The 72,089-nt window shown below is 46.3% G+C and overlaps 5 non-coding genes and 2 pseudogenes across 5 annotated transcripts; 5 read left to right on the plus strand and 2 right to left on the minus strand.

Annotated features, from left to right (window-relative positions):
- Positions 1 to 979: 979 nt before the first annotated feature.
- LOC137316697 (zinc finger protein 271-like) lies at positions 980 to 2,329 on the minus strand (annotated as a pseudogene).
- Positions 2,330 to 5,837: 3,508 nt separating this feature from the next.
- On the minus strand, positions 5,838 to 5,909 carry trnag-ucc (transfer RNA glycine (anticodon UCC)). The gene has a single exon. It is a non-coding gene; the product is annotated as a tRNA-Gly (tRNA).
- An 8,504-nt stretch (positions 5,910 to 14,413) lies between these two features.
- Positions 14,414 to 51,668, plus strand: LOC137316698 (zinc finger protein 850-like; annotated as a pseudogene).
- trnaa-ugc (transfer RNA alanine (anticodon UGC)) lies at positions 33,900 to 33,971 on the plus strand. Its single transcript has one exon. It is a non-coding gene; the product is annotated as a tRNA-Ala (tRNA).
- Positions 35,248 to 35,319, plus strand: trnaa-cgc (transfer RNA alanine (anticodon CGC)). The gene has a single exon. It is a non-coding gene; the product is annotated as a tRNA-Ala (tRNA).
- On the plus strand, positions 35,786 to 35,857 carry trnaa-ugc (transfer RNA alanine (anticodon UGC)). Its single transcript has one exon. It is a non-coding gene; the product is annotated as a tRNA-Ala (tRNA).
- trnag-ucc (transfer RNA glycine (anticodon UCC)) lies at positions 42,795 to 42,866 on the plus strand. Its single transcript has one exon. It is a non-coding gene; the product is annotated as a tRNA-Gly (tRNA).
- Positions 51,669 to 72,089: the final 20,421 nt, after the last annotated feature.

The following is a 72,089-nucleotide window of genomic DNA, read 5'->3' on the forward strand; positions in this document are numbered from 1 at the left end:
AGCAGGAAGTTACAAAGAGACAGTTTAAGTGAATGGACAAACTGTGGCAGATGGAGTTCAATGTGGGGAAGAGTGAGATCATTCACTTTGGAAGCAAGAAGGAAACATTGGAGTATTTTCTTAAACTGAGAGATTGGGAACGGTGGAGGAGCAAAGGGATTTGGGTGTCCATGTACACAAATCACTAAAAGCTAGTGCACAGATACAAAAATAATCACAGACTAAAGGAATGTTGGCCTTTATCTCGAGGGCTGGAATACAAAGGGGAGGAAGTGATGCTTCAGTTCTACAAAGCCTTGGTCAGAGCCCATCTGGAGTACTGATCCTCACCAAGGATATATTGGCCTTGGAAGGGGACAGTGCGGATTCACCAGAATGATACTGAGGCTTGAAGGGTCAAATTAATGAGGACCGGTTGTATTCCCTTGGTTTGCATTCCCTTGAGTTTAGAAGGTTGAGAGGTGATCTGATCCAGATATTTAAAATTATAAAGGGATTCGATAGGGTAGAAAAACAAACTATTTTCTCTGGTGGGGGAATCCATAACAAGAGGGCATAAACTTAAATTTAGAGTTAGGGCGTCCAGGAGTGAAATCAGGAATCTCTTTCCCACACAAGGGTAGTGGAAATCTGCTCAGGCTGATTGAAGTGGACCCTGTGATATAATAGAATTTTCTGTCCTGTCAGCCTTGGACATCTTGTAGATCCATCTTTCAAAAAGGTGGAGGAACTCAGTTCTAAGATGGATTCCACTTACTTCATCATAAGTCCTCAATCACCTTGTCTTATCATCGAGATATCAAGAACGAGAAAGACTGTGTTTAAAAGAAAGCTGATTTATTTGACACTTTTACAGAATTCTAATACTGCAATCCTGTTAAATGGATTATTAACATCAGAAACAATCCCCAACTGCCAGAATGAACAGGGTTGAGTCCTGCATGTGATTAACAGCAGTAATAACAGCAGAACCCTGCAGTCAGATGTGAATTCGCTGGTGTATTAGTAGGCTGGATGACAGAGTGAATCCCTTCCCACACACGGAGCAGGTGAACGGCCTCTCCCCAGTGTGAATACGTTGGTGTCTCAGTAGATCCCTTGTTCTTTTAAAGTTCTTCCCACAGTCAGAACATTCAAAGGGTCTCTTATCAGTGTGAACATGTTGATGTTCAATGAGGTAGGATGACCGAGTGAATCTCTTCCCACACATAGAGCAGGTGAACGGCCTCTCCCCATTGTGAATATGTTGGTGTGTTTGCAGGTTGGATGACTGACTGAATCTCTTCCCACACTCAGTGCAGGTGAACGGCCTCTCCACAGTGTGAGTACGTTGGTGTGTCAGTAGATCCTTTTTTCTTTTAAAGCTCTTCTCACAGTCAGAACATTTAAAAGGTCTCTTATCAGTGTGAACGAGTTGATGTGTCAGATGGCTGGATGACTGATTGAATCCCTTCCCACACACGGAGCAGGCAAACGGCCTCTGGCCAGTGTGAATTCGTTGGTGTCTCAGCCGGTGGGATGATCGAGTGAATCTCTTCCCACACACGGAGCAGGTGAATGGCCTCTCCCCAGTGTGAACTCGCTGGTGTATCAGTAGACTGGATGACTGAGTGAATCCCTTCCCACAAATGGAGCAGGTGAACGGCCTCTCCCCAGTGTGAGTCCGTTGGTGTGTCAGCAGATCACTTTTTCTTTTAAAGCTCTTCTCAAAGACAGAACATTTGAAAAGTCTCTTATCAGTGTGAACAAGCTGATGTTCAATAAGGCTGGATGACTGAGTGAATCCCTTCCCACACACGGAGCAGGTGAACGGCCTCTCCCCAGTGTGAACTCGCTGGTGTGTCAGCAGGTTGGATGACTGAGTGAATCCCTTCCCACACTCAGTGCAGGTAAACGGCCACTCCCCAGTGTGAGTGCGTTGGTGTGTCAGCAGCTCATTTCTGCTTTTAAAACTCTTGTCACAGTGAAAATATTTGATAGGTCTCTTATCAGTGTGAACAAGTTGATGTTCAATGAGGCTGGATGACAGAGTGAATCTCTTCCCACACATGGAGCAGGTGAATGGCCTCTCCCCAGTGTGAACTCGCTGGTGCGTCAGCAGGTGCGATGACTGAGTGAATCCCTTCCCACACACGGAGCAGGTGAACGGCCTCTCCCCAGTGTGTCTGCATCGATGAGTTTCCAGCTGGGACGGGTAATTGAATCCCTTCCCACAGTCCCCACATTTCCACGGTTTCTCCATCGTACGGGTGTCCTTGTGTCTCTCCAGGTTGGACGATCAGTTGAAGCCTCGTCCACACACAGAACACGTGTACGGTTTCTCCCCGCTGTGAATGGTGCGATGTTTTTACAGGTTGTGGAACTGGTTAAAGCTCTTTCCGCAATCAGTGCACTGGAGTTTACAGAAATCCTCACTGTGAATACAGAATAGAAATTCAGAACAGGCAATTCCAGTTCCTATGGAACATTCTTCCTGCTCATTCCCCCAGACTGTAAATCCCCGTCTCACACACTCACCCTCCTCCCTCTGCTGAAACCCAAGCCTATCGCACCATCGCCAACATTTGGGTTGGGTTGGAGGCCTTGAATCTGAGTTGTGAAATATAATTGGAGAAACATCATTCAATTCAGAAAGTAAACTATTCAAAATCAAACAACATGGATTACTGTAATTATTATAGTCCTTTCACGCCAAGTGGGAAACAGGTGATGTCTGGGCTGTGGCTGAGTGTTTGTGCCTGGTTACACAGCGTGTCCCTCTCTCTCCGCTTCAAATGCGCTTCTTTGGCTCACGGCCTCATTCACACATCCAACTGACTGGAGCCCTTTAAAGCTCCTCTGAAGCCGTCGTTTGTTTCTTTACTTAACCCATTACCACCCTCCTTGCCTTGCACCATCATCCCTTTTTTAGCTTCATCACTCCTGCCCTCCACACGATCACAGACCTTCCCTATTGTTCTTTCCCTCACCGCCCCCTCTTTCCCTGCCTCTCTCCTTGCTTAAAAACTGTTAATTCTTACACTTCTTCAAGTTCTGACAAAACCTTAACACTAATCTGAAACGTTAACTCTGTTTCATTCTCCACGGATGCTGCCCGACTTGCTGAGGATGTCCAGCATTTTCTCTTTATATTTCACATTTCCAGCATCCGCAGTATTTTGCTTTTGATTGGTTAAACCTCGCCCTTCGAAACCCCATCACAGAAATATCGGCGTGAGTTATACAATGGCGGATAACCTTACCCAAAATGCCCCGCTCGGTAGAATACGGTCTATCTCAATTCGAAGGGGAGCAGCGCACATGAGCAAGAAGGCCCAATGACCGGAGCATGCGCGGTGCTGGTCCCGGACACTGAGCTGGGCCGAGCGGAGTCTGAGCAACTCTGAGTGCGGCTCAGACGCTGAATCACAGCCCCTGGCAACATTAAAACCCTCACCCAGCGCCTCCCCCTTCATACCCGCCGCTTCCCGGTTTCTTCTCCCGTTTCCACCGAGTCCGACTCGCGACAAACACCAGGAGCAAGGCGCTCCCAGAATGCAGGCGGGCCTGGGGAGCATGCGCAGTCTGAACGGAAATATCAGCGCCTTGGAGATAGAGGGGTATCTGGGGCGCGGGGGATTGTGGTGCCTTCGGCCGCCATTAGTCGCCGGGCTTCGGTGAGTGTTTTTTTGCCCGTGTCGCGCACAGAACCGTGTCGAGAAATGCGGACTGAGGAGTTCAGAGCCGGTTTGCTGAACAGACACTGATCGTACAATGTAGAACAGTGTTTCTCAAACCTTTTTCCTCGTGACCCGATGGAAGAAAAGCACTTCCCTCAGGGACCCAAAACAATAATATCTTCTGACTGGAGTTTTCATCAAATCTCAATAAAGGTCAGGACATGCTCGCTCTTCTCTTCACTTCACTTCACTTCAAGTATTAACTAAAATTAGACATCGACGTTACTTGAAAAACATTTTAAATACAGTATAAATACAGTAAAAGATCAGGATCAGTTTTACTTACTTAATATGACAGGTTAGTCTGCCTGTTGTTCATGATCTCGTTCCAATCTGGATCAAGAGATGAAAGCGCTCCACGCATATCAGATGCGCTGTTGAGTCGGTTTCTTTCTCTTGTTTTTAACCTTCTCAACGTTGAAAATCCCAGTTCGCACATGTCGGTTGTTGTGAACGGCAGCAACAACAGAACACTAATAGTGGATAATCTTTGAAAGCATTGATCCAAAAAGAAGACAAACTGAATGACTTGTGGCGTGTTTTCAGTGTGCTCACAGGTGAGTCGCACCAGCTCGTTTTCTTGCTCAGGCATCAAGTTTAGCTTCAATATTGATTCAGGATTTTCGAAAGCAAAATTATCTTTCACCCAACGCTTTTCCATCAAATTTTCAAAATCCTCTGCAGGGAAGTAACGATCAAAATGGTCACAGAGCAGCGAGATGTAACTGTATGACACATTTCATTTCATTCCTTTTATCTTCATTGATGCTGTTCTCTCCACCCCAGAGGGTTGTTAATGCTCAGTCGTTTAGTCTATTCAAGATTGAGTTTGATAGATTTTTGGACAAGGCAATCAAGGGATATGGGGACAGGGTGGTAAAGTGGAGATGAGGTTGAAGATCAGCCATGATCTGTTGAATGGTGGAGTAGGCTCGAGGGGCCGAATGGCCTACACCTACTCATATTTCATGTGTTATTATCCTGCAAGAGGTGCGGTGCCCAGAGCTGAACACAGTACTCTAAATGAAGTCTAACCAGAGCTCTGTGTAACTGTGACATGACTTCCACTCCTTTTTATTTTATGTCCTTTGAGACAAAGATCAAAATTCTATTACCACATTAACTTATTTTTGCACCTTTTAGTGAATTCTGTACTTGGTCTCATAAATCCCTCTGCTCGTCCACAGTTCCTACTTTCTTGCCAATTAGAAAATACTCTGATCTATCTTTTTATGGTCCAAAGTGGATGACCTCACACTTCCCCACGTTGAACTCACTCACCCACTCACTGAATCTATCAATGTCCCTTTGCAACTTTCTGCTCACATCTATAATGCTTACTGTGCCTCACAACTTCGTGTCGTCAGCACATTTGGATATAAGGCTCGCTACATAAGAACGTAAGAAATAGGAGCAGGAGTAGGCCATAAGGTCCCACGAGCCCTCTCTGCCATTCAATCAGATCAGGGCTGATCTTGACCTCAACTCCACTCTCCCTCCCTATCCCCATATCTTTTGATTCCCGAGAGTCCAAAAATCTATCGATCTCAGCTTTGAATATACTCAACGACTGAGCATCCACAGCCCTCTGGGTTAGAGAATTCCAAAGATTCACAAATATTTGAGTGCAGAAATCTTTCCTCATGTCGGTCCAAAATGGCCGATCCCTTATCTTGAGACTATGAGCTCCAGTTCTTGACTCTCCGGTCAGGGGAATCAGCCTGTCAGCATCTACCCTGTCAAGCCGTCTAAGAATGCTATACATTTCAATGCGCTCACCTCTCATTCTTCTAAACTGCACCGAATATAGGCCAATTTTACACAATATTTCATCATACGACAATTGCAGCAAGAACTCCTTACTCTTATATTCCAACACCCTTGCAATAAAGGCTAACATATCATTTGCCTTCCTCACTCTCATTAGACCCTTTGTAGCTCACTATTTCCAGCATGTTTTTCCTCTATTCCGTCGAAGGGGAAAAGAAATGAACGTTGAAAACATTTTACTATAATTACACCCGTTAATGTTTTGGAAGCAATATCCAACGGAACTGCATCAAATTCGATTGCAAACTTCGAGTTTCTGAAGGAAATAAACTAATAAGAATAATTAATTGCGATGGCCGGGAATCGAACCCGGGTCAACTGCTTGGAAGGCAGCTATGCTCACCACTATACCACCATCGCTATACATTAGTGGTAATAAAAGAGTTCCCAAATATCAGAGCCTGAACAGAAACTGCAGACTGTTGGATTTTGTTCTTCATTTTTCCTGGTTTCTGACGGATCCTTTCTCGCTCTGTTGCAGTTCCCGTCTCCGCCCAGTAGATGTCGCCAACCCCCCAATCAATGGAAATTACACAACAGCCAGTAATTCTTCACCTGATATCGGCCGCATCACCCATTCAGTGAGGTTAAATAATTACATTAAATCATTACGGAGACCGGACTACCAGCTGGGCACGAATGGCTGCTTAATATTCAAGTCTATAAGATCTTTAGAAAGGACAGAGAAATAGGGAAAGGAGGAGGAGCAGCAATATTACTAAAGGACAATATTACAGCAGTTGAAAGATAGAATATCAGTGAGGGTGAGCGGGCAGTGTAAACACTCTGAGAGAGACCCATCACAATTGCTCCCACTGTACTCCTCCAGAAGGTATAAGAAGGGCGAGTGCGGGAGAATTTCTTCATTCGTTGTGAAAGTGTTTGTGAGATTGTGGAAATGTCTGGAAGAGGAAAAACCGGCGGTAAAGCTCGGCCAAGGCCAAGTCTAGCTCATCCAGGGCCGGACTGCAGTTCCCTGTGGGCCGTGTTCACAGGCTCCTGCGAAAGGGGAACTACGCTGAACGTGTGGGTGCCGGAGCCCCGGTTTATCTGGCTGCTGTGCTCGAGTATCCGACGGCTGAAATCCTCGAGCTGGCCGGCAACGCGGCCCGGGACAACAAGAAGACCCGCATCATCCCCAGACACCTGCAGCTGGCCATCCGCAACGACGAGGAGCTCAACAAGCTGCTGGGACGGGTGACCATCGCTCAGGGCGGGGTGCTGCCTAATATCCAGGCCGTGCTACTGCCGAAGAAAACCAGCAATGTGAGCACCAAGAGTAAGTAAAGCGGCCAAGATTTAATCTGATAACCCAAAGTACAGGACCAGCCTTATGGATATCTTTGAAGAAGGAACAGAACGTGTGGACAAGTTCAATGCAGTAGATGCAATATATTTGGATTTTCCGAAGGCCTTCGATAAGGTCCCGCATTGCAGACTCATGGCTAAGTTCAGAGCACGTGGAGTCAGGGGACAGGTGGTCGAATGGATAGCAAGTTGGCTACAAAACAGAAAACTATGAATAGAGGTTAAGGGTCGCTACTGAGACTGGCAAAAGGTGGGAAGTGATGTTCCAGTTGCTGGGACCACTGTTCTTCACAATTTACATTAACAATTTGGATTTGGGAATCGGAAGTAGAATTCCAAAATTTGTGGACGACAACAAATTGGGGGATGTAGTAAAGACAAAGGGAGAATGCATCAAAATGCAAGAGGACATTAATAAACTTACAGAATGAAGAATAAGGAGGTCACACACTGCTTGGATAATAAGAGTCTAAACGGGATAGAGGAGCAAAGGGATCTGGTGGTACAGATATACAAATTACAAGAAGTAGCGACGCAGGTAAATAAGTTCATAAAAAGGAAACTCAAACACCCGGATTCACTTCGTGAGAGATAGAATTGAGAATTAAAGAAGTTATGTTAAACTTGTATGGAAACTTGGTTAGACCAAACTTGGAGTATTGTGCACAGTTCTGTTCTCCATATGATAGAAAGGACGGAGAGGGATTAGAGAAGGTGCAAAAATGAATCTCATGATACGAAAAATGAGAGGATATTCTTTATCAGGAAATGCTGATCAGACTGGGGGTGCTTTCTCTGGAAAAAGAGAAGGCTGAGGGGTGACCTGATGGAGGTCTTACGTTAGGGTTTCATAGGGTAGACATAGAGAAAATGTTTCCACTTGTGGGGAGTTCAAAACTAAAGGTAATTTATATAAAATAGTCGCTAATAAATCCAATAGGGAATTCAGGAGAAACTGATTTACCCAAAGAGTGGTTTAAATGTGGAAAACGCTGCCACAAGGTTCAGACAAATAGCACAGATCCATTCAAGGGGAAGCTAGATTAACACACGAGGAAGAAAAGAATCGAGGGGTATTCTGATAGAGTTCGATGAATTAGGGAAGGAGGAGGCTCGTGAGGCACAGACCAGTTGGGCCGAATGGCCTGTTTCGGTGCCTTAGCTTCGATGTAACTCGATGTAAAGGCTCTTTTCAGAGCCACCCACGGTATGTGTGAAAGGGCTGGTTACTGTCTGAAGGGAGACGCTGATATCATGAGACCAGTGTTGCTTTGAGCTGATTTTGTCTCGTTGTGGACGAGATGGGGTATTAATGGGACTGGAGTCAGGGCACCGACCACAGTCCGATACTTTAAGCGGTGACTTATGGACCCCAGTCCACATATCCCCAGATGTCTTGTATTTATTTGAACTACTTGCCATTCTGGGCTCGGAAAGCATCACCAGAACTGATCAACTAACCTTTCTGCATCTGTGGGATTCAGCGCTTCGCTCCGTTTCTGTTCTATTTTGTTGGATTATTTACATAACGCATCAAACTTACTGGAGAATCATTGAAATGTCACTCTGGACAGAAACAATTAACAGTGAATTGCCTGGTGCCCAGGAGATCAGAAACATTACTCGCCTTTCGTTCTGTTAACAAGTAAACCGTGTTTAGACTCCACCGACCCACGGTGGTTCCATATGGGGGATTAAACAGATAAAGCGGGAGGGGAGGAGTCTGAGTGACGGACAGAGCCGAGAGCGGCCTCTGATCTTCCAGCTCCACCTCCAGCTTTCTCCATCCGCCAATTTCAAACCGTTTATCGATAATAGAACCGAAACACAGCGCTCCTCACAAACCCTTACAAACTCGGGCTTCATATTCGAGGATTTCCAGAAACCCGGAGCTTTTAAATAAGCCCCGTTACAATTAACAGTCAGTAATATTCCTGCCGAAATACAGTCCCTTCTTTAACAAGTCAACCCGCCTCCTTCCATTTCAGTCCCAGACCCGATTCTATCTCTCCACACATCCCCTCCCAGACGGGTTCAGCTGATTTGAAGAATCTCGTGTGCTGGGATTTGAGTTGTGACGCGGAGTTTCTCCGCCATTGTTACTGTCTCACAGAGACTCTCGCCCTGAATCTGTGAAAATAGAATGAACATGAACTGGGACTGGAGCCGAACACATCCCCAGTTACAGTGAGGCCCGGACCGGACATCTCATTCTCTCTGTTTTATATCAGACAGTATCCCATCTTCATGTCCCGCATTACAGAGAGACAAACACACACTGACAGTCGTACACTTCCTATCAGTGTGTTCATATCAAGCTCAATAGCAGCATCACACATTCATATCGAGCACCGGAGAGAGAGGGAGAGAGAGGGCGACAGACACGGTGAGAGAGCGGAGAGACAAAGTGTCACAGTATCAGTTGCAGACTGAACTGTAAAGTTTCGTTTTATCCAGAAAGATCCCATTGGAGAGACAGAAGATGCCATCTCATCTCTCACTGATATTGTACAAGAGGCAGACACACTATTAATCCCGCACAAAGAATGACAAAAACATTGGGCCACTTTTAACCCTCTCTTGCCTGTTGTACTATATTCTGTTTTGCAGCACAAGGACGTTTGGTATTACTCTCAGTAATCGAGAGTTTCAATCTGAGTAAATTAATCTGGGACCGGTGCTGTTGGATATTATTCCTACACGGTCCCAACAAACACACCGACTCACTCTTTCCTCCCATGTTTCTCCAGGATTGGTTTGAGAAATCCTCCCTCCAGTTTCTTCCTCACGCGTCAATTTGATCAGTAAAGGGACGAAGAATGAACAGAACCCATTGGCTCATTTCACAGCCGCCCACTTTATCTCTGAAAGGCTCTTTACCATCAAAAGATACCGAGAGAAACAGCAGGGATGGAAACATCTCGTTTAATAGTTAGAGATTGTAAAGTCAGTCTGGATTCCAGCGTTAGGCACTGGTGGAATCCCATCTGTTTCCCATTCTGGTGCCTGTTCCTGCACTGCCTGTGGACCCCATTCCCTCTGACCTTTCCCCCAGACCCACTTCCTTTGCTCAGACTCGGAAAAATTCCAATTGGGGAAAGTTTCGATCGATTTTTGTATTGGGAATTAAACCAGATATCTGCGCATGCGTGACTCAGCCCCGCCCCCAGCGCTGGTTGTTGGTGAGCAGAAGAGCGCATGCGCGCTCCCCTCCCCCAGCTCGGCCTGTGGGCGCCATTCCCTCAGTGAGCGGAAGAAGATGGTTTAAAACAGCCGGGAATGGAGAGATCACGGCCCCCGGGGGAAGGGAGCAAAGAGCAGCCTCGTTACAGCAGCTCATCGCTTCGGGACCGTGTCCGCAGATGGGCTCAGAGATCGGCATTGAGTCCGGGGGAAGGTCAGGGGGAGTCCGGGGGCTGTTTGTAAGAGGCGGAGTGGATCAGGAACTGGTCCCGGAACATGGAGTGAGCGGGGGAAGGGAGAGGTCATTCTCGGGCTGTGTGTGTACAGGGTGTGTCCAGGGTAAGGGGGACAGAATGGGAAGAACCTGCTATTTAAAATCATTGCTGATTTCTCTCCCCAAACCAGTAGTGAATGGTCCTGGTTTAGTTCCAGTCTCACCCTGTTTATTGTTATTGGACAGTGAAGATTGGAAACAGAGCCGGACAGTAAGGATGTGGGGAGTGAAACAAAGAGCATCTATTGCAGGCATCAGCTGAGAAGTGTGAAGGTCACAATTTAAACAGCGGCTGTTTGCTTTCAGTTGAACGGTTTGTCCCATAGGAGATGAGAAACCTGACCTGTACAAAGGTCCCTGCCCCATCGGGTAGTCCCATTCATTGATCAGTGGAGGGGTTGGGTTGTGTCTGGATGTCACTAAATTGTTTTAAAATCGCCCAACACACCTGGTGTGCAGAAGCTGAGTGCTGCAGTGGAGTCAGACAATAACACCGTTTGTATCACTGGTTTTCATTTGTGGATATTCAAAATAATTATTAACAGATATTTAACTGATCACTTCTGTATTTTCTACCTCACCTGTTCTTGAGTTACAAGATATATGTTTCTTTCTACAGGCAAACCCTTGAAGGAGCCAGAATGAAAGTGAAGTTTCCTCCATCCGAGGCAAAGGAACAGTGCAGCCAGCTCCTTCTCACACACAGTAAGTACATTATCACACACACAGAGCACAGAGACACAGACAGGTCATCAGTTCCACAGTCTCAGACAGCAGAAGTAGTCAGTCCCACACTGATCCCAAGTTCCAGAGACACATTTTCAATCCAACAGAGCAGGTGAGGCCGACTCTGTTCCATTTCTCCCAAACTCAGTCCCACTGACAGGGAAATACAAAAATCCCAGTCAAAATCACACTCTCAGATTGAAAGGCACTGTGTCAATCTCACAATAGGGCAACATTAAATACCAGATAGAAATTACACATGGTACCCGATTGAAAGGCACAGAATGAATCCCAATAATGTACCCTGAGATTCCAATTGAATACTAGCCCCGAACTCACACACACATGTGCGTTTAATACACTATTCGAATGGATATTGCATGTATCTTGTGATACAAATTGCATACGAGTCCAAAACTCATGTACAGTATCAGATTGAGAAGTCTGTGAGAGTGTAATCTGAGAAACAAATTAGATATCAGTTTATAATACACTCATATTATGAGATTTAAAGATACAGTATCAATTCTATTAGTACAGACTGAGCTATACATTATACGCCATTTGAAAAGTGTCACCATATCAATTTGAAAGATATATTATCATTAACAATAGTACTCACAGAGATACAGATTTAATGGTAGTTCAAAAAGCACACAAATTATCTGATTAAAACCTACAGTGTCAAATCCTAAAGTGTATCCACATTTACCAATTAAATAATGAGAAATATGATCTAAACATGAAGATATTAAAGCTACAATTTTGAATGCCATAATGCAATCTGAGAGAATAATTACATACAGATACAGAATGAATCTCACACTCAGATACAGTACCAGAGACTGACAAATTCTGAAGGAATCCCAAACTCACATACAATACTAGAGACTGACAGACACAGAGCAAATCTTACACTCACATATGGTACCAGAGATGACAGATACAGAATAAATCCCACACTGGCATACAGTACCAAGATATCTAGTTAATTACTCACTCTCATAAAGTACTGGAGACTGACAGATAAATAATGACTCCCACATTCACACAGTACCAGAGTCTGAGAGATACAGAATGAATCACACACTCACACACAGCACCAGAGACTGACAGATAGAGAATGAATCCCACACCAACATGCAGTCTGAGAAGCTGATTATACAGAAAGAATTCAACACCCACATACAAGACTGGAGACTGAAAGACACAGAATAAATTCCACACTCACAGTATCAGAGACTACATATATAGATTAAATCGCAAACTGACACACACTACTGACAAGATACAGAATGAATCCCACACTGACACACTGTTCCAGAGACTGAGAGATACAAAATGACTCACACATTAGTGCAGGCTGAGTAACATTACTTACCAGTCCAAGAAGTATCAGATTGAAAGATACAGTATCAATTCCATTAGTGCAGACTGATCTACACATTATTTACAACTAACAAAACTGATGCAGATTCAGACTGAAATATACAGTATTCCATTCATGCAGACTGAGCTACACATCATATACAAGTTCAAAAATGTCACCACATCAGTTTGGAAGATAAACTAATTCACAATTGCGTTCCCATCGATACAGATTTAATAGTAGTCCAAAAAGTGCCCACATTCTCTGACTATATTCTACAGCATTTCATTGTCAACCAATTAATCACTGGGAAAAATATGCATACATTGAGGTATTAAAGATAAAGTTTTGAACACCATACTGTAAACGGAAATACAAATTACATACAGATAAAGAATGAATCTCACACTCAGATAGAGGGCCAGAGAGTGACACACAGAATGAAACCAGCACTCACACAATGTCACAGTGACTGACAGATACCGAATCCCCCGCGCCCCAGAAACCCGTCTATCTCTCCAAGGCGCTGATTTCGTAATCAGACTGCGCATGCTCCACAGGCCCGCCCTGCATTCTGGGAGCGCTTCGGTCCTGCAGTTTGTCGCGAGTCGGACTCGGTGGAAACAGGAGAAGAAACCGGGAAGCGGCGGGTGGGACGAGGGAGGCGCTGGGTGAGGGGTTTAATGGTGCTAAGGGCACCAGGGCCGCCCGTCCGCCGGGCCCCCCGGCTCTGATTCGGGTTCTGAGCCGCACTCGGTGTTGCTGAGACTCCGCTCGGCCCCGCTCAGTGTCTCGGACCAGCACCGCGCATGCTCTGGCCATGGGCCCTTCCCGCGCCTGCGCGCTGATCCCCTTCGAATTCAGATAGAACGTATTCTACCACGCGGGGCATTTTGGGTAAGATTATCGCCATTGTAAAACCCTCTTGCCGATATTTCTGTGATGGGGTGTGAAAGGGCGAGGTTCACCAATCAAAAGCAAAATACTACGGATGCTGGAAATGTGAAACATAAAGAGAAAATGCTGGAAATCCTCAGCAAGTCAGGCAGCATCCGCGGAGAATGAAACAGTTAACGTTTCAGATTAGTGTTAAGGTTTTGTCAGAACTTGAAGAAGTGAAAGAATTAACAGTTTTTAAGCAAGGAGAGAGGCAGGGAAAGAGGGGGCGGGGAGGGAAAGAACAAAAGGGAAGGTCTGTGATAGGGTGGAGGGCAGGAGTGATGAAGCAAAAAAAGGGATGAAGCTGCAAGGCAAGGTGGGTGGCAATGGGTCAAGTCAATAAACAAAGGATGACTCCAGTCGAGCTTTAAAGGGCTGCAGTCAGCTGGATGCGTGAATGAGGCCATGAGCCAAAGGAAGCGAATTTGAAGCGGAGAGAGAGGGACACGCTGTGTAACCGGGCGCAAACACTCATCCGCAGCCCAGACATCACTTCTTTCCCACTTGGCGTGAAAGGACTATATTAATTACAATAATCCATGTTCTTTGATTTTGAATAGTTCAGTTTCTAAATTGAATCATGTTTCTCCAATTATATTTCCCAACTCAGATTCAAGGCATCCAACCCAACCCAAATGTTGGAGATGGTGCGATGGGTTTGGGTTCCAGCAGAGGGAGGAGGGTGAGTGTGTGAGACGGGGATTTACAGTCTGGGGGAATGAGCAGGAAGAATGTTCCATAGAAACTAGAATTGCCTGTTCTGAATTTCTATTCTGTATTCACAGTGAGGACTTTTGTAAACTCCAGTGCACTGATTGTGGAAAGAGGTTTAACCAGTTCCACAACCTGTAAAAACATCGCGCCATTCACAGCGGGGAGAAACCGGACACATGTTCTGTGTGTGAACGAGGCTTCAACTGATCGTCCAACCTGGAGAGACACAAGGACACCCGTAGGATGGAGAAACCGTGGAAATGTGGGGACTGTGGGAAGGGATTCAATTACCCGTCCCAGCTGGAAACTCATCGACGCAGACACACTGGGGAGAGGCCGTTCACCTGCTCCGTGTGTGGGAAGGGATTCACTCAGTCATCCCACCTGCAGGCGCACCAGCGAGTTCACACTGGGGAGAGGCCATTCACCTGCTCCATGTGTGGGATGAGATTCACTCTCTCGTCCAGCCTCATTGAACATCAACTTGTTCACACTGATAAGAGACCTCTTAAATATTTTGACTGTGACAAGAGTTTAAAAAGCAGAAATGAGCTGCTGAAACTCCAACGCACTCACACTGGGGAGAGGCCGTTCACCTGCAATGAGTGTGGGAAGGGATTCACTCAGTCATCCAACCTGCTGACACACCAGCGAGTTCACACTGGGGAGAGGCCGTTCACATGCTCCGTGTGTGGGAAGGGATTCACTCAGTCATCCAGCCTTATTGAACATCAGCTTGTTCACACTGATAAGAGACTTTTCAAATGTTCTGACTGTGAGAAGAGCTTTAAAAGAAAAAGTGATCTGCTGACACACCAACGCACTCAGACTGGGGAGAGGCCGTTCACCTGCTCCGTGTGTGGGAAGGGATTCACTCAGTCATCCAGTCTACTGATACACCAGCGAGTTCACACTGGGGAGAGGCCGTTCACCTGCTCCGTGTGTGGGAAGGGATTCACTCGATCATCCCACCGGCTGAGACACCAGCGAATTCACACTGGGGAGAGGCCGTTCACCTGCTCCGTGTGTGGGAAGGGATTCACTCATTCATCCAGCCTTCTGACACATCAACTTGTTCACACTGATAAGAGACCTTTTAAATGTTCTGACTGTGAGAAGAGCTTTAAAAGAAAAAAGGATATACTGACACACCAACGTACTCACACTGGGGAGAGGCCGTTCACCTGCACTGAGTGTGGGAAGAGATTCAGTCAGTCATCCAACCTGCAGACACACCAATATATTCACAATGGGGAGAGGCCGTTCACCTGCTCCGTGTGTGGGAAGAGATTCACTCGTTCATCCTACCTCAGTGAACATCAACATGTTCACACTGATAAAAGACCCTTTCAATGTTCTGACTGTGAGAAGAGCTTTAAAAGAACAAGGGATCTACTGAGACACCAACGTATTCACACTGGGGAGAGGCCGTTCACCTGCTCCGTGTGTGGGAAGGGATTCACTCTGTCAACCAGCCTACTAATACACCAGCGAGTTCACATGTGACTGCATTGGTTGGATTCTGCTGTTATCACTGCTGTTAATCGCATTCAGGAGTAAACCGTGTTCATTCTGGCAGTTGGCGGTTGTTTCTGATGTTAATAATCCATTTCACTGGACTGCAGTATCAGAATTCTGTACAAGTTCAAATAAATCAGCTTTCTTTTAAACACAGTTTTTCTAGTCCTTGATAGCTCGATGATAAGACAAGCAGTTTGAGGACTTATGATGAAGTGAGTGGAATCCATCTTTGAACTGAGTTCCTCCACCTTTTTAAAAGATGGATCTACAAGATGTCCAAGTCTGACAGGACAGAAAATTCTATTATATCACAGGGTCCACTTCAATCAGCCTGAGCAGATTTCCACTACCCTTGAGTGAAAAAGAGATTCCTGATTTCAATGCTAGACGCCCTAGCTCTAAATTTAAGCTTATGCCCTCTTGTTCCGAAGCATCACTTCCTCCCCTTTGTATTCCAGTCCTCGAGATAAATGCCAACATTCCATTAGTCTGTGATTTTTTATCTGTGCCCGAGCTTTTAGTGATTTGTGTACATGGACACCCAAATCCCTTTGCTTCTGCACCGTTCCCAGTCTCTCACTTTAAGAAAATACTCCAATATTTCCTTTTTGCATCCAAAGTGAATGATCTCACTCTTCCCCACATTGAACTCCATCTGCCACAGTTTGTCCATTCACTTAAACTGTCTCTTTGTAACTTCCTGCTCCCATCTACAGCACTTCCTGTGCCTCCTAACTTAGTGTCACCTGGAAACTTGGATCTACAACTCTCTATTCCTTCATCCAAGTTATTGATAAATATGGTGAAAAGCTGAGTACAGATCCCTGGGGATACGATTTTTAAAATTCGCCAATCAAAGAACATTCCCTTTATCCCTACTCTCTTCTCCGACCACCCAACCAATTCCAACCCAAGTCACAAAGCAACTTTCAATTTTGTGCACTTTTATTCATTCATCTCTTGTGCTGAACCTTATCAAATGCTTTCTGGAAGTCCATATAGACAACATCCATATTCAATCCCCTGTCCACCTTGTTAGAGAGCTCAAAACGTTCAACTGGATTACTCAGACATGAGCTGCCCTTCACAATCCATCTTCACTCTCTTTGACCAGCTCATTTTGTTTCTGATGATAGATTTCAGTAATTTCCCAACAACTGACTTTAAACTGACAGGTCTATATTTTCTTGGTTTCTCCCTCCCTCCTTTCTTAAATAACGGAGTGACATTTTCAAATTTCATATCCAAAAGCACAATTCCTCAGTCTAGAGAGCTATGGGAAATTATGACTAATGCATCTGCAATTTCCCCACCCGTTTCCTTTAATACCGTGAGGTGGGAACCATCAGGTCCTGGAGATTTCATTCTTTTTTTCCAGTTATTTATTTATATGACTGTGTATAACAGGACTGAGTGTTTCAGCACTGAGTGTGTGTATAACAGGACTGAATGGCCCAGCCCTGACTGTATAACAGGACTGATTGTCCCAGCACTGAATCTGTGTATAACAGGACTGAGTGTCCCAGCACTGACTGTGTGTATAACAAGACTGAGTGTCTCAGCACTGACTGTGTGTATAACAGGACTGAGTGTCCCAGCACTGACTGTGTGTATAACAGGACTGAGTGTCCCAGCACTGACTGTGTGTATAACAGGACTGAGTGTCCCAGCAATGACTGTGCGTCGAGTGTATATGGGCTGTGGGCGGAGATAAATGAGTGGGGTAGAATCCATGATAGGGTGGAGTGACATGGGGTTGTCGGTGGAGATTAATTCGGTTGGAGGAGGGTACAGAGATATGGAGAGGGCGAGGACCATGGAGGGATTTGAATACGAGGATGAGTGTCTTAAAATCGAGCCTTTGTCGGACCGGGTGCCAATGTAGTAACACACAAACAGAAACTTACGGTTCACTGCCCGGCAGACAAGTGGGGAAGACACTGATGTCCGCGGAGGAACAGTCAGGTTCACAGCAGCAGTCGAGTTCGCAGACTCCGCCAGTCAGGTCACAGGTACAAATGAGAACGGCTGGAACAAGACACACACAGTGAGATCTTACAACAGAGCACGGACGGTCTCAAAGACCACCTCCCTCCCTTGTCTGAATCCACGATCGCGTCTTCACCATCTCCCAAAATCAATCTGCAGACTTATCCTCCCACTGCTTTCTACTCACCGAATTACAGCTTCCAGATACCCAGCACAACCCACTTAATAAAAACATAATAATTATGTGGAGAGAATAGAGAAGCTGGGATTACTCTCTTTGTAGCAGAGAAGGTTCAGGGGAGATTTACCAGAATGGTACCGGGGATGAGGGACTTCAGTTCCCGGGAGAGACTGGAGAAGCTGGGATTGTTCTCCTTAGAGCAGAGACGGTTAACGGGAGATTTAATAGAGGGGTTGAAAATGAGGAGGCGTTTTGATGGAGTCGATGGGGAGAAACTGTTGCCACAGGCGGGAGGGTCGGTAACCAGAGGACACAGATTGAAGGGAATTGGGAAAAGAGCCAGAGGGAGATGAGGAGAATGTTTTTCGGCAGCGAGTTGTTCTGATCTGGAATTCACTGCCTGAAAGGGCGGTGGGAGCAGATTCAATAATAACTTTCAAAAGGGAATCGGCTCAATCCTTGAAGGGCGGAAATTTCCGGGACTGTGGGGAAAGAGCAGGGGGAGTGGGACTAATGGGATCGCTCTTTCACAGAGCCGGCACAGGAGCGATGGGCCAAGCGGCCTCTTTCACAGAGCCGGCACAGGCGCGATGGGCCGAGCGGCCTCTCTCTGTGCTGTTTGATTCTCGCTCACTTTTAGGCTCCGACCCACGGCCCGTTTGACGGGGAGGCGGGAGAGTGACTCCTCCCCGAGCCCAGCTCGACACCGGCCGCTGACAGAGTTCAGATTCACGGGGCCCGCAGGAGGCCCCGAGTAACTTCCCCCGTCACCCCCCCCTCCCCTCTCAGGCCACTCCCGGGTGCGGGCCCTCCCTCTGTCGGCCTCGCCCCCGCCCACAGCACCGCCCGCCCGCCGTCATCTTCCCGGCGCCGGCCTGTTGCTAAGGGAACGTGGCACAGGACCCGCGCGACGCATGCGCGGCTTCCCTGGCCGCAGCGCACGTACGCGGCTTGACGTCAGCGCGCAACGTTGAGTGACGCTGCCGCGTGTCACGTGATGTGAGGAGTCAATCCAAGAGGAGTGGGAGGGGGCTGAGGTGAGAGATGTCAATCAAATTTTTCGGAGTCAGCACTCACTGCGCACAGGGTTTGTAGAATTTGTTTAAAAATGCCAAATCTGGAAGATTTAAATTAAAATAGAAATGTAGAAAAAAAGGGAAAAAATTGCAAATAAAAACAGAATTGTCCAAACTCACATAATGCCACTATTAGTCTTCTCTACCTGGGGCATAGGATGAGCAGAATGTTTGAACAACTTCTTTAATGCAGATATATGGAATGGACCAACAAAGGAAGCAGTGGGGCCTGATTGTATCAGCAAATTCCAGAGAGTTGGCTAGGTATCTGATAGCGATACCTTGGGATATGACAACCTCGAAATTGGGATCTTTATTTTTTTTGTACATGTGCACTAGCTTTTACTGATTGGTGTACCTGGACACCCAAATCCCATTGCTGCTCTTCTGTCTTTAGTTTCTCATCATGAAGAAATTAATCCAATTTCTCACCAGGTGCCTGCAATAAATGGTCTTTGTTTAACTCCCCACATTTTTACTGTCCGGCTTTATTTCCACTCTTCACTGTTCAATAACAATAGACACGGTGAGACTCGATCTTTTAAAAAAAAATTCAAAATATATTTATTTCATAAAATTGATGGATACACACAGTTCAATGTTAATATCACAGTTACAATTCAAAACAACACAATACAGATCGTACAAACTACGGTTCCATTATTACAATTCAACACACAGTACATATCGTCTAATACATGCTGCACAATACAAGGTGAAATGGCCTTACACGGTGGCATTTCCCCATAGAGCCTTTACGCAGATCGCACCTCGCTTCACTGCATCCCACAGCACGTACTCCTGGACCTTGGAGTGTACCAGTCGGCAGTACTCGGTCGTGGACAGCTCCTTCAGCTGGAAGACCAGCCGGTTTCGGGCGGACCATGGGGGCACCTTAACGGAAATGATGGTCTACCAGCAGCAGTTGATATCTGTCTTGGTGTATGTCCCGGGGAACTGCCCGTAGTGCACAGTGTCTTATGGTTACCGAGCTGTTGGGGGTGAAACCTCTTCGACTCCACGGTATAGAGGTCCTGGTCTCTGTGGAGAGAGGTTGTCACCTTTTACCCGAATACACGGATCCATTCGCCCACATTCATGTTAGTGTTTGGCAAACACTGTCTGATGTCTTTCACACACCTGTCGAACCTTGGGGTCAGAGATGGAGGGGTAATTTCACCTTCACTGCTTGGGCGGTAAACTGACGGAGCAGAAATTAAAATCGGGCCGGTACTATAAGGAGCGGGTGATCCGCTCGACCAGCTCAGCCCCCAGCGATGGTCAAAATTTCCCTCCACGTGTTGTGAACCGATGCAGTTTGAGAAAACGGACCAACTTTTGGGCTTCCAAGATTAATACTAGGGCGTAGGCCAGGAAAGGTGTGGCCGATTTTAATCATCCCCGCCTGGCGGAAATGAGGTGGATGAGACTAGTAAATGATGCCAGGTCACGTCCCGCCCGTTTAATACTGTCGGTCCTGCCTCCGCCACCGTGGGTGGGGTCCTGTGAAAAGGGGCCAGAGCAACACTCACCTGATTCCGGTCAGACCACGTGTAATATGTAAATCAGAGTATTATGACGTACACGGGACACCATTTAATGTTGGGCACAAATGGGAGGAGGAGCCGCCCTTTCGATGGGCATTGAGTGGTCCAGAACACTGAGAAGTTTGTTTTTAACGTATATTTCGTGGGGCAAGGAGGAGCGGGAGAGCTTTCCATTGGCCTGCTGCGGCCATGCGAAATCTCCCGGCCCCTGATCGTCTCAGAAATGTATCAGGAGGTTTCCTTATAGATCTGTGTAACCAGGCCCAGCCTAATGTCCCATTAAACTCCCTGCAGTGAGTAAACATTGCTGCACAACAGCTCAGAGAGGAAACGATCTTCGGAACTGCCCACTGGAGTTTGAAATTACATTAATATTTTACCAGTTCGTAACGGTCTGGGTGTTGGTCCATTATTATTCTGTTCTGGTCAAAACAAATGTCCCAATGAACAGGATGCTGTCTGACCCTGACAGCTCACCCTCAGTCCATCCCACCGGGCAGTCTGTATGATGGGAAATAATCATCAATCGAAAAGGAGGAATTGATTTTATTCATTTCAGGATTAAACATTTAATATTGAAATCATATTATTTCCAGACTAATAACAATTTCATGTTAGAATTACATCTTGTATCATTTCACAACACCGCAGATATTGAGTAAAATCTAATTCCTGTCAGGTATTTCCAAAAGTTTTTCAGGTATTGGATTGTTATCAGTTCCTTTCGTGAACTCCTTGATATTAATGGATAATTGAATCAGGCGCGGTGAATAACGGGCGCTCGATCCGCTACCGTCCGTCTTACGCCAAAGCCAAAACGGAAAATCTTCTCGCATTAACTTTTTCTTTAATTTCGGATGAAAAGTCTTCAGGTCATTCTATGGTTTAACCAATGTAACGATTAGATTCAGTGGGTATTTCACCCCGTTCTTCAGCTCCTCTCTGAATTTAGTCTGGGTCACAGCATAAATACACGTGTTGGTGCAGGAACTGAGAAGTTGAAGCATGAATCCGGCTGACTCAATGTCACTGGCCGTATAGAACTGGGCGTTTGTTATACGCAGAGAGATAACAAAAAATACGAGTGTGCTCCATAACAACACAAAACTGCCTGATATACTGAAAAGTAAAATGATGGATTTCCTTCTGTTCTCCATCTCTGGATCCTTGTGATTCTCTCCATTGCTGCGGGGCCGGAATGCCCTGCGGATTCTAATGGCCGCGAAAATGTGCCTGGCGGTGAGAACATTGAACAGCAAAATCAGAATGAATGGAAGACAAGGAGTTGAAACAATCGTAAACAAGAGAAACGCTGTCCCTGCCGGTGAAGTTAAAAAGGTCGGTTTCACGACACAACCCCGGGGTACATTGTCCATTATATATTCCGGGTCATAGACAAAGTACCAGGGAATGTTTAGTAAACAGCTCAGCGCACTCACCACCCCGATAACAGCAGCCGCCGTTTTCTCGGTGCAATATTTTGTTTTCAGCTTCTGACAACAAATGGCCACAAATCGATCAAAGGTGAAAGCGACTGTGAACCAAACAGAAACCTCGGTGGTTGCAAAAGTCAGGAAGTCAATGAAAGAACACACGGGAGTAATTCTCAGGAATGAAACTGGAAAATAAATCAGTCCAATCCATCTCAATATCGGATCAGTGATGACGACCAGTAGATCGGCCGCCGCCATTCCCACCAGGTAGCGAGTGATACATTTGGAGAGTCCGCACTTTCCTCGGGACAGGATCACAATCGCCACCAAGTTAACTGTAAGAGAGAGAATCGGAAGCAGAGAAATTACTGATCAGACCTGGAGTCAAAGCTGCAGTTTGAGAGGATCTGGGGTAAAATTTCCAGTTTTGTTGCTGCATCAAACAGTGGAAACTAATTCACTGATCTGGGCAGCGCCTTCGGGCAGAGAAATGTTTTTAAACTCAATTTTGAATAATGAATTGTGAAATTGATACAGAAAGTGAATAACCTGAACACCAGATCCACTGGAAGGGCCGAGTGAGGGGACAGTGACGGTGGGGAAGGGAGGAGGCATTTAACCACCGGGATTCCAACAGGTTAAATTCGGATTTGGGCTCCAGAAGGACGGGAAAGTGAGCGAGGGCCAGGAATGTGAGGGGGATAGGGGGAGGTGCCGCTGCTTTGTTGCTCTGGGTGGAGAGAGCCGACTGGGGCTGGCACAAAACGGGAAAGACCGAGATCCGTGGCGGTGAGATTGAGGCTACGGATTGGATTGGAAGATTGTAAGGAGTCGCACAACACCAGCTGAAAGTCCAACAGTTTTATTTGAAATCTGACGGAGGAGCAAAGCTCCGAAAGCTTGTGATTTCAAATAAAACTGTTGGACTATAACCTGGTGTTGTGCGACTCCATACATTTGTCCACCCCAGTCCATCACCGGCACCTCCACATCATGGATTGGAAGAGGCAGCTGGAGGCCGAGCGAGCGAATGTGATTGGGAGGGAGACAAAGGAAAAGGACCTTCATGAGCTGGAGGGAAGTCAGCAGCAGATAGTTTGGGAAAGCGAATGAACTGAAGGAACGAATGAGGAGACGGAGGATTCACTGCAGTGGGAGGAGAGGCCGGGATTGACAGGGAGAGACTGGAGATGAGTGTTAGAGGAATTCTAATCTCTAGATCCAACTCACACAATCCAATTGATGAATTCAACCATTAATTTCTGTGGTTATTGGTGTCAATGAACTGCTCGTTGGTTACATAATGTGTTCAATAAATTTACTTTGCACAGTCAACTAAAATTAAATTAAAATACAATCATTGAATTATCCTCGTTCTTCATTGAATAATGTAAGGAATCTTACAACACCAGGTTATAGTCCAACTGTTTTATTTTAAAATCACAAGCTTTCGGAGGTTTTCTCCTTCGTCAGGTGAGTGTGGGATTCCATGGAAGGTCACCGCATTTATAGTCAGAGAACAATATCTGGTGATTACAGATAATCTTTCCAACTGCCCGTTGTCAAGGCAATCAAAGTTACACGTAACCCCACCAGCGAAAAAAAATTATCTGTTTTTAATACAACGGGTCATTCTCTGTCTTTCTCCTCCTTTTGGATGTTTCTCTCTCTCTCTCTGTCTTTTGTTCTGGCCGTTTGTGGTCCTGTAGGTAACATCTCTCTGTCTGAACACTTTGATTGCCTTGACAACGGGCAGTTGGAAAGATTATCTGTAATCACCAGATATTGTTCTCTGAATATAAATGCGGTAACCTTCCATGGAATCCCACACTCACCTGAAGAAGGAGAAAGCCTCCGAAAGCTTGTGATTTTCAAATAAAACAGTTGGACTATAACCTGGTGTTGTAAGATTCCTTAGATTTGTCAACCCCAGTCCATCACAGGCATCTCCACATCATGGCTACTATCTTCATTGAATAAAGCTGACACATCGCTTCTAGAATGCAATATTCCCATAATTCAATGCGATAAAGAAATCAATGATCCTATACTTTAAATACATTTCAATTACATTTATTTATTCAATCAGTAAACAAGTGAAAGGAACATTCACATAAACAGACTGTGGACCTGATAGTGATAAACACACCAGACGCGAGTACAATAAAACTCTCACAATCTGACAACATCCTAATTACACCTTCAATTCACATTTCATTTTCATAATTGTACTGGAAGTTTCAGCCGTTCATTCTGATGAATTATTCACACCTCTGCTGCTCTCTCTCCCCCCCTCTCTCTCTCCCTGTCTCTCTTTTTCTATCGTTCCTTCTCCCCCTACCTCTCGTTTTCCTGCTCAGTTTCTTTCCCTATCGCTCCTCTCTATCTCTCCGCACTCTACTCTCTTTCTCAATGACCCTTTTCACATCCGAGTAAATCCTAACATCCTGCGCCTGCTTTCTCTTCACCAGCCCCGTGTTCCAACGATCCTATTCTTAGTGTCAGTCCGTTAAATGGTGAAATCTCTGTGAAGAGTTTAGTGCTTCCACAGATCTTCAAAGTCTCCGCCTGTTCACCTACACTGTTCACTTCATCTACAATGCATGGAGTGAACAGAATCGAATGCCTCTCCCAGACACACCTCACAATAATTGAAATTCCTTCCACTGTAATTATAAAGTACAGCGTTAGATGGCGGCATTGTTCAATTAACAAAACGCCAACATCACCGCTGCTACTTATAATCGACAGATAAATAGAACGGCTCACGATTCCAACAGATAAAGTGCAAACTGATACAACATAACCTCAAAAAATTGCATTTTACAGTGAATTCATCGACAGTGAAGCAGAGAATGAGATGTGAAAGAATCAGCAACAACTCAGTTCAGTAGCCAGACATCTGAAGCGGTGTCAGATACACACACAATGAAATCATCTTTCATAACAGTGATAACCAATAAATACATTGAAATCCCTGTTAAACCGTACCATGTTATCGGGGAGGGAGGACATTGCACTGCCTCCTTGTAACACCGAGACCGTGAGCTGTCTCATTATCAATCACTGAAAACACATTGATGACAAAATATTCCAGGACAGGTTAGTTGCACAACATGAAACTGTTCACAGCTCCTGATGGTCTGAGACCAGCTCTTAGCCCAGACACCTGATTCCAATACATTCACGACACAGAATAATCCAGTAACAATGCCAGGGTTAGATATACAAGATCATAACGCATATAATGCAGCTGCTACAAGACCAAAAGAGCAGAGACTTAGGACAATCGATCAACTGATAGAACAGAACATTCCACTGTATAGTACACGATGGGAGATAAAAGAGTGCCAAGTACAGCAGCAGAGTTAATACCGATTTATACCATGAACAGCTGAGGTAATGGCTTACCTGGAACTCCAACGGCTGCGAGAACAGGATAATAAATACATTGTATCTGATACATTACTGAATATCCCATTTTTGTGAGAAGCAATGACTTCTGTTGGCCTGGAAACCGCAGCTCCGGCAGGCAGTCTGAGATGGTGCATTGCAGCGATCCCTGATTTATACAGAGGGTAAATCTCCACTGACACGGTTATACCCCTGATCATTGCTATTAGTTACAGTCATTTGAACAAACACATTACATCAGCAGCTTTGCCTCCATGTAAATTATGACGTGGATATATCACAAACATCTCAAAGTTCAGAACCTTGTCTTAATGAGACCTCTCTCAGGAATAAAGTTAAAAGCTGTGCTCAGAAAGGACTGGTCCAACAATGAGCGGCTCCATTTACAGTTTTCATATAATTGTATTGACCATGTTCACTTTTACCGATTCATTTATTAATTTCACAGATTTCTCCACATTGTGCATTGAATCCAGGGGCACAAGCAGAACCGTTTCACTCTGTTCCTGCAGTTTCCCAGTTAAAGTATGAATTTTGAGTCTCCGACACGAACACAGCCTCTAAAAGAGACACCATCCTTTCAGGCAGTGCTTAACAACACTCCGTGTGAAAAATATGCTCCTCATTTCCCCTCTTGTTGTTTTGCCAATTGTTTTAAGCCTATGACCTCTGGTGACCAATCCAGTTGCCAAAGTATGCAGTTTCCACTATTTGCTCGATAAAAACCCCTCATTATTTTGAACACCACTAATGGTGTCCCCTTAACCTTCTGTGATCTCAGAAGAACAATCCCAGCTTCTCCAATCCCTCCACATAACCGAAGTCCCTCATCCCTGGCATCACCCTGGTAAGTCTCCTCTACCCTCTTCAAGGCCTTGACATCCTTCTTAAACTGTGGTGCCCTGTGTTGTGTACAATACTCCAGCTGAGGCCTAATCAGCCTTTTGTGAAGGTTTAACATGACTTCCCTATTTGTGTATTCAATGCCCTTATTTACAAACGCATGCATCCCATACGCTTGCTTAACCGCCTTATCAACTTGCCCTGCAACATTCAAAGATTTGTGAATATGCGCTACCAGGTCCCTCTGCTCTTCCACCACCCTCAAAATAGTACATTGAGTTACAACGAAACTACAGCACTGAAACAGACCATTCGGCCCAATTGATTTATGCCAGCCTTTATGCTCCACATGAGCCTCCTCCCTCCCATAATCTAACCCTATCAGGATACCCTATTCCTTTCTCCCTCTTGTGCTTATCTAGCTTCCCCTTAAATGCATATACGTTATTTGCCTCAACTATGTGATGGCGTATTCCACATTCTTACCACTCTTTGGGTGAAGAAGTTTCTCCTGAATACCGTATTGGATTTATTAGTGATTGTTTTATATTTATGACCTCTAATTATGGTCTCCCTCACAAGTGGTAACATTTTCTCTACGTCTAACCTATCAAACCCTATTATTATCTTAAAGACCTCTGTCAGGTCACCCCTCAGTCTTCTCTTTTCTAGAGTAAAGAGATCCATCCTGTTCAGCCTTTCCTGATAAGGATAACCTCTCAGTTCTGGTATCATCCTCGTGAATGGTGGTGGACAATTAAACAACTAACGGGAGGAGGAGGCTCTGCAAACATCCCCATTCTCCATGATGGCGGAGTCCAGCACGTGAGTGCAAAAGACAAGGCTGAAGCGTTTGTAACCATCTTCAGCCAGAAGTGCCGAGTGGATAATCCATCTCAGCCTCCTCCCGATATCCCCACCATCACGGAAGCCAGTCTTCGGCCAATTCGATTCACTCCACGTGATATCAAGAAACGGCTGAGTGCACTGGATACAGCAAAGGCTATGGGCCCCGACATCATCCCAGCTGTAGTGCTGAAGACTTGTGCTCCAGAACTAGCTGCGCCTCCAGCCAAGCTGTTCCAGTACAGCTGCAACACTGGCATCCACCCGACAATGTGAAAAATTGCCCAGGTATGTCCTGTCCACAAAAAGCAGGACAAATCCAATCCGGCCAATTACCGCCCCATCAGTCTACTCTCAATCATCAGCAAAGTGATGGAAGGTGTCGTCGACAGTGCTATCAAGCGGCACTTACTCACCAATAACCTGCTCACCGATGCTCAGTTTGGGTTCCGCCAGGACCACTCGGCTCCAGACCTCATTACAGCCTTGGTCCAAACATGGACAAAAGAGCTGAATTCCAGAGGTGAGGTGAGAGTGACTGCCCTTGACACCAAGGCAGCATTTGACCGAGTGTGGCACCAAGGAGCCCTGTTAAAATTGAAGTCAATGGGAATCAGGGGGAAAACTCTCCAGTGGCTGGAGTCATACCGAGCACAAAGGAAGATGGTAGTGGTTGTTGGAGGCCAAGCATCTCAGCCCCAGGGCATTGCTGCAGGAGTTCCTCAGGGCAGTGTCCTAGGCCCAACCATCTTCAGCTGCTTCATCAATGACCTTCCCTCCATCATAAGGTCAGAAATGGGGATGTTCGCTGATGACTGCGCAGTGTTCAGTTCCATTCGCAACCCCTCAGATAATGAAGCAGTCCGAGCCCGCATGCAGCAAGACCTGGACAACATCCAGGCTTGGGCTGATAAGTGGCAAGTAACATTCGCGCCAGATAAGTGCCAGGCAATGACCATCTCCAACAAGAGAGAGTCTAACCACCGCCCCTTGGCATTCAACGGCATTACCATCACCGAATCCCCCACCATCAACATCCTGGGGGTCACCATTGACCAGAAACTTAACTGGACCAGCCATATAAATACTGTGGCTACGAGAGCAGGTCAGAGGCTGGGTATTCTGCGGCGAGTGACTCACCTCCTGACTCCCCAAAGACTTTCCACCATCTACAAGGCACAAGTCAGGAGTGTGATGGAATACTCTCCACTTGCCTGGATGAGTGCAGCTCCAACAACACCCAAGAAGCTCGACACCATCCAAGATAAAGCAGCCCGCTTGATTGGCACCCCATCCACCACCCTAAACATTCACTCCCTTCACCACCGGCGCACTGTGGCTGCAGTGTGCACCATCCACAGGATGCACTGCAGCAACTCGCCAAGGCTTCTTCGACAGCACCTCCCAAACCCGCGACCTCTACCACCTGGAAGGACAAGGGCAGCAGGCGCATGGGAACAACACCACCTGCACGTTCCCCTCCAAGTCACACACCATCCCGACTTGGAAATATATCGCCGTTCCTTCATTGTCGCTGGGTCAAAATCCTGGAACTCCCTTCCTAACAGCACTGTGGGAGAACCGTCACCACACGGACTGCAGCGGTTCAAGAAGGCGGCTCACCACCACCTTCTCAAGGGCAATTAGGGATGGGCAATAAATGCCGGCCTTGCCAGCGACGCCCACATCCCGTGAACGAATAAAAAAAAAATCATTGTTGCACCCTCTCCAATGCCTCTCTGTGCTTCCTATAATCTGGAGACCAGACTGTTTACAATAATGCAAGTGTGGCCTCACCAAGGCACCACACAAGTTTAACATAATATTTTGATTATCAATTCTATCCCTCTAGAATTGAACCCCAGTGCTTGATTTGCCTTTTTTAAACCTGCATCACTACTTTTAGTGATTTGTGTATCTGTAGCCCAATATTTTATTAAAATTTCAAACTATTCTTTTTTTCATAAAATTTAAGAATACATACATTTCAATGTAAATGTCACAATTACCGTTCAAAACATTACAATACAGATCGTACAAGCTGTGACCTCATTATTACAATTCAACACACAGTACATATCTTCTAATACATGCTGTACAATACAAGGTGAAATGCCCTTACAACGTGGCCTTTCCCCATAGAGCCTTTCCATAGGCCGCACCTCGCTTCTGTGCGTCCCTCAGCACCAAATCCTGGACTTTGGAGAGTGCCAGTCGGCAACACTCGGTCATGGGCAGCTCCTTCAGCTGGAAGACCAACTGGTTTCGGGCGGACCAAAGGGCCTCCTTCACCGAGTTGATTGTCTTCCAGCAGCAGTTGATACCTGTCCCGGTGTGTATCCCGCGGAGCAGCTGTGGAGCACAGTGTCCTGTGTTACTAAGGTGTTGGGGATGAACCGGGGCAGATACCAACTCATGTCTCGCCACAAATTCTGCACAAAGGGGCAGCCCACCAGGACATGGACGATGCCCTCCTCCTCGCCGCAGCCTCAATGGCAGCTTGCTGTGGTGCTGTGATTAGATCAGCGTTGGGCGGACCACACTGGGAGATCCTTTCTCACCACCATCCAGGCTACATCCTGGCGCCTGTTGGTCAGTTCAGGCGACGAGACGATCTGCCAAATGGCATCGAACGTCTGGTCGGGGAACTGCCCGATCGGATCCACCCTTCCCTTTACTTGCAGGACTCCTAGAATGTTCCGTGCTGACCACTGTCTGACGGTCTTGTGGTCTTCAGGAACGTCCCCGACTGGTCCAGCTCGACGGAACGTCCTGCATCTGCTCAGCCAGCGTGGCCAGACCCAGCCTTCTCAGTGTGTTGGACTGGTAGAAACTCAGCATGTAGTGACACTTGGTATTTTTATGTACTCGGGATCTACACATATCCCGAGGCAGCCACACACAAAAGTGGCCATCAGCATCAGAGCGGCGTTGGGGACACCCTGCCCCCTTTGCCTGGGGGCTTGTACATGGGTTCCCTGCGGACGTGTTCTACCTTGGACCTCCAGACAAAGTGGTGGATAGCTCTGGCGACTGTGACGGCGGATCAGCAGGGAATGGGCCAGACCCTGGCCACGTGGAGCAACACTGCGAGTACCTCACACCTTATCACCAGGTTCCTGCCAGTTATGGAGAGGGAGCGCCCCATCCACATACCAAACTTGTGTTTGGCGTTGGCGACCCGCTCCTCACAGTTCTTGGTGCAGGTCAGGGGTCCCTCGAACCAGATCCCCAGCACCTTCAGGTAGTCGGACCTGAGGGTGAAGTGGAAAAGGGACCGGGCTTCCCACCTGCTGAAGAACATGGCCTCACTCTTATTTCGTTCACTCTGGCACCCGAGGCCAGCTCAAAACGATGGCAGACGCCCACCAGCCTGTGTACCGACCGCTGATCGGAGCAGAAAACGGTGACATCGTCCATGTACAGGGAAGCTTTAATCTGAGAGCCTCCACTGGCTGGAATCGTCAACCTTTTGATACCTGTGTCCTTCCTGATGGATGTGGCAAACGGCTTCAAACAATATACGAACAAGTCCGTGGAGAGAGGACAACCCTGCCTGACTCTAGATCTAATCAGAAAGCTCTCTGACTCCAACCCGTTGATTAGGACTGTGCTATGGATGTCCACGTAGAGCAGTCGAATCGAATTGCGGATTCCCTCCCCAAAACCCATCATGTACGTCTGGGATATTTTGTCGAAGGCCTTCGCCTGGTCCAGGCTGATGAGGCAGATGTTCAACCCCCTGCCCTGCACGAAGGCGATCGTATCCCTGGGCGCCGCAAGGCTATCAGTGATCTTCCTGCCGGGTAGACTACAGGTCTGATCAGGATTGTTCACCTGTTCCAGAGCAGACTCGAGCCTGTGGGTGATGACCTTGGACAGAATCTTGTCGTCGACATTTAGGAAGGGAATGGGTTGCCAATTTTTGTAAATTCCCTTTGTCTCTCTCTCTCTCGCCTTCTGAACACCTTTGAGGATGAAGAAGCTCTTGATATTGGCTTTGATCATTTCCCACCGGTGCACCATGGAGTCGAAAAGGGGTTTCACGGTCCTCCAACCTGTTTAATCCCTCTTTCGTTCCTCGATGTTCTCCGTGGTCAACAGTCTCAAGTTCAGCTTCCACATCCCCCTGCCCACCCTCTGGTCCACCTGCGATTGGCAGTCGGCCAGTAGGAGGCAGTGGTGAGAGAGGAACACCGGCTGGACGTCGATGGATCTGACCTTGAGCGTTGGGGACACAAATGGAAAGTCTGTCCTGGACCGGACGGACCCGTTTGGCCTGGACCACGTGAAGAGATGCTGAAGACGTTGCAATGCTGTTACTGTTGACTGGGTTCAGCACCTTGTCCGTCCGAGGCACTTAGTTTCACTCAATCCACATTATCTTATGTCAAGGTCCGACGCCGCAGTCGCCAGTTTATAAGATCGATTCAGACTCGACACCAATAGTTACGATTAATCCTTTATTGAATGTAAGCAACTATCAATACACACAATTTTTCAGGCCATATTATTACTCAGAAGGACATGATACTAACCTTTATGCTTGCTTTGGATTGAAGCTGTACCCTCGGGTGGCTGCTTCTCCGTCTCTCTCTCTCTCGCCGTCTTGTCCTTCTATAAATTCAAATGTAAAACTAGAATTCTTTATACCGCTCATTTCATTCAAACTCTCCTTTATCTTTATTTGTTGTTCACATTCCTTGACACCTATCAGAACTGCTCATGGTCTGTGCGGACTCAAGACCCCTATATCTCGACATGCTCAAGGTCTACATATTCTCAATTCATTCTCAACACATTCTTAACACATTCACAATGTCGTCTATTATCTTCTGCAAAATGCTTGAACCCTGCAGTGTAAACAGTTTCCAGCATCACCTCGCTCAGTCTGACCTTCTGAATTCTGGTTAAGTTTTAACTCGGCCATTTCATGATCCTCAGCGACTATCCTCCGATTCCCAGCGATCTTATGTTTATAAGCGGGTGCTGTTTATGCATTAAGATGCCTAATGTAAACGTGAGTGGTTTCTCTGGTTTATATTTTGAAAACTCCTAATCTAAATGTATGCTTTATATGCTAAAAATGCCCAATCTTACACCAAGGTGTCTTTCGCCTCTCTCCCACCCGCCACCCACGGAAAGATGAATCATCTGAGGCTCCACAGCATTAAATTGTCCCGGAGCAAGACTTCATCTCACGGCCCCCTCAAGAGCTCAGCTCATAGCAGCCCCCGACTGACCGGAATGTGTGACGTTGCAATGTGGAGCGAACAATCGCAGTTCTCGGTCCTGTTTCTCGCTCTGTCATTCATACAACTCACTTTATGATTCAGAGGCTGGAGTTCAGCGGACAGGCGTTCAGACTACACAGAGGTAAGAATAGGTTGGATGTTAGGTGGTTCTTCATTTCCCAGCTATCAGTGAGTCTCTGGAATGCATTGCCGGCTGGTGTGGTGGGTGCTGACTCTCTCTCTGCCTTCTTGAGGGATCTGGACCGGTTCTTGACTGGGACAGAAATCGCATCATATGGAAGGTGAGTGGTTTTACAGTTAACCGACACATGGTCACTGTCATGTCCTGGATTGGTTTCAATCTCCTGAAGATGTCGGGGTGGGAATTTTCCAGAAATTGGCCCTATATTTTTTTCTGGTTTGTAACCGCTCCCAGGAGATTACATGTTTCCGGTGGGTGGGGCGGGTGGTGTCGGTAGGAAGTGTCCAGTCACGATGCTCCGGGCATGTGGGACAGGATTGATGAACCAGCTGGTCTTTTCCTGACCATCGTGTCCGTCAGTAACCTCAGCTCGTCAAGGTGTTTTTTGTGAAGTGATCTTTAAACACAAACTCACACCTGGCCCTTTAGAGTGAAATGAGACTCAATGTTCTCCACGCCTCACCTCGCCCTCCTCTGAAGCAGGAGGACTCGAAATATTTTTGCCGGCCTCTGCTACAATGTGCCTGAGGATTTCTAGTCCCGTCCAACCGTAAGCAAAGTGACGGATAACGGGAGCGTTCGAAAAATGCGCCCTGAAATAGGAAGGGTGGTTACAGCACAGTTCAAGGAGTCTCTCCCCACTTTCCCGGCCTTTCTTCTCAACTCCCCCTTTCTTATTAGACTAAGTGCCGAGGCCTGGTTTCTTCCGTTCACCCACAGTTGTATCAGGTCCGCATACTTCATCTTTAATTGTCTGGTCGGAGCAGAAATCTAAATGATTTTAAGCCAAGTATACAAAGTGTCAGCACCCACCAGACCAACCGGCAATGCATTCCAGAGACTCGCTACACTCTGGGAAATAAAGAACCGCCTAACATCCAGACTATTCTTACCTCTGTGTCGTCTGAACGCCTGTTCCCTGCTCCTCCCCAATGTTTGAAACTGGAAATAATCTATCACGTGGCACACCCACCTTGGGTGGTCTCATAAAATGAGGGCAATCAGTTCTTCTTTCCTTGGGTAGCGATTTATTTCATTTGGGGATGTAGCTCAGTGGTAGAGCGCATGCTTCGCATGTATGAGGTCCAGGGTTCAATCAGAATGACGCACGGAAAGGCGAATCGCGCTTTCTGAGCGCAGCGAGTTCCAACTTCTGAGGCTCCACAAGCATCAAATTGTCCCGGAGCAGGACTTCTTCTCACGGTCTCCTCAGCAGCTCAGCTCACAGCAGCCGCCGACTGACCGGAATGTGTGACAGTGCAATGGAGAGCGAGCAGTCCCAGCTCTTGTTTGACGCTGTGCCATTCATCCATCTCACTTTATGATTCAGAGGTGGGATGTCCGCCCCGTCACTGACTATTGGCAATTGTATTTTTTTTATTTCGGCTGACTTTTTTTTTGGAAAGTTCAAAGTAAAGAGGAGCAGAAACCCCGTGAACTGAAGCAGAGGTTGAACATTGTGAGCACGTGGTATGACTGAGCATCAAGTTGTCCGGGGAGACGGAGCGGAAATCTCAATTGTTTATTCTAAAGTGAAGCTAGTTTGGCTGTGGGGATATAGCTCGGTGGTAGAGCGCATGCTTTGCATGTATGAGGTCCCGGGTTCAATCCCCGATATCTCCAAACGCTTTTTGTTTCGAATTTTGAAAGGACCCTCTTGTCCTCACCTCACCTTCACACAAGGACAGGAAAGGGTTTCTTCACCTCGAGAAAAACCGAACGCTCTGCACACGATCAAATTCAATGGAAGCACGCACGCGCATTTGAAATGGCTCCCATCCCGGGGCTGGAGAGCGGGCCCAGTGATCACAACAGAGAAAATAGGATCACAAGTCGGATATTGGGCCTCCGAGCCTGCTCCGCCATTATTTCCGATCATGGCTGATCCTCCATCTCAATACCACATTCCCGCTCTCTCTCCATACGGTTTGATGCCTTCTGTGTGTAGAAATCTCTCTTTCTTAAATATATTCAGTGACTTGGCCTCCACAGCCTTCTGTGGTGGAGAATTCCACAGGTTCACCACGCTCTGAGTGAAGAAATAGATTATACCCAGTTTCACAGATCGGGGAGGAGCAGCGGACAGGTGTTCAGACTACACAGAGGGAGGAATAGTCTGGATGTTAGGCGGTTCTTCTTTTCCCATAGAGTACTGAGTATCTGGAATGCATTGCCGGCTGGTGTGGTGGGTGCTGACACTCTCTTTGCCTTCTGGATGGATCTGGACCAGTTCTTGACTGAGGCAGAGATCGCATCATATTGAAGGTGAGTGGTTTTACAGTAAACCTACACATGGTCAGTGTGATCCACTGAACTCGATTCGATCGCCCGAAGGAGTCGGGGAGGAATTTCCCAGAATTTCCCCGCCTTATTGGCGCTGGATTTGTTTCTAGTTTGTCGCCGCTCCCAGGAGATTACATGTTTCCGGTGGGAGGGGCGGGTGGTGTCGGTAGGAAGTGTCCAGTCACGATGCTCCAGGCATCTGGGGCAGGATTGATGAACCAACTGGTCTTTTCCTGACCATCATGTCCGTCTGTAAGCCCAGATCGTCAAGGTGTTTTCAGTGAAGTGATCTTGAAATTCAAAACCACACCTGGGGCATGTCTTGCATCCGTCTATAGTGAAATTATACTCAATGCTGTCTGTGTCTCACCTTGCCCTCCTCTGAAGCTCAGGGACTCGAAATATTCTTGCCGGCCTCTGCCACAATGTGCCTGAGGATTTCTCGTCCCGTCCAACCGTAAGCAAAGTGACTGATAACGGGAGCGTTCGAAAAATGTGCCCTGAAATAGTAAGGGTGGTCACAGCACGGTTCAAGGAGTCTCTCCCCACTTTCCCATCCTTTCTTCTCAACTCCCCCTTAAGTTCTTCATTGCTTTGATACCTATTTAGTTTATCTGGGGATGTAGCTCAGTGGTAGAGCGCATGCTTCGCATGTATGAGGTCCCGGGTTCAATCCCCGGCATCTCCAAAAATATTTTTCATCAAAATTACGCACGGAAAGGCGAATCGCGCTTTCTGAGCGCAGCGAGTTCCAACTTCTGAGGCTCCACAAGCATGAAATTGTCCCGGAGCAGGACTCCATCTCACGGTCCCCTCAGCAGCTCAGCTCACAGCAGCCGCTGGTTGACCGGAATGTGTGACGGTGCAATGTCGAGCGAGCAGTCCCACCTCTTGTTTGACGCTGTGTCATTCATCCATCTCACTTTATGATTCAGAGGTTGGATGTCAGCCTCGTCACTGACGATTGGCAATTGCATTTTTTTTATTTCCGCTGACATTTGTTGGGGAAGTTCAAAGTAAAGAGGAGCAGAAACCCCGTGAACTGAAGCAGAGGTTGAACATTGTGAGCACGTGTGACGACTGGGCATCGCGTTTTCCGGAGAGACAGAGCGGAAAGCCCACTTTTTATTCTAAATTTGAAGCGGTTTTGCTGAGGGGATATAGCTCAGTGGTAGAGCGCATGCTTTGCATGTGTGAGGTCCCGGGTTCAATCCCCGATATCTCCAAACGCTTTTTGTTTCGAATTTTGAAAAGACCCTCTTGTCCTCACCTCACCTTCACACACAAGGACAGGAAAGGGTTTCTTCACCTCGAGAAAAACCGAACGCTCTGCACCCGATAAAATTCAATGGAAGCACGCACGCGCCTTTGAAATGGCTCCCATCCCGGGGCTGGAGAGCGGGCCCAGTGATAATAACAGAGAAATTTGTCAGACAGAACAGAACGGACGCTTGCAAAGAAGCACACCGACAACTGGACAACCAGGAACACGACAGACAGTTCCCCACAGACCCGACCAAAGAACACACCCATCAGCTCAACAAACTGATCAAGACCTTCGATCCAGACCTTCAAAGCATCCGACGCACTCTCATCCCACGTACTCCCCGCGTGGGAGACTTCTACTGCCTCCCAAAGATACACAAAGCCAACACACCCGGACGTCCTATCGTATCAGGCAACTGAACCCTGTGTGAGAACCTCTCTGGATACATCGAGGGCATCCTGAAACCCATCGTGCAGGGAACCCCCAGCTTCTGTCGCGACACTGCAGACTTTCTACAAAAACTCAGTACCCACGGACCAGTTGAACCAGGAACACTTCTCACCACGATGGATGTCTCGGCACTCTACACCAGTATCCCCCACGATGACGGCATCGCTGCGACAGTATCAATACTCAACACCAAAAACAGCCAATCTCCGGAAGCCATCCTACAACTCATCCGCTTCATCCTGGATCACAATGTCTTCACCTTCGATAACCAGTTCTTTACCCAAACACACGGAACAGCCATGGGGACCAAATTCGCACCCCAATACGCCAACATTTTCATGCACAAGTTCGAGCAGGACTTCTTCACTGCACAAGACCTCCAACCAACACTATACACCAGATACATCGACGACATTTTATTTCTATGGACCCACGGCAAGGAATCACTAAAGAGACGACACGATAACATCAACAAGTTCCATCCCACCATCAAGCTCACCATGGACTACTCCTCAGAATCAGTTTCTTTCTTGGACACACGAATCTCCATCAAAGACGGGCACCTCAGCACCTCACTCTACCGCAAGCCCACGGACAACCTCACGATGCTCCACTTTTCCAGCTTCCACCCTAACCACGTCAAAGAGGCCATCCCCTATGGACAGGCCCTGCGAATACACAGGGTCTGCTCAGACGAGGAGGAACGCGATGGACACCTACAGACGCTGAAAGACGCCCTAGTAAGAACGGGATATGACGCTCGACTCATCGATCGACAGTTCCGACGGGCCACAGCAAAAAATCGCATAGACCTCCTCAGGAGACTAACACGGGACGCAACCAACAGAGTACCCTTTGTCGTCCAGTACTTCCCCGGAGCGGAGAAACTACGCCATGTTCTCCGCAGCCTTCAACATGTCATCAATGAGGACAAACACCTCGCTATGGCCATCCCCACACCTCCACTACTCGCCTTTAAACAGCCACCCAACCTCAAACAGACCATCGTTCGCAGCAAACTACCTAGCTTTCAAGAGAACAGCGTCCACGACGCCACACAACCCTGCCACGGTAACCTCTGCAAGACATGCCAGATCATCGACACAGATACCACCATCACACGAGAGGACACCACCCACCAGGTGCATGGTTCATACTCCTGTGACTCAGCCAACGTTGTCTACCTCATACGTTGCAGGAAAGGATGCCCCAGAGCATGGTACATTGGCGAGACCATGCAGACGCGGTGACAACGGATGAACGGACACCGCGCAACAATCGCCAAACAGGAGGGTTCTCCCCCTGTCGGGGAACACTTCAGCAGTCATGGACATTCATCCACCGACCTTCGGGTAAGCGTACTCCAAGGCGGCCTTCGAGACACACGACAACGCAAAATCGTCGAGCAGAAATTGATAGCCAAGTTCCGAACCCATGAGGACGGCCTCAACCGGGATCTTGGGTTCATGTCACGCTACACGTTACCCCACCAGCGAACAAATGTTATCTGTTTTTAATATAATGGGTCATTTGCTGGCTCTCTCTGCCTTCCGGATGTTTCTGCCTCTCTCTGTTTTTTTTCTCTGTTTTTTTTCCCTGTTTGTTTTTTTGTTGAATGTGTATTCGGGGGTTCTGCAGGTGACACCTCTCTGTCTGAACACGGTGATTGCCTTGGCAACGGGCAGTTGCAGGGGCAGTCTGTAAACACCATGTATTGTTCTATATGTATAAATGCATAGGCTTCAAGGAGCTCCTGAAACATTTACCTGAGGAAGGAGGAAGTCTCCGAAAGCTTGTGAATTTAAAATAAAATTGCTGGACTATAACTTGGTGTTGTAAAATTGTTTACAATAACAATAAACAGGGTGAGACTGGAACTAAACCAGGAACATTCACCACTGGTTTGGGGAGAGAAAGCAGCAATGATTTTAAATAGCAGGTTCTTCCCATTCTGTCTCCCTTCCCCTGGACACACCCTGGACACACACAGCCCGAGAATGACCTCTCCCTTCCCCCGCTCACTCCATGTTCCGGGACCAGTTCCTGATCCACTCCGCCTCTTACAAACAGCCCCCGGACTCCCCCTGACCTTCCCCCGGACTCAATGCCGATCTCTGAGCCCATCTGCGGACACGGTCCCGAAGCGATGAGCTGCTGTAACGAGGCTGCTCTTTGCTCCCTTCCCCCGGGGGCCGTGATCTCTCCATTCCCGGCTGTTTTAAACCATCTTCTTCCGCTCACTGAGGGAATGGCGCCCACAGGCCGAGCTGGGGGAGGGCAGCGCGCATGCGCTCTTCTGCTCACCAACAATCAGCGCTGGGGGCGGGGCTGAGTCACGCATGCGCAGATATCTGGTTGAATTCCCAATACAAAAATCGATGGAAACTTTCCCCAATTGGAATTTTTCAGAGTCTGAGCAAAGGAAGTGAGTCTGGGGGAAAGGTCAGAGGGAATGGGGTCCACAGGCAGTGCAGGAACAGGCACCAGAATGGAAAACAGATGGGATTCCACCAGTGCCTAACGCTGGAATCCAGACTGACTTTACAATCTCTAACTATTAAACTAGATGTTTCCATCCCTGCTGTTTCTCTCGGTATCTTTTGATGGTAAAGAGCCTTTCAGAGATAAAGTGGGCGGCTCTGAAATGAGCCAATGGGTTCTGTTCATTCTTAGTCCCTTTACTGATAAAACTGACGCGTGAGGAAGAAACTGGAGGGAGGATTTCTCAAACCAATCCTGGAGAAACATGGGAGGAAAGAGTGAGTCGGTATGTTTGTTGGGACCGTGTAGGAATAATATCCAACAGCACCGGTCCCAGATTAATTTAATCAGATTGAAACTCTCGATTACTGAGAGTAATACCAAACGTCCTTTTGCTGCAAAACAGAATATAGTACAACAGGCAAGAGAGGGTTAAAAGTGGCCCAATGTTTTTGTCATTCTTTGTGCGGGATTAATAGTGTGTCTGCCTCTTGTACAATATCAGTGAGAGATGAGATTGCATCTTCTGTCTCTCCAATGGGATCTTTCTGGATAAAACGAAACTTTACAGTTCAGTCTGCAACTGATACTGTGTCACTTTGTCTCTCCGCTCTCTCACCGTGTCTGTCGCCCTCTCTCTCCCTCTCTCTCCGGTGCTCGATATGAATGTGTGATGCTGCTATTGAGCTTGATATGAACACACTGATAGGAAGTGTACGACTGTCAGTGTGTGTTTGTCTCTCTGGAATGCTGGACATGAAGATGGGATACTGTCTGATATAAAACAGAGAGAATGAGATGTCCGGGCCGGGCCTCACTGTAACTGGGGATGTGTTCGGCTCCAGTCCCAGTTCATGTTCATTCTCTTTTCACAGATTCAGGGCGAGAGTCTCTGTGAGACAGTAACACTGGCGGAGAAACTCCGCGTCACAACTCAAATCCCAGCACACGAGATTCTTCAAATCAGCTGAACCCGTCTGGGAGGGGATGTGTGGGGAGATAGAATCGGGTCTGGGACTGAAATGGAAGGAGGCGGGTTGAATTGTTAAAGAAGGGACTGTATTTAGGCAGGAATATTACTGACTGTTAATTGTAACGGGGCTTATTTAAAAGCTCCGGGTTTCTGGAAATACTCGAATATGAAGCCGGAGTCTGTAAGGGTTTGTGAGGAGCGCTGTGTTTCGATTCTATTATCGATAAACGGTTTGAAATTGGCGGATGGAAAAAGCTGGAGGTGGAGCTGGAAGATCAGAGGCCGCTCTCAGCTCTGTCCGTCACTCTGACTCCTCCCCTCACGCTTTATCTGTTTAATCCCCCACATGGAACCAACGCGGGTCGGTGGACTCCAAACACGGTTTACTTGTTAACAGAACGAAAGGCGAGTAATGTTTCTGATCTCCTGGGCACCAGGCAATTCACTGTTAATTGTTTCTGTACAGAGTGACATTTCAATGATTCTCCAGTAAGTTTGATGCGTTATGTAAATAGTCCAACAAAATAGAACAGAAACGGAGCGAAGCGCTGAATCCCACAGATGCAGAAAGGTTAGTTGATCAGTTCTGGTGATGCTTTACGAGCCCAGCATGGCAAGTAGTTTAAATAAATACAAGAAATCTGGTGATATGTGGACTGGTGTCCATAAGTCACCGCTTAAAGTACCGGACTGTGGTCGGTGCCCTGACTCCAGTCCCATTAATACCTCATCTCTTCCACAACGAGACAAAATCAGCTCAAAGCAACACTGGTGTCATGATATCAGCGTCTCCCTTCAGACAGTAACCAGCCCTTTCACACATACGGTGGGTCGCTCTGAAAAGAGCCTTTACATCGAGTTACATCGAAGCTAAGGCACCGAAACAGGCCATTCGGCAAAACTGGTCTGTGCCAGCGTTTATGCTCCTCACGAGCCTCCTCCCTCCCTAATTCATCGAACTCTATCAGAATACCCCTCGATTCTTTTCTTCCTCGTGTGTTAATCTAGCTTCCCCTTGAATGGATCTGTGCTATTTGTCTGAACCTTGTGGCAGCGTTTTCCACTTTCAAACCACTCTTTGGGTAAATCAGTTTCTCCTGAATTCCCTATTGGATTCATTAGCGACTATTTTATATAAATTACCTTTAGTTTTGGACTCCCCACAAGTGGAAACATTTTCTCTATGTCTACCCTATGAAACCCTAACGTAAGACCTCCATTAGGTCAACCCTCAGCCTTCTCTTTTCCAGAGAAAGCACCCCCAGTCTGATCAGCATTTCCTGATAAGAATATCCTCTCATTTCTCGTATCATGAGATTCATTTTTGCACCTTCTCTAATCCCTCTCCGTCCTTTCTATAATATGGAGAACAGAACTGTGCACAATACTCCAAGTTTGGTCTAACCAAGTTTCCATACAAGTTTAAGATAACTTCTTTACTTCTCAATTTTATCTCTCACGAAGTGAATCCGAGTGTTTGAGTTTCCTTTTTATGAACTTATTGACCTGCGTCGCTACTTCTTGTAATTTTTATACCTGTACCACCAGATCCCTTTGCTCCTCTATCCCGTTTAGACTCTTATTATCCAAGCAGTGTGTGACCTCCTTATTCTTCATTCTGTAAGTTTATTCATGTCCTCTTGCATTTTGATGCATTCTCCCTTTGTCTTTACTACATCCCCCAATTTGTTGTCGTCCACAAATTTTGGAATTCTACTTCCGATTCCCAAATCCAAATTGTTAATGTAAATTGTGAAGAACAGTGGTCCCAGCAACTGGAACATCACTTCCCACCTTTTGCCAGTCTCAGTAGCGACCCTTAACCTCTATTCATAGTTTTCTGTTTTGTAGCCAACTTGCTATCCATTCGACCACCTGTCCCCTGACTCCACGTGCTCTGAACTTAGCCATGAGTCTGCAATGCGGTACCTTATCGAAGGCCTTCGGAAAATCCAAATATATTGCATCTACTGCATTCAACTTGTCCACACGTTCTGTTCCTTCTTCAAAGATATCCATAAGGCTGGTCCTGTACTTTGGGTTATCAGATTAAATCTTGGCCGCTTCACTTGCTCTTGGTGCTCACATTGCTGGTTTTCTTCGGCAGTAGCACGGCCTGGATATTAGGCAGCACCCCGCCCTGAACGATGGTCACCCGTCCCAGCAGCTTGTTGAGCTCCTCGTCGTTGCGGATGGCCAGCTGCAGGTGTCTGGGGATGATGCGGGTCTTCTTGTTGTCCCGGGCCGCGTTGCCGGCCAGCTCGAGGATTTCTGCCGTCAGATACTCGAGCACAGCAGCCAGATAGACCGGGGCTCCGGCACCCACACGTTCAGCATAGTTCCCCTTTCGCAGGAGCCTGTGAACACGGCCCACAGGGAATTACAGTCCGGCCCTGGATGAGCGAGACTTGGCCTTGGCCCGAGCTTTACCGCCGGTTTTTCCTCTTCCAGACATTTCCACAATCTCACAAACACTTTCACAACGAATGAAGAAATCCTCCCGCACTCGCCCTTCTTCTACCATCTGGAGGATTACAGTGGGAGCAATTGTGATGGGTCTCTCTCAGAGTGTTTACACTGCCCGCTCACCCTCACTGATATTCTATCTTTGAACTGCTGTAATATTGTCCTTTAGTAATATTGCTGCTCCCCCTACTTTCCCGACTTCTCTGTCCTTTCTAAAGATCTTATAGACTTGAATATTAAGCATCCATTCGTGCCCAGCTGGTAGTCAGGTCTCCGTAATGATTTAATGTAATTATTTAACCTCACGAAATGGGTGATGCGGCCGATATCAGGTGAAGAATTACTGGCTGTTGTGTAATTTCCATTGATTGGGAGTTGGCGACATCTACTGGGCGGAGACGGGAACTGCAACAGAGCGAGAAAGGATCCGTCAGAAACCAGGAAAAATGAAGAACAAAATCCAACAGTCTGCAGTTTCTGTTCAGGCTCTGATATTTGGGAACTCTTTTATTACCACTAATGTGTAGCGATGGTGGTATAGTGGTGAGCATAGCTGCCTTCCAAGCAGTTGACCCGGGTTCGATTCCCAGCCATCGCAATTAATTATTCTTATTAGTTTATTTCCTTCAGAAACTCGAAGTTTGCAATCGAATTTGATGCAGTTCCGTTGGATATTGCTTCCAAAACATAAACGGGTGTAATTATAGTAAAATGTTTTCAACGTTCATTTCTTTTCCCCTTCGACGGAATAGAGGAAAAACATGCTGGAAATAGTGAGCTACAAAGGGTCTAATGAGAGTGAGGAAGGCAAATGATATGTTAGCCTTTATTGCAAGGGTGTTGGAATATAAGAGTAAGGAGTTCTTGCTGCAATTGTAGTATGAGGAAATATTGTGTAAAATTGGCCTATATTCGGTGCAGTTTAGAAGAATGAGAGGTGAGCGCATTGAAATGTATAGCATTCTTAGACGGCTTGACAGGGTAGATGCTGACAGGCTGATTCCCCTGACTGGAGAGTCAAGAACTGGAGCTCATAGTCTCAAGATAAGGGGTCGCCCATTTTGGACCGACATGAGGAAAAATTTATGCACTCAAATATTTGTGAATCTTTGGAATTCTCTACCCCAGAGGGCTGTGGATGCTCAGTCGTTGAGTATATTCAAAGCTGAGATCGATAGATTTTTGGACTCTCGGGAATCAAAAGATATGGGGATAGGGAGGGAGAGTGGAGTTGAGGTCAAGATCAGCCCTGATCTGATTGAATGGCAGAGAGGGCTCGTGGGACCTTATGGCCTACTCCTGCTCCTATTTCTTACGTTCTTATGTAGCGAGCCTTATATCCAAATGTACTGACGACACTAAGTTGTGAGGCACAGTAAGCATTATAGATGGGAGCAGAAAGTTGCAAAGGGACATTGATAGATTCAGTGAGTGGGTGAAATTGTGCCAGATGGAGTTCAACGTGGGGAAGTGTGAGGTCATCCACTTTGGACCATAAAAAGATAGATCAGAGTATTTTCTAATTGGCAAGAAAGTAGGAACTGTGGAAGAGCAGAGGGATTTATGACACCGAGTACAGAATTCACTATAAGGTGCAAAAATAAGTTAATATGGCAATAGAATTTTGATCTTTGTCTCAAAGGACATAAAATAAAATGGAGTAGAAGTCATGTCACAGTTACACAGAGCTCTGGTTAGACCTCATTTAGAGTGCTGTTTTCAGCTCTGGGCACCGCACCTCTTGCAGGATAATAACACATGAAATATGAGTAGGTGTAGGCCATTCGGCTCCTCGAGCCTACTCCACCATTCAACATATCATGGCTGATCTTCAACTTTACCGCCCTGTCCCCATATCCCTTGATTGCCTTGTCCAAAAATCTATCAAACTCAATCTTGAATACACTAAACGACTGAACATCCACAGCCCTCTGGGGTGGAGAGAACAGCATCAATGAAGTTAAAAGGAATGAAATTAAATGTGTCATACAGTTAAATCTCGCTGCTCTGTCTGACCATTTTGATCGCTACTTCCCTGCAGAGGGTTTTGAAAATTTGATGGAAATGCGTTGGGTGAAAGATACTTTTGCTTTCGAAAATCCTGAATCAATATTGAAGCTAAACTTGATGCCTGAGCATGAAAACGAGGTGGTGCGACTCACCTGTGAGCACACTGAAAACACGCCACAAGTCATTCAGTTTGTCTTCTTTTTGGATCAATGCTTTCAAAGATTATCCACTATTACGTAAGATTAGTGTTCTGTTGTTGCTGCCGTTCACAACAACCGACATGTGCGACCTGGGATTTTCAACTTTGAGAAGGTTAAAAACAAGAGAAAGAAACCGACTCAACAGCGCATCTGATATGCGTGGAGCGCTTTCATCTCTTGATCCAGATTGGAACGAGATCATGAACAACAGGCAGACTCACCTGTCATATTAAGTAAGTAAAACTGATCCTGATCTTTTACTGTATTTATACTGTATTTAAAATGTTTTTCAAGTAACGTCGATGTCTAATTTTAGTTAATACTTGAAGTGAAGTGAAGAGAAGAGCGAGCATGTCCTGACCTTTATTGAGATTTGATGAAAACTCCAGTCAGAAGATATTATTGATTTGGGTCCCTGAGGGAAGTGCTTTTCTTCCATCGGGTCACGAGGAAAAAGGTTTGAGAAACACTGTTCTGCATTGTACGATCAGTGTCTGTTCAGCAAACCGGCTCTGAACTCCTCAGTCCGTATTTCTCGACACGGTTCAATGCGCGACACGAGTAAAAAAACACTCACCGAAGCCCGGCGACTAATGGCGGCCGAAGGCACCACAATCCCCCGCGCCCCAGATACCCCTCTATCTCCAAGGCGCTGATATTTCCGTTCAGACTGCGCATGCTCCCCAGGCCCGCCTGCATTCTGGGAGCGCGTTGCTCCTCGAGTTTGTCGCGAGTCGGACTCGGTGGGAACGGGAGAAGAAACCGGGAAGCGGCGGGTATGAAGGGGGAGGCGCTGGGTGAGGGTTTTAATGTTGCCAGGGGCTCCCCGCCCGCCCGTCCGCCGGGCACCCCGGCTGTGATTCAGCGTCTGAGCCGCACTCAGAGTTGCTCAGACTCCGCTCGGCCCAGCTCAGTGTCCGGGACCAGCACCGCGCATGCTCCGGTCATTGGGCCTTCTTGCTCCTGCGCGCTGCTCCCCTTCGAATTGAGATAGACCGTATTCTACCGCGCGGGGCATTTTGGGTAAGGTTATCCGCCATTGTATAACTCACGCCGATATTTCTGTGATGGGGTATCAAAGTGCGAGGTTTCACCAATCAAAAGCAAAATACTGCGGATGCTGGAAATGTGAAATATAAAGAGAAAATGCTGGACATCCTCAGCAAGTCGGGCAGCATCCGTGGAGAATGAAACAGAGTTAACGTTTCAGATTAGTGTAAAAGTTTTGTCAGAACTTGAAGAAGTGTAAGAATTAACAGTGTTCAAGCAAGGAGAGAGGCAGGGAAAGAGGGGGCGGTGAGGGAAAGAACAAAAGGGAAGGTCTGTGATCGTGTGGAGGGCAGGAGTGATAAAGCAAAAAAAGGGATGATGGTGCAAGGCAAGGAGGGTGGTAATGGGTCAAGTAAAGAAACAAACGACGGCTTCAGAGGAGCTTTAAAGGGCTCCAGTCAGTTGGATGTGTGAATGAGGCCGTGAGCCAAAAGAAGCGCATTTGAAGCGGAGAGAGAGGGACACGCTTTGTCACCAGGCACAAACACTCAGCCACAGCCCAGATATCACCTGTTTGCCACTTGGCGTGAAAGGACTATAATAATTACAGTAATCCATGTTGTTTGATTTTGAATAGTTTACTTTCTAAATGGAATGATGTTTCTCCAATTATATTTCCCAACTCAGATTCCAGGCCTCCAACCCAACCGAAATGTTGGCGATGGTGCGATAGGTTTGGGTTTCAGCAGAGGGAGGAGGGTGAGTGTCTGAGACTGGGATTTACAGTCTGGGGGAATGAGCAGGAAGAATGTTCCACAGGAACTGGAATTGCCTGTTCTGAATTTCTATTCTGTATTCACAGTGAGGACTTTTGTAAACTCCATTGCACTGATTGTGGAAAGAGCTTTAACCAGTTCCACAACCTGAAGAAACATCGCACCATTCACAGCGGGGAGAAACCGTACACGTGTTCTGTGTGTGGACGAGGCTTCACCTGATCGTCCAACCTGGAGAGACACAAGGACACCCGTACAATGGAGAAACCGTGGAAATGTCGGGACTGTGGGAAGGGATTCAATTACCCGTCCCAGCTGGAAACTCATCGACGCAGACACACTGGGGAGAGGCCGTTCACCTGCTCCGTGTGTGGGAAGGGATTCACTCAGACATCCCACCTGCTGACGCACCAGCGAGTTCACACTGGGGAGAGGCCGTTCACCTGCTCCATGTGTGGGAAGAGATTCACTCAGTCATCCAGCCTCATTGAACATCAACTTGTTCACACTGATAAGAGACCTATCAAATATTTTCACTGTGACAAGAGTTTTAAAAGCAGAAATGAACTGCTGACACACCAACGCACTCACACTCGGGAGAGGCCGTTCACCTGCACTGAGTGCGGGAAGGGATTCACTCAGTCATCCAACCTGCTGACACACCAGCGAGTTCACACTGGGGAGAGGCCGTTCACCTGCTCCGTGTGTGGGAAGGGATTCTCTCAGTCATCCAGCCTTATTGAACATCAGCTTGTTCACACTGATAAGAGACTTTTCAAATGTTCTGTCTGTGAGAAGAGCTTTAAAAGAAAAAGTGATCTGCTGACACACCAACGCACTCACACTGGGGAGAGGCCGTTCACCTGCTCCGTTTGTGGGAAGGGATTCACTCAGTCATCCAGTCTACTGATACACCAGCGAGTTCACACTGGGGAGAGACCGTTCACCTGCTCCGTGTGTGGGAAGAGGTTCACTCGATCATCCCACCGGCTGAGACACCAGCGAATTCACACTGGCCAGAGGCCGTTCACCTGCTCCGTGTGTGGGAAGGGATTCACTCAGTCATCCAGCCTTCTGACACATCAACTCGTTCACACTGATAAGAGACCTTTTAAATGTTCTGACTGTGAGAAGAGCTTTAAAAGAAAAAAGGATCTACTGACACACCAACGTACTCACACTGGGGAGAGGCCGTTCACCTGCACTGAGTGTGGGAAGAGATTCAGTCAGTCATCCAACCTGCAAACACACCAACATATTCACAATGGGGAGAGGCTGTTCACCTGCTCTGTGTGTGGGAAGAGATTCACTCGGTCATCCTACCTCAGTGAACATCAACATGTTCACACTGATAAGAGACCCTTTGAATGTTCTGACTGTGGGAAGAACTTTAAAAGAACAAGGGATTTACTGAGACACCAACGTATTCACAATGGGGAGAGGCCGTTCACCTGCTCTGTGTGTGGGAAAGGATTCACTCTGTCATCCAGCCTACTAATACACCAGCGAGTTCACATCTGACTGCAGGGTTCTGCTGTTATTACTGCTGTTAATCACATGCAGGACTCAACCCTGTTCATTCTGGCAGTTGGGGATTGTTTCTGATGTTAATAATCCATTTAACAGGATTGCAGTATTAGAATTCTGTAAAAGTGTCAAATAAATCAGCTTTCTTTTAGACACAGTCTTTCTCGTCCTTGATATCTCGATGATAAGACAAGGTGATTGAGGAATTATGATGAAGTAAGTGGAATCCATCTTAGAACTGAGTTCCTCCACCTTTTTGAAAGATGGATCTACAAGATGTCCAAGTCTGACAGGACAGAAAATTTTATTATATCACAGGGTCCACTTCAATCAGCCTGCGCAGATTTCCACTACCCTTGTGTGGGAAAGAGATTCCTGATTTCACTCCTGGACGCCCTAACTCTAAATTTAAGTTTATGCCCTCTTGTTATGGATTCCCCCACCAGAGAAAATAGTTTGTATTTCTACCCTATCGAATCCCTTTATAATTTTAAATATCTGGATCAGATCACCTCTCAACCTTCTAAACTCAAGGGAATGCAAACCAAGGGAATACAACCGGTCCTCATTAATTTGACCCTTCATGCCTCAGTGTCATTCTGGTGAATCTGCACTGTCCCCCCTCCAAGGCCAATTTCTCCTTGGTGAGGATCAGTACTCCAGATGGGCTCTGAACAAGGCTCTGTAGAACTGAAGCGTCACTTCCTCCCCTTTGTATTCCAGGCCTCGAGATAAAGGCCAACATTCCTTTTGTCTGTGATTATTTTTGTATCTGTGCACTAGCTTTTAGTGATTTGTGTACATGGACACACAAATCCCTTTGCTCCTCCACCGTTCCCAATCTCTCACTTCAAGAAAATACTCCAATGTTTCCTTCTTGCTTCCAAAGTGAATGATCTCACTCTTCCCCACATTGAACTCCATCTGCCACAGTTTGTCCATTCACTTAAACTGTCTCTTTGTAACTTCCTGCTCCCATCTACACCACTTACTGTGCCTCCTAACTTAGTGTCACCTGGAAACTTGGATCTACAACTCTCTATTCCTTCATCCAAGTTATTGATGAATATGGGGAAAAGCTGAGGCCCCAGTACTGATCCCTGGGGACACCACTTGTCACATCCCGCCATTCAACGAACGTTCCCTTTATCCCTACTCTCTTCTCCGACCTCCCAACCAATTCCAACACAAGTCACAAGGTCACTATCAATTCTGTGTATTTTTATTTATTCTATTAATCTCTTGTGCTGAACGTTATCAAATGCCTTCTGTAAGTCCACATAGACAACATCCATGGACACCCCCCTGTCCACCTTGTTAGTTACCTCAAAAAATCCAACTAGATTAGTCAGACATGACCTGCACTTCTTAAATCCATGTTGACTCTCTTGAATCAGCTCAGACTTGTTCAAGTGCTCAATCATTTTGTCTCTGATGATAGATTCCTGTAACTTCCCCACAACTGACCTTAAACTGACAGGTCTGTATTTTCCATGTTTCTTCCTCCCGTCTTTCTTAAATAACGGAGTGAGGTTTTCAAATTTCATCTCCATAGGCACAATTCCTCAGTCTGGAGAGCTTTGGGAAATTATGACTGATTCATCTGCAATTTCCCCACCCGTTTCCTTTAATATCCTGGGGTGGAAACAATCAGGTCCTGGAGATTTCATTCTTTGTTTGCAGTTATTTATTTATCCGATTGTGTGTAACAGGACTGAGTGTCCCAGCACTGACTGTGTACATAACAGGACTGAGTGTCCCAGCACTGACGTTGTATGTAAAAGGACTGAGTGTCCCAGCACTGACTGTGTGTATAACAAGACTGAGTGTCCCAGCACTGACTGTGTGTATAACAGGACTGAGAATCCCAGCACTGACTGTGTACATAACAGGACTGAGTGTCCCAGCACTGACAGTATTTATATATAAAGGGACTGAATGTCCCAGCACCGACTGTGAACATAACAGGACTGAGTCTTCCAGCACTGACGGTGTGTATAACAGGACTGAGTGTCCCAGCACTGACGGTGTATGTAACAGGACTGAGTGTCCCAGCACTGACGGTTTGTATAACAGGACTGAGTGTCCCAGCACTGACGGTGTGTATAACAGGACTGAGTGTCCCAGCACTGACGGTGTGTATAACAGGACTGAGTGTCCCAGCACTGACGGTTTGTATAACAGGACTGAGTGTCCCAGCACTGACGTTGTGTATAACAGGACTGAGTGTCCCAGCACTGACGGTTTGTATAACAGGACTGAGTGTCCCAGCACTGACGTTGTGTTTAACAGGACTGAGTGTCCCAGTACTGACTGTGTGTATAACAGGACTGAGTGTCCCAGCACTGACCGTGTGTATAACAGGACTGAGTGTCCCAGCACTGACTCCATGTCTCACAGGACTGACTGTCCCAGCACTGACTGTTCTTCCAGTATACATGGTGGAGATAAATGGGTGGGGTGGAATCCATGATAGGTTGGAGTGACATGCGGTTGTCGGTGAAGATTAAATCGGTTGGAAGAGGTTACAGAGATAGGGAGGGGGAGAGGACAATGGTGGGAATTGAACACGTGGATGAGGATTTTAAAATCGAGACGATGCCGGATCGGGAGCCAATGCAGAAACTTACGGTTCACTGCCCAGCGAGTTCGCAGACTCCGCCAGTCAGGTCACAGGTGCAAAGGGGAACGGCTGGAACAAGACACACAGTGAGATCTTACAACAGAGCACGGACGGTCTCAAAGACCACCTCCCTCCTTTGTCTGAATCCACGATCGCCGTCTTCACCATCTCCCAAAATCAATCTGCAGAATTATCCTCCCACTGCTTTCAACTCACCGAATTACAGTTCCAGATACCCAGCACAACCCACTTAATAAATGATAGTAATTATGTGGAGAGAATAGAGAAGCTGGGATTACTCTCTTTGGAGCAGAGAAGGTTCAGGGGAGATTTACCAGAATGGTACCGGGGATGAGGGACTTCAGTTACGGGGAGAGACTGGAGAAGCTGGGGTTGTTCTCCTTGGAGCAGAGACGGTTAAGGGAAGATTTAATAGAGGGGTTGAAAATGAGGAGGGGTTTTGATGGAGTCGATGGGGAGAAACTGTTGCCACTGGCGGGAGGGTCGGTAACCAGAGGACACAGATTGAAGGGAATTGGGAAAAGAGCCAGAGGGAGATGAGGAGAATGTTTTTAGGCAGCGAGTTGTTCTGATCTGGAATTCACTGCCTGAAAGGGCGGTGGGAGCAGATTCAATAATAACTTTCAAAAGGGAATCGGGTCAATCCTTGAAGGGGGGAAATTTGCGGGACTGTGGGGAAAGAGCAGGGGGTGTGGGACTAATGGGATCGCTCTTTCACAGGGCCGGCACAGGCGCGATGGGCCGAGCGGCCTCTTTCACAGAGCCGGCACAGGCGAGATGGGCCGAGCGGCCTCTTTCACAGGGCCGGCACAGGCGCGATGGGCCGAGCGGCCTCTCTCTGTGCTGTTTGATTCTCGCTCACTTTTGGGCTCCGACCCCCGTCCCGTTTGACGGGGAGGCGGGAGAGTGACTCCCCCCCGAGCCCAGCTCGACACCGGGCGCTGACAGAGTGGAGATTCACGGGGCCCGCAGGAGGCCCCGAGTAACTCCGCCCGTCTCCCCCGCACCCCCCCCCCCCCCTCTACCCCTGCTCTCCCCTCTCAGGCCACTCCCGGGTGCGGGCCCTCCCTCTATCGGCCTTGCCTCCGCCCACAGCAGCGCCCGCCCGCCCGACGGCCCGAGGACGCCATCCTCATCCTCCCGACGTCGGCCTGTTGCTGGGGGAACGCGGCACAGCGACAGCGCGGCGCATGCGCGGCGTCCCTGGGGCCGGTGCGGCACGTACGCGTCGTGACATCAGCGCGCAAATGTGAATGACGCCGCCGCCTGTCACGTGATGGGAGGAGTCAGCCCAGGAGCATGGGGGGAGGGGAGAGCTGTCAATCAAAGGACCCGGAGTCAACACTCACTGCGCACAGAATTTGTTTAAAAATGCAAAATCTGCAAGAATGAAATCAAAATAGAATTGAACAAAAAAAGGAAAAAACTGTAAATGCAAAATTCGGAATTAAAAGCAGAAATGTCTAAACTCACATCAGGCTGATGGTCTGGGTCCTCCCGCCACTATTAGTCGTCTCTCCCTGGGGCATTGGATGAGCAGAATGTTTGAATGTAACTTTTTTAATGCAGAGGGTGCTGGATGTATGGAATGGACCAGCGAGGGAGGCAGTGGGGCCTGATTATATCAGCAAATTCCAGAGAGTTGGCTAAGTACCTGATAGCGGCACCTTGGGATATGACAGCCGAGAAATTGGGATCTTTAAAATTATTTTGATGCATGTGCACTAGCTTTTAGTGATTGTTGTATCTGGACACCCAAACCCCTTTACTCCCCTGCAGTTCATAGTTTACCACTATTATGAAAATACTCCTATTTCTCACCTGGTGCCAGCAATAGATGCTCTTTGTATAACTCCCCACATCTTTACTGTCCGCCTATATTCCCACTCTTCACTGTCCAATAATAACAGACACGGTGAAACAGGACCATTTTTTTGTATTTCAAAGTGTAGTATATTTCATAAAATTTATGCATACACACAGTTCAATGAAAATATCACAGTTACAATTCAAAAATATACAATACAGATCGTATACACTAAGACTCCGTTATTACATTTCAAAACACAGTACATATCTTCTAATACGTGCAGTACAATACAAGGTGAAATGGCCTTATACGGTGGCCTTTCCCCATAGAGCCTTTGCATCGGCCGCACCTCACTTCAATGTGTCCCACAACACTTACTCCTGGACATTGGAGTGTGTCAGTGGGCAACACTCAGTCGTGGACAGCTCCTTCAGCTGGATGACCAGCAGGGTTCTGGTGGACCATAGGGCCTCCTTCACCGAGTTGATGATCTTCCAGCAGCAGTTGCTATCTGTCTCAGTTTGCATCCCAGAAAACAGCCCGTAGAGCAGAGCGTCCTGTGTCACCAAGCTGTTGGGGATGAACCAGGACAAATGCCAACGCATCTCTCTCCACACATTCTGCAGGGAGGTGCAGTCCCCCAGGAGATAGACGATGGTCTCGCCCCGCTGCAACCTCGAGGGAAGCTCACGGTGGCGCTGAGATGCTGTGTGCAGGAAAGACCGCACTGGGAGGGCCCTTCTCACCACCATCCAGGCTACATCCTGGTGCCTGTTGGTCAGTTCCGGCGATGAGACGTTCCACTAAATGGTTTCGACCGTCTGGTCGGGGAACTGACCAACCGGATCTACCTTCCCCTTTCTCTGCAGGACACTCAAAATGTTCTGTGCCGTCCACTGTTTGATTGCCTTGTGGTAGAAAGGGTAAACTTCACGACAAGTGGTGGGGTACGGTCTAGCTGGACGAGACATCCTGCATCTACTCGGCCAGCGTGGCCAGACCCAACCTTCATAGTGTGGGGACTGTCACTACCTTTGGTATAAACCCCAAACTTGCTCCATTTGATTACACGGCTTGTGGGTGTAACAGGCAGAGCTGCAGCGTTTCAATTTACACTCATCTGAAGTTCCCTTGAACCGCCCCTTTATATAACTATCTTGGCTCACATTTGGAATTTGACTACTTTCTGTGGGATTTAAACCTTTGTTGATCCGGGTCAGTAAAAATTCTCCGAACACATTCTGCTGGTGGGAACTCGAGGGTATCGGTGGACAAGGCAGCCAATCAGTGATTCGGGCCAATCAGTGATTCGGGCACTAGACACATTTACGTCTTTAATTCGGTCTTTTGTTTGGAAGAGCCCTGGACTGTGATGGTTGTAAACCTTAACCTTCTGACCTCCAATGATGTGGAGAGGGCGCAATACAGTGGAAGTACCTGCCTCTCTCATTCTGTGTAGATTAGCTCAGCTCCCTGGAGACGAGTTGATGTAAAATTAATGGGATTAGTCTTACCATGATAGACTGGCCCAAGCATGGTGACGGAACTCTCTGATGGGGAAGGGGTAAAGGGCACAGTACTTTGTATAATGGGGGCGGCAAGCATTGGAACAGTAACAAGTCTAGTATTAAGGGTGGTGATGGTGTTGGTGTGGCTCTCCGTTCACTGGCATTCAACTCCCTCCAGAAGTAACCCATATAGGGGAGCAGCAATTTCTGAATAGTCAGAGAAACAATCCCCACACAATCCTGTCATACACAGAAACAAGTGCAGGGAGGTCTCATCTGTGGGCCGTGGTAAGGAGGTGATAACCTTGACTTTATCCTGGTCCACAGACCGGGACCCTGCCTCTACGATGAAACCAAGGAACGTGATCTGAGGTTTCATCAACTGCAGCTTTGTAACATTGATCCTAAGTCCAGAGGGCTCCAGTCGATGACAAACCTCACTCACCATTCGCAGGTGATCTTCCCGTGTCTCGGTCTGTATTAGGGTTCCATCCACAAAGTGGATCACAGCCTGGGGATTCACAGCCCTGTCAAAGCTCCTTTCATGTGAGCAGGGAAAATAACGGGGCTGTTGTGGGAACCTTGAGGGAGGACGGTCCAAGTGTACTGATGTCCTTCGAAAGTAAAGGCGAATTGATACTGCGAATCGGGATGGAGGTCGGGGGGGGATTCCAGAACCCGTTCGAGATATCTCTCACAGAATATCAGTGAGACCGATGGACCATTCGAGGTATCTCTCACAGAATATCAGTGAGACCGATGGACCATTCGAGATATCTCTCACAGAATATCAGTGAGACCGATGGACCGTTCGAGATATCTTATTGTCGCTCACAAGCTCTCCACCGCCTCTCCCAGATAGGGGTCCTGTCTCGATGGAGGGGGGTTATCACTTATTACACGAATACACGGATCCATTCGCCCACATTCATGTCAGTGTTTGGCAAATAATATCTGATGTCTTTCACACACCTGTCGAACCTTGGGATCAGAGACGGAGGCGGGTAATTTCACCTTCACTGCTTGGGCGGTAAACTGAAAGAGCAGAAGTTAAAATCTGGCCGGTTCTATCAGGGGCGGGTGATCCGCTCTATCAATTCAGCTCCCAGCAATGGTGAAAATTTCCCTCCACGTGTTGTGAACCGGTGCACTTTGAGACAATGGACCAGCTTGTGGGCTTCGAAGATTGATATTAGGGCGGAGGTCAGGAAAGGTGTGGTCGATTTTAAGTATCCCCGCCTGGCGGAAATGGCGTGTAAGAGGCTAGTAAATCGTACGAGGTCATTTACCGCCCCTTTAACACTGTCGCTCCTGCCTCCACCATCGTGGGTAGGGTCCTGAGAAGAGCGGCCGGAGCAACACCCACCTGTTTCCGGTCAGACCACGTGTAATATGTAAATCAGGGTATTTTGACGTACACGGAACATCATGTTGGTTACAAATGGGAGGAGGAGCCGCCCTTTCGATGGGCATTGAGTGATCCAGAACACTGAATAGTTTCATTTTAAATTATATTTTGTGGCGCAAGGAGGAGCAGGAGAGCTTTCCCTTGGCCTGCTGCGGCCGTGAGAAATCTCCCCGTCCCTGATCGTCTCAGAAATGTATCAGGAGGTTTCCTTATAGATCTGTGTAACCAGGCCCAGCCTCATGTCCCATTAAACTCCCTGCAGTGAGTAAACATTACTGAACAGCAGCTCAGAGAGGAAACGATCTCCGGAACTCCCCACTGGAGTTTGAAATTACATTAATATTTTACCAGTCAGTAACGGTCCGGGTGTTGGTCCATTATTATTCTGTTCTGGTCAAAACAAATGTCCCAATGAACAGGACGCTGTCTGACCCTGACAGCTCACCCTCAGTCCATCCCACCGGGCAGTGTGTGTGATGGGAAATAATCATCAACCGAAAAGGAGGATTTGATTTTATTCATTTCACGATTAAACATTAAATATTGAAATCATATTATTTCCAGAATAAAAAACAGCAAACCGTTTCATGTTAGAATCACATCTTTGTATCATTTCACAACACCGCATTTGTCGGGTAAGATATGATTCCTCTCTGGTATTTCCAAATGTATTTAAATGATTGGTTTAATAATAGTTACTTTCGTGAATTCATTTATGTCAATGGATGGTAAAATCAGGCGCGGTGAATAACGGGCGCCCGATCCGTTACAGCCCGTCTCACGCCACCGACAAACGTGAAAATCCACTCTCATTGACTTTTTGTTTAATTTCAGTTGAAAAGACTTCAGACGTTTCTATGATTTAACTAATGTAACAATTAGATTCAGTGGGTATTTCACCCCGTTCTTCAGCTCCTCTCTGAATTTAGTCTGGGTCACAGCATAAATACACGTGTTGGTGCAGGAACTGAGAAGTTGAAGCATGAGTCCGGCTGACTCAATGTCACTGACTTTATAGTACTGGGTATTTGTTGTATACAGAGAGATAACATAAAAAACGAGTGTGCTCCATAACAATATAAAACTGCCTGATATACTGAAGAGTAAAATGATGGATTTCCTTCGGTTCTCCATCTCTGGATCCTTGTGATTCTCGACATTGCTGCGGCCCCGGAGTCCCCTGCGGACTCTATTGGCCGCTAAAATGTGGCTGACCGTGAGAACATTGAACAGTAAAATCAGAATGAATGGCAGACAAGGAGTTAACACAAGATTAAACAAGACAAACGCTTCCCATGCGGGTGAAGTGAAAAAGATCGGTTTCAAGACACAACCCCGGGGTACATTGTCCATTATATATTCCGGGCCAATTACAAAGTAGAAGGGAATGTTCAGTAAACAGCTCAGCGCACTCACCACCCCGATAACAGCAGCCGCCGTTTTCTCAGTGCAATATTTTGTTTTCAGCTTCTGACAACTAATGGCCACAAATCGATCAAAGGTGAAAACCACTGTGAACCAGACAGAAATCTCGGTGGTTGCAAAAGTCAGGAAGTCAATGACCGAACACACGGGAGTAATTCTCAGGAATGAATTTGGGAAATAAATCAGTCCAATCCATTTCAATATCGGATCAGTGATAACGACCAGGAGATCGGCCGCCGCCATTCCCACCAGGTAGCTAGTGATACATTTGGAGAGTCCGCACTTTCCTCGGGACAGGATCACAATCGCCACCAAGTTAACTGTAAAAGAGAGAGAAAAGAAGCAGAGAAATTACTGATTAGACCTGGAGACAAAGCAGCAGTTTGACAGGATCTGGGGTGAAATTTCCAGCTTTGTTGCTGCATCAAACGGTTGAAACTGATTCACTGACCTGGGCAGCGCTTTCGGACAGAGAAATGTTTTTAAACACAATGATCAATAATGAATTGGGAAATTGATAAAGAGAGTGAATAAAGTGAGCACCAGATCCACTGGAAGGGCCGAGTGAGGGGGCAGTGCCGGTGGGGAAGGGAGGAGGGATATAAACACCGGGATTCCAACAGGTTAAATCCGGATTTGGGCTCCAGATGGACGGGAAAGTGAGCGAGGGACGAGAAGGTGAGGGGACAGGGGGAGGTTTGTTGCTCTGGGTGGAGAGAGCCGACTGGGGCTGGCACAAAACGGGAAAGACCGAGATCCGTGGCGGTGAGTTTGAGGCTTCGTATTGGATTAGAAGAGGCAGCTGGAGGCCGAGCGAGCGAGTGCGTTTGGGAGGGAGACAAAGGAAAAGGACATGTATGAACTGGAGGGGAATCAGGGGAACGGATGAGGAAACGGAGGATTCGATGCCGTAGGAGGAGAGGCTGGGATTCACAGGGAGAGACTGCAGCAGAGTGTTAGAGGAAATCTAATCTATAGTTTCAACTCACACAATCCAATTAATGAATTCAACCATTAATTTATGTGGTTATTGGTGTCAATGAACTGCTCGTTGGTTACATAATGTGTTCAATAAATTTACTTTGCATATTCAACTGAAATTACATGAAAATACAATCATTGAATTCGCTTCGTTCTTTATTGAATAAAACTGACACATAGCTTCTAGAATACAATATCCCCATAATTAAATGCGATAAAGAAATCAATGATCCTATTCTTTAGATACATTTCAATTATGTTTATTTATTCAATCAGTAAACAAGTGAAAGGAACATTCACATAAACAGACTGAGGAGCTGATATTGTTAAACACACCCGGAGAGAATACAATAAAACTCTTACAATCTGACAACATTCTAATAACACCTTCAAATCACATTTCCTCTTCATAATTGGACTGGAAGTTTCAGCAGTTCATTCCGATTAATTATTCACACCGCTGCTGCTCTCTCTCTCCCCTCTCTCGTTCTCCGTGTGTGCATTTCTCTCTCTGTCAATCTCTTCCTCTCTTTCCTTCTCACCGTCCCTCTCGTTTTCCTTCTCAGTCGCGTTCTCTGTCCCTGCAATCTATCTCTCCGCACTGTCTCTACTCTTTCTCAATGCCCCCTTTCATTTCCTAGTAAATCCTAACATTCTGCGCCTGCTTTCTCCTCACCAGCCCCGTGTTCCAACGATTCTATTCTCAGTGTCAGTTTGTTAAATGGTGAAGCCTCTGTGAACAGTTTAATGTTTCTACAGATCATGCAAGGTTCCACCAGTTCACCTACACTGTTCACTTCATCCACAATGCGTGGAATAAACAGAATCGAATGCCTCTTCCAGACACACCTCACAATAATTGAAATTCATTCTCCTGTAATTACAAAGTACAGCGTTAGATGGCGGCATTGTTCAATTAACAAAACACCAACATCACCGCTGCTGCTAACAATCCACAGATAAATAGAACTGCTCATGATTTGAACAGATGAAGTGAAACATGACCTCAAAACATTGCACTTTACAGAAATTTCATCCACAGTGAAGCAGGGAATGAGATTGAAAGAATCAACAGCAAACACAGTTCAGTAACCAGACATCTGATGCGGCGTCAGATACACACACAGAATGAAATAATATTTCATAACAGTGATAACCAATCAATACGTTGAAATCCCAGTTAAACTGAACCATATTATTGTGGAGGGAGGACATTGCGCTGCCTCCTTGTAACACTGAGACCGTGAGCTGTCTCATTATCAATCACTGAAAACACATTTATGAAAAAAATATTCCAGGACAGGTTAGTTCCACAACATGAAACTGTGAACAACTCCTGATGGTCTGATACCAGCTCTTAGCCCAGACACCTGATTCCAATACAATCAGCACAGAGAATAATCCAGTAACAATGCCAGAATTGGATAAACAAAATCGTAAAGCAGAAAATGCAGCTGCTCGAAGACCAAAAGAGCAGAGACTGAGGACAGAACACTCCACTGTGTAATACATGATGGGAGAAAAAAAAAGTATCAAGTACAGCAGCAGATTTAATACCGATTTACACCATGAACAGCTGAGATAATGGGTTACCTGGAACTCCAACGGCTGCGAGAACTGGATAATAAATACATTCTATCAGATACATTACTGAATATCCCATTTCTGTGAGAAGCAATGATTTCTGCTGGCCTGGAAACCGCAGCTCCGGCAGGCACTCTGTGTGGATTCATTAGAGCGATCCCTGATTTATACAGGGGGTAAATCTCCACTGACAGGGTTATACCCCTGATCATTGCTATTAGTTACAGTCATTTGAACAAACAGGCCACATCAGCAGCTTTGACTCCGATGTAAATGATGACGTGGATATATCACAAACTTCTCAAAGTTCAGAACTTTGTCTTAATGAGACCTCTCTCAGGAATAAAGTTAAAAGCTGTGCTCAGAAAGGACTGCTCCAACAATGAGCGGCTTCACTTACAGTTTTCATATAATTGTATTGACCATGTTCACTTTTACCGATTCAATTATAAATTTTATAGATTTCTCCACATTATACATTGAAACCAGGGACACAAGCAGACCCGTTTCACTCTGTTCCTGCAGTTTCCCAGTGAAAATATGAATGTTGACACGAAGACAGCCTCTAAAAGAGACACCATCCTTTCAGGCAGTGCTTAACAACACTCCGTGTGAAAAATGTTCTCCTTATTTCCGCTCGAGTTGTTTTGCCAATGATTGTAAACCGATGACCTCTGGTTATCAATCCAATTATTTAATTACCCCTATTTGCTCTATAAAAACGTCTCATTATTTTGATCACCTCTTTTTGATCTCCCCTTAACTTTTTCTGCTCTAAGGAGAACAAGCCCAGCTTCTTCAATCCCTCCACATAACTGAAGTCCCTCATCCCTGGTATCACCCTGGTAACTCTCCTCTGTACCCTCTCCAAGGCCTTTACATCCTTCTTAAAATGTGGTGCCCAGTGTTGGAGACAATACTCCAGCTGAGGCCTAACCAGTCTTTTGTAAGGGTTTAACATGACTTCCCTATTTTTTTATTCAATGCCCCTCTTTTACAAACCCATGTATCCCATCCGCTTGCTTAACCACCTTATCAACTTGCCCTGCCACCTTCAAAGATTTGTGAATATGCGCCCCCAGGTCCCTCTGCTCTTCCACCACCCCCAAAATATTACATTGAGTTCCATCGAGTTACTTCGAAATTACAGCACAGAAACAGGCCATTCGGTCCAACTTGTTTATGCCAGCATGTATGCTCCATACGAGCCTCCTCCCTCCCTACTCCATCTAACCCTATCAGGATACGATATTCCATTATGCCTCTTGTGCTTATCTACCTTCCCCTTAAATGCATCTACGTTATTTCCCTCAACTACCCCTTGTGGTAGCGCATTGCACATTCTTACCACTCATTCGGTAAAGAAGTTTTACCTGAATTCCATATTGGATTTATTAGTGACAGTCTTATATTTATGAACTCTAATTTTATACTCCCTCCCAAGTGGAAGCATTATCTCTTCATCTACCCGACCAAATTCTATCATTATCTTAAAGACTTCTATCAGGTCACCCCTCAGCCTTCTCTTTTCAAAAGAAAAGAGTCCCAGCCTGTTCAGACTTTCCTGATTAGGATATCCCCTCAGTTCTGGTATCATCCTTGTGAATCTTTTCTGCACCCTCTCCAATCCCTGTATATCCTTTCTATAATATGGAGACCAGACTGTGCACAATAATCCAAGTGTGGCCGAACCAAGGCTCCACACAAGTTTAACATAACTTCTTTGTTTATCAATTCTATCCCTCTAGAATTGAACCTCAGTGCTTGACTCGACTTTTTGTAAACCTGCGTCGCTACTTTTAGTGATTGGTCTATTTGTGCCAGAAAATTTTATTAAAATTTCAAAATATGCTTTATTTCATAAAATTTAATGATGCACAATTTCAATGAAAATGTCACAATTACCGTTCAAACAATACAATACAGATCGTGCACACTAAGATCTCATGATTACAATTCAAAACACAGTACAGATCTTCTAATACATTCTGTACCGTACAAAGTGACTTGTCCTTAAATGGTCGCCTTTCCTCAAAGAACCTTTACGTAGGCAGCACCTCACTTCAGTGCGTCCCTCAGAACATACTCCTGGACCTTGGAGTGTGCCATTCGGTAACACTCGGTCGTGGACAGCTCCTTCAACTGGAATCCAAGCAGGGAGTGGCCCTGGGAGTCCTCAACATTGACTCTGGACCCCATGAAATCTCATGGCATCAGGTCAAACATGGGCAAGGAAACCTCCTGCTGATTACCACCTACCGTCCTCCCTCTGCTGATGAATCAGTCCTCCTCCATGTTGAGCACCACTTGGAGGAAGCACGAAGGGGAGCAAGGGCACAAAATGTACTCTGGATGGGCGACTTCAATGTCCATCACCAAGAGTGGCTCGGTAGCACCACTACAGACTGAGCTGGCCGAGTCCTAAAGGAAATAGCTGCCAGACTGGGCCTGCGGCAGGTGGTGAGCGAACCAACACGAGGGAAAACCTGCTTGACCTCGTCCTCACCAATCTACCTGTCGCAAATGCATTTGTCAATTACAGTATTGGTCGGAGGGACCACCGCATCGTCCGCGTGGAGATGAAGTCCCGTGTTCGCACTGAGGACACCATCCAACGTGTTGTGTGGCACTACCAACGTGCTAAATGGGATAGATTCAGAACATAGAATCAGAGAATCATAGAAGTTTACAACATGGAAACAGCCCCTTCGGCCCAACATGTCCATGTCGTCCAGTTTATAACACTAAGCTAGTCCCAATTGCCTGCACTTGGCCCATATCCCTCTATACCCATCTTACCCATGTAACTGTCCAAATGCTTTTTAAAAGACAAAATTGTACCCGCCTCTACTACTGCCTCTGGCAGCTCGTTCCAGACACTCACCACCCTTTGAGTGAAAAAAATTGCCCCTCTGGACCCTTTTGTATCTCTCCCCTCTCACCTTAAATCTATGCCCCCTCGTTATAGACTCCCCTACCTTTGGGAAAAGATTTTGACTATCTACCTTATCTATGCCCCTCATTATTTTATAGACTTCTATAAGATCACCCCTAAACCTCCTACTCTCCAGGGAAAAAAGTCTCCGTCTATCCAACCTCTCCCTATAAGTCAAACCATCAAGTCCCGGTAGCATCCTAGTAAATCTTTTCTGCACTCTTTCTAGTTTAACAATATCCTTTCTATAATAGGGTGACCAGAACTGTACACAGTATTCCAAGTGTGGCCTAACTAATGTCTTGTACAACTTCAACAAGACATCCCAACTCCTGTATTCAAAGTTCTGACCAATGAAACCAAGCATGCTGAATGCCTTCTTCAACACCCTATCCACCTGTGACTGCACTTTCAAGGAGCTATAAACCTGTACTCCTAGATCTCTTTGTTCTATAACTCTCCCCAACGCCCTACCATTAACGGAGTAGGTCCTGGCCCGATTCGATCTCCCAAAATGCATCACCTCACATTTATCTAAATTAAACTCCATCTGCCATTCATCGGCCCACTGGCGCAATTTATCAAGATCCCGTTGCAATCCTAGATAACCTTCTTCACTGTCCACAATGCCACAATTTTGGTGTCATCTGCAAACTTACTAACCATGCCTCCTAAATTATCAACCAAATCATTAATATAAATAACAAATAACAGCGGACCCAACACCGATCCCTGAGGCACACCGCTGGTCACAGGCCTCCAGTTTGAATAACAACCCTCTACAACCACCCTCTGTCTTCTGCCGTCAATCCAATTTGTATCCAATTGGCTACCTCACCTTGGATCCCGTGAGGTCTAACCTTATCTAACAACCGACTATGCGGTACCTTGTCAAAGGCTTTGCTAAAGTCCATGTAGACCACGTCTACTGCACAGCCCTCATCTATCTTCTTGATCTAGCAGCTCAAAACTGGGCATCCGTGAGGCAATGTGAGCCAGCGGCAGCAGCAGAATTGTATTTCAGCACAATCTGTAACCTCATGGCCCAGCATATTCCTCACTCTACCATTACCAACAAGCCAGGGGATCAATCCTAGTTCAATGAAGGGTGCAGAAGAGCATGCCAGGGGCAGCACCAGGCGTACCTAAAAATGAGGTGCCAACCTGGTGAAGCTACAACTCAGGACGACATGCATGCTAAACAACGGAAGCAACATGCTACAGACAGAGCTAAGCGAGTTCACAACCAACGGCTCAGATCAAAGCTCTGCAGTTGTTTAATTGTCCACCACCATCCAGTCGTGAATGGTGGTGGACAATTAAACAACTAACGGGAGGAGGAGGCTCTGTGAACATCCCCATCCTCAATGATGGTGGAGTCCAGCACATGAGTGCAAAAGGCAAGGCTGAAGCGTTTGCAACCATCTTCAGCCAGAAGTGCCGAGTAGATGATCCATCTCAGCCTCCTCCTGATATCTCCACCATCACATAAGCCAGTCTTCAGCCAATTCGATTCACTCCAAGTGATATCAAGAAACGGCTGAGAGCAGTGGCTACAGCAAAGGCTATGGGCCCCGACAACATCCCGACTGTCGTGCTGAAGTCTGGTGTTGCAGAACTAGCTGCGCCTCTAGCCAAGCTGTTCAAGTACAGCTGCAACACTGGCATCAACCCCACAATGTGGAAAATTGCACAGGTGTGTCCTGTCCACAAAAAGCAAGACAAATCCAATCCGTTCAATTACCGCCCTATCAGTCCACTCTCAATCATAAACAAAGTGATGGAAGGTGTCGTCGACAGTGCTATCAAGCGGCACTTACTCACCAATAACCTGCTCACCGATGCTCAGTTTTGGATCCGCCAGGACCACTCGACTCCAGACATCATTACAGCCTTGGTCCAAACATGGACACAAGAGCTGAATTCCTGAGGTGAGGTGAGAGTGACTGCACTTGACATCAAGGCAGCATTTGACCGAGTGTGGCACCAAGGAGCCATCGTAAAATTGAAGTCAATGGGAATCAGGGGGGAAACTCTCAAGTGGCTGGAGTCATACCGAGCTCAAAGGAAGATGGTAGTGGTTGTTGGAGGCCAATCATCTCAGCCCCAGGGCATTGCTGCAGGAGTTCCTCAGGGAAGTGTCCTAGCCCCAAGCATCTTCAGTTGCTTCATCAATGAACTTCCCTCCATCATAAGGTCAGAAATGGGGATGTTCGCTGATGATTCCTCAGTGTTCAGTTCCATTCGCAACCCCTCAAATAATGAAGCAATCCGAGCCCGTTTGCAGCAAGACCTGGACAACATCCAGGCTTGGACTCATAAGTGGCAAGGAAAATTCGCGCCAGACAATTGCCAGGCAATGACCATCTCCAACAAGAGAGAGTCTAACCACCTCCCCTTGACATTCAACGGCATTACAATCGCCAAATCCCCAACCATCAACATCCTGGGGGTCACCATTGAGCAAAAACTTAAATGGTCCAGCCACGTAAATACTGTGGCGACAAAAGCAGGTCAGAGGCTGGGTATTCTGCAGCGAGTGACTCACCTCCTGACTCCCCAAAGCCTTTGCACCATCGACGAGGCACAAGTCAGGAGTGTGTTGGAATACTCTCCACTTGCCTGGATGAGTGCAGCTCCAACAACACTCAAGAAGCTCGTCACCATCCAGGACAAAGCAGCCCGCTTGATTGGCACCCCATACATCACCCTAAATATTCACTCCCTTCACCACCGGCGCACTGTGGCTGCAGTGTGTACAGTCCACAGGATGCACTGCAGCAACTCGCCAAGGCTTCTTCGACATCACCTCCCAAACCCGCGACCTCTACCACCTGGAAGGACAAGAGCAGCAGGTATATAGGAACAACAGCACCTGCACGTTCCCCTCCAAGTCACACACTATCCCGACTTGGAAATATATCACCGTTACTTCATCATCGCTGGGTCGAAATCCTGGAACTCCCGTCCTAACAGCATCGTGGGTGAACCTTCACCCAACGGACTGCAGCGTTTCAAGACGGCGGTTCACCACCACCATCTCAAGGGCAATTAGGGATGGGCAATAAATGCCGGCCTCGCCAGCGATGCCCACATCCCATGAAGGAATAAAGAAAACACACGTAGCGTTGTAAATAAAGTTCGTGAGCAGTAGGCTCAAGTCGCCACATGGGACTATGATCTAGTGGCAATAACAGAGACGTGCTTCAAAGAAGGGGAGGATAATATTTAAAAATATTTATGTAAAAAGTCGTCACCTTGTAGCTCGGTTGAAAATGTAGTCAACTTGAAATTGTAGTAAGCAGTGAGGAGGATAGTAGCAGACTTCAGACAGACTGGTAATAAAATGGGCAGACACATGGCAGATGATATTTAATACAGAGACGTGTGAAGAGATGCATTTTGGGAGGAAGAATGAGGCGAGGCAATATAAACTAAATAGTGCAATTTTAAAGGTGTTGCAAGAACAGACAGACCTCGGGGTGTATGTGCACAAATCATGAAAGGTGGCAGTACAAGTCAATAAATCTGTTAAATAACACTTATAGGATCATTGGCTTTAAAAATAGAGGTATAGTGAAAAGAAGCAAAGATGTTATTCTAATACTTTATAAATCATTGTTTGACCGCAGCTGAAGTGTTGCGTCCAATTCTGGGCACAACATTTTAGGAAGGATGTCAAGACCTTACACAAGGTACAGAGGAAATTTATTGGAATGATACCAAGGATAGGGAACGTCAATTAATTGCAGGGACTAGAGACTCTGGAATTGTTCTGCTAAGAGCAGAGAATGTTCAAGGGCCATTTCATAGAGGTGTTCAAAATCATGAAGGGTTTTGATAGAGTAAATAAGGAGAACATGTTTCCACTGGCAGAAGAGTCGGTGGCCAGAGGGTCAGATTGAAAATTATTGGCAAAAGAACCAGAGGCGAGATGAGGAGAATTTGTGTACACAGTGAGGCCTATCAAGATGTCCGTTTGCAAATAATTCCAATAATCCATGGTCACTTTCAAAAGGTGGCCTTGAGCCTATTGACACAAAACAGCGTGAAAAGTTCTTCAAAATGCACAAAAGCCCCGGTTTGGGACAGAGTGAAACCGTCACTGAAAGATAAAGGAAAGCAGCTGGGTTGGGTGTGTGTCCAAACATTGTGCATTTTTACAGATTCTCACATCTCCACACCATGAAACAGAATTGCATTAGAAGTGTCGGAGCTCTATTATGGAATGGATGGATGCATGCATTAACGGTGGGAATTGATATGGAAACATCGGGGATTAAAAGCTTCATGCTGATCCCAACGGGCAACTGCAGCACTGAGTTTATTGAAGGACATTAGTCTCCACCCACTGTACAGATCTATATCTCAGTGATATGGTCAGCTCTAGCATACTGAAAGAGGAAGTGGAGTCTAAATAATGAGAACCGAATGGTGTTAGAATCCACTGGAAACCGGTACTTTGAGAGACATTTTACTCACTGTCACGAACATCATAATATGAGTGTCATCGCTTTGGAGGGCGGACTAAAAATACAAGATAAATAAGTAAAGAATTTGAAAATATTATGTGGTACATTTTGGTAGAAGGATTAAGGAGGCCACGTACTCCCTGGAAAATAAGCGTCTAAATTGGACACAGGAGCGAAGCAATGTAGGGGTCCAGATTCACAAATCATTAACAGCAGCAAATAAAGTTAACAAGGCCTAAAATTGCAAACAAAGCACTGGGGTTCATTTCTAGAGCAATAGAATTGAAAAGCAGGTGAGTTATGTTAAACTTATATAGAACCTTGGTTAGACCACACTTAGAATACTGTGCACACTTCTGGTCGCCATATTAAAAAAAGGATGCAGAGGCAGTGTAGAAGGTGCAAAAAAGATTCACAAGAATGAAACCAGAACTGAGTGGTTACGCCCATCAGGAAAGATTGAACATGCTGGGGATCTTTTCTCGAGGAAAGAGAAGGCTGAGGGGTGAGATGATAGAGGTTTTAAACATTATAAAGTGGTTCGATAGGGTAATCGTAGAGAAGATATTTCCACTTGTGAGACAGTCCAAATCCAGGAGCCCTAAATATAGAATAGTCACAATAAATCCAATAGGGAATTCAGGAGAAACTTCTTTACACAGAGAGTGGTGAGAATGTGAAACTTGTTACCACATGGAGTAGTTGGGGCGAATAGTATAGATGCCTTTAAGGGGAGGCTAGATAGGTACATGAGAGATAAAGGTGTAGAAGGAAATGCTGATCGGGTTAGCTGATGTCGGATGGGGCGAGACTCGCGTGGAGCATAAACACCGGCACAGACCATTTACGCCGAATGGACTGTTTCCATGCTGTAAATTCTATATAACATCAGGTTGAAGTTACCAGTGAGAGCAAATACATAAAAAGGAAACCTGAGGTTAAACATTTTGAACGTAAATTCACTGTGTTAATCTTTCTGATATGCTTTCAACTGAAAGTTAATTTCAAATAATTATTTAATTATTTGAAAACCACCAATATTCGAGGTGTAGTAACAGACTTGATGTGGAATTAGCGAACAAATGTTATCTGTTTTTAATATAATGGGTCATTTGCTGGCTCTCTCTGCCTTCCGGATGTTTATGCCTCTCTCTGTTTTTTTTCTCTGTTTTTTTTCCCTGTTTGTTTTTTTGTTGAATGTGTATTCGGGGGTTCTGCAGGTGACACCTCTCTGTCTTAACACGGTGATTGCCTTGGCAACGGGCAGTTGCAGGGGCAGTCTGTAAACATCATGTATTGTTCTATATGTATAAATGCGTAGGCTTCAAGGAGCTCCTGAAACATTTACCTGAGGAAGGAGGAAGTCTCCGAAAGCTTGTGAATTTAAAATAAAATTGCTGGACTATAACTTGGTGTTGTAAAATTGTTTACAATAGTAACAGACTTATTCATGGTCATTGATTTATTAATAAATTCAATTCAATTCACTTAAAATACGTAGACATATTTAATATTGCAACTAATATCGCCTAAGCCATGAATAAGGAGATGTATTTAGGTACAGCATTCAATCAGAATGGGAGAAAGCAGAGGAAATAAACAGTCTCACGGCAAGAGGAGGACAGTACCTGAGGAAACTGACCATTCACAATTTCAGCTGGTTTGGGGCCCGGAATGGAAGTTGTGTAGTCAGCTGTTTACACCGAATAAGGTCAAGGGAGCAGGAGGTGGGTCTAATGGGCAAGCTCAGCTCGGAAAGTACATGCGTGGAGATCGGAGGGAAACTCGAAAAAGGCTCAGGATCAGGGCTGGGTGATGGGAGAGACTTAGGAGAGGTTGGGCTTGGTGATATTGGGAATTGTGGGATGCAGCATAGGCATCTGAATGGATGGTCTTAATCTTAGTGACTTCGGTTATGTAGAGAGACTGGAAAAACTGGGATTGTTCTCCTTAGAGCAGAGAAGGTTAAGTGGAGATTTAATAGGGGTGTTCAAAATTATGAGGGGTTTTGTTCGAGTGTGTAGTGAGAAATTGTTTCCACTGGCAGGAGGGTCGGGAATCAGAGGATACAGATTTATGTTAATTGGCAAAAGAACCAGAAGGAAATGAGGATAAATGTTGTTACACCGCAAGTTGTTCTGATCTGGAATGGTGGTGGAAGCAGATTCAATAGTAACTTCCAAAAGTGGATTGGATAGAAAGTTGAAAAGGGAAAAAATGCTGAGAGATGGTGAAAGATCAGGGGAGTGGGATTAATTGGATAGCTCATTTAAAAGCTGGCACATGCATGAGGAGCCGAATGGCCTTCCTCTGTGCTGTAAGGCTTCATGAAGTTCAGTAGGTCCTCGTATTTGTTGTTGGAGGAGAGTGTGGAGGGGGCTGGGAAAGAGATTTATGGAGATTGTGTGTTGTGGGCAAAAGAAGCTGGAGGTTATCTTTGGTCCCCAGGGTCATTCTGGAGCAGCAGGCGGTTTTCAGAGAGGACATAGTGTTTGTTCTAATTCTGGGTCAGCCATATCTGGTGATGGATGGCTAAACCAGTGGTGATCCAGATATGCTCAAGTCTGCACCCCTTGGAATTAAACCAGCAGGAACGATCAGGATAGAAGAGAGTAAACGTTTTACTCGGGGCAAAGGCATCAACGGTTGAAGAACGGGAGTGGTTGAGAAGTTACACAGCCGCAGAAGTATGATGACAAATGGCGGGTCAAAGTCTAGGCAACAGGGAGTGTGAAAGTGTTTGTTGCAAAGTTGGAACGCAGAAATAATTTGATTTGAAGTAAGTAAGGAGATGTGGGTTATGATGGTTGCAAGGAAGTGACCAAGGCCTTGGCAGTGTACAACTCTGGGCACCACACTTTAGGAAGGATGTCAAGGTCTTGGAGAGGGTAAAGAGGAGATTTACCCGGATGATACCAGGGATGAGGGACTTCAGTTATGTGGAGAAGCTGGGGTTATTCTCCTTAGAGCAGGTAAGTGTAAAGGCAGACCTAATTGAGGTATTCAAAATAATGATGGGCTTTGATAGAGCAAGCAGAGTGAAATTGTTTCCGCTGGCAAGTGGTCTGTGACCAGATGTCACAGATTTCAAAGAGTTGGCAAAAGAACTAGAGGGAAATGAGGAGAAATGTTCACATAAAGAGGTTTCTGAAGATCTGGAACACACTACTTGAAAGGGTGATGGAAGCAGATTCCATATGAACTTTCAAAGGGCAATTGGACATGTACTTGAAGGGGACTAATTTGCAGGGTTATGGAGAAAATAATTGGGGTGTGTTACTAATTTGGATAGCTCGTTCAAGGAGCCAGCATAGACTCGACGGGCGGAAAGGCCTCCTTCCACGTTGTAAGATTCTTTGGTTCTATGATTCTTGTCAACTTGAAATTTTAGTAAGCAATGAGAAGGATATTGGCAGAGCTCAGGAGGGCATTGGTAGATTGGTGAAATGGGGAAACACATGGCAGATGACATTTAATGTAGAGAAGTGTGAAGTGATGTATTTTGGAAAGAAGAGTGAGAAGAGGCAATATAACCTAAATGATCAAATTGCACAGCGGGAGCATTGACAGAGAGACCTGGGGATTCACATACACAAATCATTGAAGGTGGTAGTTGGAGATTAAACGGTAAATGCCGACCCTCCTGCCAGTGGAAACAGTCTCTCCCCAACTACTCGATTGAAACCTTTCATTATATTTTTCTGAGCAACGGTCAGCAGTAGCACTGTGTTTGTTGAAGGACATTAGTCTCCACCCACTGTGCAGATCTATATCTCAGTGATGTGGTCAATTGCAGCATACTGAAGGAGGAGGTGGAGTCTAAATATTGAGAACAGAATGGTGTTTGAACTCACTGGGAACCGATACTTTTACAAACAGTTTACTCATTGTTACAAATGTCACAATTCGGGTGAACGGTATGGAAGGAGGAAGTAAATTGAACATGAATAAGTAAAGAATCTGAAAATATTGCAGGCAGAATTTAACAGTGATATCAAATACTTAGAACGGAAGCCGATGGTTTCAGCTCAGAAGCGCTTCACCTCGGACAAAGAGGAAGTTTAACCGCTGACAGTAAGGACAGTCAGCAGAACAAGAATGTGTTTAAACACACTGAATGAAAATTCATTGTGCCAATCTTTCTGATTTTCTTCCAACCGATGGTTATATTCATTAATTCTTTGAAAGCAACCACTATTAGAGGTGCAGTAACAGATATATTCTCAGGCATTCATTTATTAATAAAATACAATTCAAGGGACTTAAAATGAATAAAAATATTTAATATTGCAACTAACATATCCGAAGCTTTCATTAAGGGGACAACACTCAAACAGAATGGGAACCACTGACATTAAGAACATTGTAGCAGAACCAAGAATGTGTTGAAATATATTGAATGAAAATACATTGTGGCAATCTTTCTGATCGGCTTTTAACCGAGTAATTAATTAATTCTTTGAAATCCACCCCTAATAGTGGTGCAGGAGCACACTGATTATCAGGCATTCATTTATTAATAAAATTGAATTAAATTCACTTGAAATTGATGGAGATGTTTAATATTACACCTAATATCTCCTAAGCTAGCAATAAGGGGATATATTAGATTGTGCCCCCTTGTTCTCCATTTCACCACCATAACTGAATAAGGTCTATCGAGAGGTGTAAATTTGTAACTAATTCCATTCATCCATGGTAATTATCAATAGGTGCACTTGGGTCTAATTACAAAAAACAGCATGAAAGGTTGGAGATAAGGGGTTAATGCTGAGCACAACTTGCAGCTGCAGCACTGTGTTCATTGAGGAACTTTAGTCTCCACCCGCTGTGCAGATCTGTATCTTAGAGACATGGTCAATTCTAGCACACTGAAGGAGGAAGTGGAGTTAGAATAAATTCCTGGAGCTGAATGCCGCCTGAGTTATTCACCAGAAACATTTATTCGTACAGACAGTACACACACGCACATAAATATCACAAAACCCCTAAAATCGAGATGCAAGATGGAATAGAGAATGAAAAATAAGCAAGCAAACTGAAAATGGCCAGTACTGAAGAGAACAGTAATAGCAGTTGGCTTCATGGCGGAAGAAAGCGGTTTCAACTCAGAGGAGGGTTAGTTCAAAGAAAGAGGAACTTAACCTCTGACAGAAGGAACAATGTCTCAGCACCAACGGAATAACTAAAAATATATTTACTAGTTTATCCACTGAATGTGTTCAAATGTTTCTTCTCCCCTTTTTCTCTCTATCTCCCCCAAAGACGTGTATTCACGAAGGGAGTTGTTCAGGGCCGCCCTCCAATACCCCACCGCATTATCTGCTCATGTCTGAGTGCAGGGGGTTGATTGACCTGAGGTCAGCCGTGGTGACCCTTGTGTCACTGCACCCTCCTAACGCGCATGCTGACTTTCAAGCATGGAACATTTCGTATCAGAGAATCAGAGAAGGTTACTGCACTGCAGGAGGTCATTCGGCCCATCGAGTCCGTGCTGGCTCGATGCATGAGCAATCCATCTAGTCCCACTGCCCCGCCAAAAATAGCAGGG

The sequence above is a fragment of the Heptranchias perlo genome, unplaced genomic scaffold, assembly GCF_035084215.1.
Source record: "Heptranchias perlo isolate sHepPer1 unplaced genomic scaffold, sHepPer1.hap1 HAP1_SCAFFOLD_60, whole genome shotgun sequence".
Classification (NCBI taxonomy): Eukaryota; Metazoa; Chordata; class Chondrichthyes; order Hexanchiformes; family Hexanchidae; genus Heptranchias; species Heptranchias perlo.